Source organism: Enoplosus armatus, chromosome 4, assembly GCF_043641665.1.
Source record: "Enoplosus armatus isolate fEnoArm2 chromosome 4, fEnoArm2.hap1, whole genome shotgun sequence".
Lineage (NCBI taxonomy): Eukaryota > Metazoa > Chordata > Actinopteri > Centrarchiformes > Enoplosidae > Enoplosus > Enoplosus armatus.
This window is the reverse complement of record NC_092183.1, coordinates 7,363,812-7,429,820: the sequence shown is the minus strand read 5'-3', so window position 1 is coordinate 7,429,820 and position 66,009 is coordinate 7,363,812. Positions and strand designations below refer to the sequence as shown.

At 39.4% G+C, this 66,009-nt stretch overlaps 2 protein-coding genes across 2 annotated transcripts; both read left to right on the top strand.

Annotated features, from left to right (window-relative positions):
- Window positions 1–9,769: 9,769 nt before the first annotated feature.
- On the top strand, window positions 9,770–26,449 carry mccc2 (methylcrotonyl-CoA carboxylase subunit 2). The gene is made up of 17 exons (XM_070904184.1): window positions 9,770–9,901; window positions 11,364–11,430; window positions 13,687–13,771; window positions 14,108–14,209; window positions 14,536–14,663; window positions 14,784–14,896; window positions 15,757–15,870; window positions 16,179–16,243; window positions 17,020–17,119; window positions 17,218–17,313; window positions 18,514–18,586; window positions 18,694–18,770; window positions 20,600–20,666; window positions 21,100–21,256; window positions 22,396–22,510; window positions 24,173–24,258; window positions 25,759–26,449. The coding sequence occupies exons 1-17, from the start codon at window positions 9,770–9,772 to the stop codon at window positions 25,874–25,876; spliced, it is 1,695 nt and encodes a 564-aa protein (XP_070760285.1). The 3' UTR covers window positions 25,877–26,449.
- Window positions 26,450–30,042: 3,593 nt separating this feature from the next.
- tmem8b (transmembrane protein 8B) lies at window positions 30,043–63,019 on the top strand. The gene is made up of 13 exons (XM_070903797.1): window positions 30,043–30,127; window positions 34,862–35,051; window positions 35,569–35,776; window positions 39,206–39,339; window positions 40,091–40,359; window positions 42,605–42,987; window positions 50,175–50,271; window positions 50,818–50,941; window positions 53,775–53,917; window positions 55,268–55,446; window positions 56,350–56,496; window positions 59,947–60,063; window positions 62,684–63,019. Exons 1-13 carry the CDS (start codon window positions 30,043–30,045, stop codon window positions 63,017–63,019), a joined length of 2,412 nt encoding a protein of 803 aa, XP_070759898.1.
- Window positions 63,020–66,009: the final 2,990 nt, after the last annotated feature.

Below are 66,009 nucleotides of genomic sequence, written 5' to 3'. Positions count from 1 at the left end.
TCAAGACATTTTTTGTTTGTTATGTTTGTCTAAATCAGTAAAAATCAGCCTTCCACATGTGAAAAGCAAAATTTGCATTTCATAACATATGCATGCTGAATATAGTGATACTTGTTGTGGAAGGTTACCACCCTATCCAGAACAGGTTGCCTTGTATCTCAGTGCTCTTTAGTTTTTATGTCACCTTAACAAGACAGTGGACTGACCTAGCTCCTACCAGGACTAACAAACAGAACCCACGTTATAAAAACAGTGGCATTGAGTTAGATGAGACGATTCATACCACTCTCATGTCTGAGTGCTAAATGTGAAGCTAAGGCCAGGAGAAGGTTAGCTTGGCTTAGTGTAGAGACAGGAGGAAACAGATAACCTTGCTGTGTCCAAAAACAAAAATTGCCTACTAGCAGCTTGTCGTCCTGTCGTCCCTGTGAGGTTGCCAGGCAACCAGAAGTGACTCCAGGAAGTCACTGCTCCCGGCCAAGAAATAGTCTGGCACATAACCCCCCATAAAAGCACAACTTGTTGTTTTTACACTGGTTGTTTAATCAGTACAAAATACAGGTTTTGTACTGATTAAACAAATGAGATATTAAAAGTGAGGTTTAGAGGTGTTGATAAGGAGATTTGTTTTTATCTGCGGATGAGCCAGGCTAGCTGTTTTCCCTTGTTTTCAGACTTTATGCTAAGCTAAGCTAACCAGATTTTCTGATTTTACTCTCGGCGAGACAGCAAATGATCATATTTCCCAAAATGTCAAATTATTCCTTGAAATGTAACTTGCATCCATTTCTACCTTCTGTACGTGTTCATTATTATTCTGTTTATTTTCTCTCATAATTCTGAGTGAGGTGTGAGCTCAGTCTCTCAGTGTGTGTGTGTGTGTGTGTGTGTGTTTTGACCCTGTGGGCATTGAACAAACTAACACAACTGCCCTCAGAGCCCTTATTATTGTCTGACCTTTGCACTTGGTTCTGCCGCCTCAGTTCAGACTCCTCTGGATGCTCGCTGGATTCTGTCTGACAGATTTCAGCTGTTTTTTGTTCGGACCTTCGGACACTTCTCTGAAAAACAAGTGGTCAGCGATATGCTCATGATTTCTCGTGGATTTACTTCTGTTGGCTTGTAGAAATAACACAGTGCCTTTATGCTGCTACGCTTCTGACTCCATTTCGTCCTGCTGAGTGTTCAACTACACAGAGATGAAACGTGATGGACTGTTGGAGTGGTTTTTAAAAATTACTGTTTTTGAGTGTACATCTTGCAACATTTAATGATGGATTTTAGAAAAAAAGATCAGCAAATTAACACAAATGGTAACCCAGATTATCCAGCCCGGTTTGTATCAGTTGTCTGTAGTCCACTTTGAAGTAATCAGGACCAAACTCCTCTTTATTTCGCCTACTTTGAAGCATGGTGCCATTAACCAGACATTTTTGAAGCTACAATATTTTTCACTGTACTTGTACTTCTTGTTGATATTGTGTTGCCCAAAAGACGCTCATCTACAATACATCCAAAAACACAGCACTCAGTATTATTGGCAGAGATGTTAGATTCTTACCAACAACCCCAACCTTCCCTAATCTTAACCTAAACAACCAAAATTTACTGTTTAATACATTTAACTATCTGGAGGCTCATTCTTAAACGTGATAATTTTAACATTTTGTGCCTAAACCCAACCTCCTGGTTTAGCTTTTGCCCATAACCCCTATAGCATCCATACTTTTGCAAGGGTCATTTTGAGACCAGCTGAGTGATGTATACAAACAGAACGGTAAACAGAAACTGATTAATGTATAAAATATTGTGTGTATTGTTATTTTAATCCCAGAATTTGCATATTATAGTTTTAACTTCCAATTTGAGACGCTTTGAGTGCAAAAAGACATCCTCAACCTGCAAATCAGGAAGGAAGCAATGAACAGAGAGAGGTTTCCAGTGTTTTTACTGTTTATGCGATTAAAATGATCTCATCTCATATGTGCTCGTGCGTTATTCGCATTGATGTGATATAGCCTAAAACCTATTTATCTGTCTCATTACAGTTCTTCCTCCCTCTGTCACTAATGACCGCCTTATAAAAGATCAAACGGACAAACATGGCCAAATTGAAATGTGACCTACCTACCAGTCTAATTTTACTGTAAGATCTTAATACTTCAATACAGATATTAAAATCTGAAAAAGATGGGTTTGTGTCACCCTAGGAAACTCATGCAAGTATTGACTCCTCTCCACGTTTCTGAGCACGTCTTAAAGCTCTTTGCAGAAAAAGAAAGGCTTGATACTTTATTGCACTGGAAAGAAGATGGTCAGTTCTTTTTTTATTTTCCTCACAATATGAATTGTTTTTTGCAGCAGTGACAGAAGAAACTACTGATAATAATTGCACTGGTGTGAATGCAAAGGTACATTTTGTTGTGAAGCAGAAAAAGTCAAATGGGTTTGATGCAGGAGAGACCCTACGAAAGATATCACACTGTTGTGACTGATATTTCTTTGACAGACACACACAATGACACTGTACATTCTGAGGGACTGGTCATGATATTGGTTTGTTTTTCACAGTGTTTGCCTTATTCTGTGCTTTCTTTCTAAATCTGAAACATTTCTGTGTTTGCAGCAGTCAGCTTAGCTTTCAAATTAAAATGACGATTCATTCACCTTGCTGTTACTGACTGCTCAGCTGTGTTTTTCTGCTCTTGAATGAGTCATCAAATCTGTACTTTCTGTACTAAATAGCTACTGTGCTACCGTCATCCCCATTAATAATGGAAAAAATATAAAATACACTTTGGTTGTACTTGCGCTAATGTCAAGAGTCAGACCTCGTCTCATCTGATTGCTACAAGTTAGCTGGATAACATGACCTGATACAGAAATGATGTTACGTATAATAATGATGTGTAGAGCATTTAGCTTGACTGAACTCATGAAGGTATTATGAATATACTGTAAACATGTAATAATTCAAGCTTACGGTGGAAAGAAACTTCCTGTTGCTAGTTGAGCTTTTCTTCCCCACTTCAATACAAAATGCCTTTGCTCTCTTTTTTCTAGTCTGTGGTTGATTTTATTAAATTATTGTGTGGAGTACTTTGTCTGAGACTCATTCACTGTTCCAACTAATGATCTGTACCTCTGTTGCTGGACTTCCATTATTTAGTGTTTATGTTACTAACAAATAATGCATCTAATTAAACTGAAACTACTCATTACTACTGCATTACAAAGCCATCAGAGAAAGTGACAGGCTGCATGTTACAACAAAGTTCTGCAACAATGATTCTGTGTCCAGATGAAGAAACGTATATTTGCATTACTGTGAGACGGGCAAATGTGCCCAGTCTTCAACAATTGTTTGAAAGTATACCCAGCTGAAGAAAATGACCTTGTTTTTCCTCCATGGTGTTACAAGGTGCATCAAAGAAGGATTCTCTGTATCTTTGAAGAGTATCCATGCTATCTGATCATATATAGCAGTTAACCTACAGTCACAGTAGATTCCTTCCTTATAGCAACCTGTCAATGGACTCATTAACAACCTGCCTCTTTTCTGTGCATGCCCACGACGGCATTAATATTCCAATGGTTTCCTTGACAATCTAATACTACTACCACACAAGTACACAGGCTACAGCCTGCTGTCAGCCACTGCAGACATTCATTTTGCATTAAAGGTTATTCCATTGAGCTCTGGCTATCTGCCCTTGAAAGAAACTTGCAGCACTGTCTTGAGGCAAATCAACCAGAACAACAGCTTCTAGTTTGTCCTTTGATTTGTTTACTTTTCAGCCCTGGACTTACCACTAAATCTACTGAAACACCCTTCTCTATAGCTGCTATAACCTACTGCTTTTGAACTTCCAAACCAGCCACTGAATCCTCTCTACGCCTAAGCAGAAAGTAGATACTTTGCTGAATAAACTGAAAAGCCACATAAAGTATTCCCATTGTATAATCAAAGGCTGTTGGGTTCATTCCAATGACTAGACTGGCAGTTTCAAACCATTTTTCCGGCTTTTATGACTTTTGTTTACACTCTACTCTGCAAACTACCACAACTCTGGGATATACACAAACCACTGTATTAAAAAAGCGATTGAATACAGCACGTAGTGGATGATTTTGACAACACTAATATCACAATAATTATCACAATGAATCTTCTGTGTCCTCTTTAAAGTACAGTGTGACAAAGTTTTTGGCCAAAAAAAGCTTTGGATTTTGACTCTTTAGTGTGTGGCAGCCATACTCCACATCCATATTAAATGAGCTGGGAAACAAGGGTTTCAAGTGTTTTAGTGTGGCATTTTAGTGCAAGCTGACAGGTCAACGCTAGTCTCTGTCTAACCTCCCATTGTGAACGTGCTGTGTTCATGCAGAGCACAGCGCTGGACTGTTGAAGTGGATTAAGTGATCTAAGTGAGGGCTGTGGAGGAGGACGCTCCACCATTACAGTGAATGATACTCCTGTTACAGCTCTCCAACCAGCACTTCAAACAGCCAAAAGTGGGAGAGAAGGAGGAAAGGTGGGGATGCTGCAATGTGGGAATGAGCCACCCTACTTCAACATTTTATATTAAGAGCACTTATGGCTTGCAAATTGCCCACTTTCCTGACAGACATAGAAGTTGGATTAAACAAACAGGCCACATAACAGCAAGATGGCTCTAGCTTGCATGTGTTGCATCACATAACTGGTAGATTTGGCTCATAAAGCTGCAAAGATGGCATTAATGTACTTCATAACCAGACTGCACACTTGGATATTAAAAGTATGTATGTTCGTGACCACCGCTGTCACATTTGTTGTCCTTCAAAAAACCTTCATGACCACGTTCGCGACCTCACAGTGTGCTGGCATAATGTTTGCAAAGTGCCACTTTACAGTACCATTACAATATTCGACTAACTTCAGAGCACTGTCAGAATTGCTCTTAATTAATTCACTTTTAGAGCACGACGGCACACTTTGGAGTCTCTCGAAGAAGATTATAGATGCAACAGAGTGAATATTTACTGCAGTTCAAAGCAAAGTATGTGAAGCTCTCATTTAGAACACAGCTCACTACGAAAGCACTGCACAAGAGGCTACAGCCATGCTAGTGGCTCCGAGAGGCTGTACTTGAGCTAAATGCTAATGTCAGCATGTTAACATTTGGCAATGACAGCGCTACCATGCTCGTGTTTAGCAGATTTACCATTTTAGTTTGATAGATTTGAGAATTAGCACCAAACAGAAAGCATGCTGAGGCTGATGGGAATGTCATTAGTTTTGCAGGTATTTTGACATAAACCAAAGTAGTGGACAGAATAAAAAGTCAGGGGATCACCAAAGTGAGCAGGCTCAGCATCTAAGAATCATGAATATCTGTACAAAATATCATGTCAATCCATCTGTTGTTGAGATATTTCATATATATATCGACTGCCAGACAGACATTGCCATCCATAGCCAGAGATAGCATGGCTAAAAACAAAGAACATTTTTGCAGCCTACTGCAAAACATCATTTACAAATCTGCCAAAACTCCACAGAATAATGTCATTGAAACCAAAGAGTCTGCACATTGTCATCCAAACACAGTAGCTAATCAATAAAATAAACCACAAATTATAGCAGCATCCATCATATTAGATACTATTTCATCACCAGTTATTGCTCAATCAAAATCAATTGATCACTACACCAGCAAAGCCTTCTTGCTCTCTATGGACAAATTAAACCGCTGTATAAAACTGTTTGTTCTTCTGGCACAGTACCAGTCGTGGTTGCTAGGAGATTTTTTTTTTTTTTTTTAACGAAACCTCAACACCTGATAACAGGAATGGGGAGGTTATGTGAACAACATCATTTCTTCCCAGTGGCTACTGTGCTTTGATCACAAAACCTCTGCTGAACTTTAAATCATTGGCACACACAAAAGCCCAAGAGACAGCGGTGGATATGCTGCTGTGGGTCTTTAGTCTTTTAGTCCCTTAGAAGACACATTCTGCACAAAAGGCACAATTACCTCTGGAAAAGCCACAATTTTTTGTCACTTAAATAATAAACATAGATGAATTGATTTAACATCTGACCACCAATAATGGCTGACTTTTATACTCTTAGTACTCATAAGTATTAGCTGTGAACAAGAGCAAGACATTACCTCATAACCCAGGATCAGAGAAACTCTGCTCTCAGACAGTGATAAAGTAATAGAAACCTAAGGCTAGAGATGATGAAAGTCCATTCCTATCAGTCTACCAAAAATATAGAAGAAAAAAAACCGATGCTGTCAGTGTTGAAAAAATGCGTCTTACTATGCTGGAAGGATGAGACCTATGAAAGAAAATTCATGTGAATAGAGATTTGTTCCTTTGGTATTTGGAGGGACAGGTTATGCATTCAGGATGCACTTTAGTGTATTTTTAATGAGATTATATCACAGCTATGAGGCTCATAGTGTTCTCTTTCACAGCCTTGTATTGCATTTGAACTCACTTAAATCTGTCCTTGTCATATCTGATTTACTAATTTCTCCTCCCATTTTTCACCTTGCCAGTCACATCACATCTGTGAAAGAGACTGGATGAGGGTACATGAGGGAGCACGTCCATCAGCTTATCCTGTGGAGTAAATTTGATGGTGATCCTGTGATGAGATGAAAGATTTGTAAGGAGCTTTATACTTTTATACTTTCGAGCGATTCAAAGCGACATTTCTCACAACAACTGATGCTGCTAACAATTTCTTGCCCTATTACAGGGTGGACGGATGATTAATTCATGTCTCTGCCATCTTAACGAGGTTGTGCCCGTTAGTTGGCGGGAGGGGGGTGCACTCTATGGCGCTTTGATATCCTACATTCAAGGCTGTGTCACACATTAATGACTTCTTTGAGCTGTGAAACGAGCATCATTATCTCTTTTCAAAAAGGGAAAGATGAGCGATTTCTGCTCAGCTTGTATATAAAGACAGGGGAGGAATCAGTCACAGTGTGTGTGTGTGCGTGCGTGCGTGCGTGCGTGCGTGCGTGTGTGTGTGTGTGTGTGTGTGTGTGAGTGAGTGACACTTGAGCATTGCCTTGCAATGTAACCTGCATCTGAGGGAAAGGATGGAAGAAGCAGCTTTTCTGTGAACAGTTCAACCCAAACAGCAATTAATGCTGTTGAAACAGGTTTTTATTGAATACACTGAAATAACTACCTACAGTAAAACATTGTCTCCTAATGTATGTTTTTGAAATTGGGTTACAGGGGTACTGCTTTGATTTTATATCGCACTCCCTAAGGTTGGGGTTAGTCTGTAGTATGGGTCAAGCTCCAAGAAAAGCTGGAACCCAAATTTCCCATAATGCAAGTGGGTTGCGTTCATTAGACCCTTATCTGTATATATTCATTTTGAGTTTTTTTTTTCCATACCACTGCTGATACAACGCCTGACTTTTGGTAATGATACTAAAACATTACTTTTTTGATACTTTACTTTGAGAAGGGAGGACATCCATCAGCACATTGATAGCTAATGGTCGATGCAATGTGGCTCATCTGGAAGGCTGTGCCTGTACTAGATCCTATTTGTAAAGTTGTTTGAAAGCCTCTTATTATGTTATAGTTATGTGATTATATTGTTAATAGAGACCTCAGGTCAACAGATAGCGATAAGGAGGTTCGCTGCTAGCCAAGTTCTACAAAAGTTTTTTTATCGGCCCAAACAAACTATAATGAAGAATGAATGAATGCAGAAATAATGAACACGGAACATGCTGCCAACAATATTGTTACGTGAATGTTGTTTGAGTAATACAGTGTCTTGGTGCTCACCATAGAGGTATGAGCTTGACCTTGTATGATAGATTACATTTTCTGGGGGGGTCAAATTTCCCTCTTTCATACATTGGAGGAGGGAGAGGGGGTGTAGTGGAAGTGGAACTGTATCAAGAAATATGTAAAACACTGGAAAATACTATAATAAAAACTACATACATTCAGGCATAATGCAGTTAAGTGGCTCCCTGAAACTTTACTGAATTTCTTGCCTGACCCTATGATTTTCCACAAATTCCTTTACCAAATGATACCCTGTTCTTCCTTTCTTTTCATCCAACCCATGTGTGCTTTTCAACCACTTACCTGCACTCTACTCCCAGTCATCAAAATATTTTATTTATACTTTTTTTTTTTTTTTTTTTAACTTTTAAGAGGCTTTTCATACCTCTACATCTATTCTGTCACTTCACTGCTGTGGCAGTGAGAAGGGTTCAGGGGTCACGGCAAAGTAGAGAGAGCTGGATGAGTGAGAGGGTTTAAGTTCACACAGAGAGTGGAGGATTATATATTTCCTAAGAAAACAGGAGCAGCCATTTGAGTGCAGGTCATGGACATTTCTATGCATGCTGATAGAATAGGTGGAAGCGTTGGAGGAGAAAGGCCTCTTAAAACTAAATGAACTAAAAGCTCTTGGTTTGAATGCTCTTCAGCCCATACTCTGCCAAATGTACTCTAGCTTGAATAAAGCACTCGGGTCAGAAGGGATGTTTTTTGAAGCTTTTAGGCTAACTCTGATTCCCACTTAAAACCAACTTTAGTTCCCATTTCTAAACGAGACAAGGCCTTTTCTCTGCATCAGTTTCAGTGTTACTGTAGCATGTTACAGTGAAATTTAAAATTTCTTCTACACTTTTTGAGACACTTGAGATTGAATGTTAGAGGAGGACTGTATAATACATTTTACAATTTACCAAGGTAAATGCTGATGTTCAAATCTTCCACCCATGGTGGGTCAAAAAAAGAAACCTAGAGGAATCTCTCTGCCTTCAAATAAAGGTAATATGCATTTGCATGCATACATTTTTTAAATTTCAGTTCAGTTCATAAAACAACAAAAAGCTCTCGCCAAAGTATAAGTATCTTCAATGAAGACAGCTTCTTTGATTTTGGGGTGTGTAATGTTCGTAAAATCCACATGATGGCAGCATGGATCTGAATAATGATCTCTCTTTTGTTGTTTCATTGCTCGTTTTCTAACATAAAATTAATTGTGAATGCATTAAAAACCTTGCACTTTAATTGATCTATTAAATCATAATTGATATTTCAATGTGAGAAACCATATTTTGGCATGTATGCTATGGATTCATATTGATTGATGTATTTTTGTAATCATGATTTGAGCCTGGCATGGAAGATGTACCTAAACACGGAGGTTCATTTTTGACCTTGGGAATAGTATTTTGACAAAATAATCTTAACTCAAGCTCCACTCACTAGCTACTAACTTTAAACTGCACATTATTCATTCAAGGGATGCAGTTGAAAGCTCCAGAAAGAGCTTGTAAATTGACTTTGAGATTATTTTGTCAAAGGTTTTTATTATATTGGTACAAATTTACACAAATAAATTAAATAATCTCTTTCTTCCATGTAACCATGCTTGAACTGATCCCTTATTCATGTCCCATCTTAAAAAGAATGGCATTGCTCCCCTGAGCACATGTAGACAGTTTCTGTAAACTAACTATCACTATGTCACTCTGCCTTTTAATTTCATTTAATTATTATCTTATTGTCTAATTATTCCTTTTTTACTTTCTCTATTTATCTGTACTGCAACACCTGAATTTCCCCTCTGGGGATAAATAAAGGCTTATCTTATCTTAAACAGCAGGTGGCAATGTGGAGCTTCACGCCTGCTAACATTAACCACAGAAGAAGATCATTGCTAGGTTAGCTAGCACGCTAGCAAGCTGCACGTAGTTAGTCATACGTGCGCATCAAAATGCTTCTCCAGACGGTCAGACCGTGGTTGCTTCGTTGCAGGAGTCTACCTTTGGCTTGCACAAGGTCTTACTACGCCGATAAAGTAGCTCGACTCGGCTCTCAGCCGGATAAACAGTCTTCTGAATATCAGGTAGGCTAGCCTGTTGCTAATCCTAGTTAGCCAAACAGCAACGTTACTATTCCACTCGCTGCTAATGTCAACGTTAACTGTTCAACGAGGTGAGGTTTCTCACCTGACAGGCAAGTGTAAAACCACACTAAGGTCAGCTACTGTTGACAAGCAGACTATAGTTTATTTAGTTCCTAAACCACGCAGAGGCTAATTCCAGCCAGTTTACTGGCTACAAGAGGTCAAAACCTTGAGCTTTCATTGTGCTCAGCCAAGGTCTTAGCATCAAGACAGCCGTATTTTTGGTATTTGTCATTCTTCATGTCACAGGGTTTCAGCAGTTTAGATCCAGCCTTTGCTCCACATGTCGTAAAAGGTCAGTCCGTGACTTTCAATCCTGGTAGAGTAGAATAGTCCTGCTCTCAAGTAATACTTTTTACAGTTGAGACTTTTAATCAATGGGACCATATTGTATACAGAAAAAAAGTGAAATACATAAAGGGGAAAATCTACCATAAACAACACGTGTTATTCACTGTAACCTCTGTCAATGACCAGTTAGGCATCAACATCACTTATCATTAGAAAATCATTAAAATATAGGAAATGTTCAGGCCAAAGTAGGAGAAAATGCAAATTAATGATGCTAAAACATTATTAAAGTTTGAGAATCATGAGATTTAATGATTAAGAGTGTTGGGTTGAAGTCATAATTTAATCATTTTAATTATAGGGTGCATTAGTGTAAGTATTGGTACATTGTGTCCACATTCAACAACGATCAATTCATCCTTGCTGCTGATAGGCAACACCAAAAAATGTCACTGGATGGCACCACAGACACATTTTCTTTTTCCATCTTAGAGAAAGACTTGTTATTATGTTCTTGACCTTTTTCATTTCCTCTCAACAAATTCAGTTTGATGAGTGTTGAGGGGGTAGTTCATTTCTCTATTGCAAATGGTTTAAGAGCTGACTTTAACAATTTAATTAGCCCCATAATCATAACTTGTACTATTTTGTAATGGGGGGAAAAAATCTGTCATGATGCTCGCTCACTCAGACGATGATTGGGTGTTATTGCAAGCTACAGCAAGAAGGCTGTTTTCAGTTAAAGGCACTGGTCTTGCACATCATTTTCTTAATTTTGGTTGTCTTACTTGGTATTTGGAGGAACTAATTATGTGGCAGGTTACTGTTGAGTGGTACTTTTGATAATATTGTTAATTATGTATTTCTGTCATTAACAGTTAATGATAAATACACAAGTGTTTGGGAACTGTCCCTCTACTCACTTCACTCTTTCAGGCTTGGTTGTTTTATATATATGACTTTTACGCCATCCTACCAGCCTGTTACCGCAGCCAAACTTACCTCTATCATCAGTTTCTTAATGGTGCTATGTCTGCCACAAATTGTCATCCGTAGAAATCATATAACATGACAACAAAACAAATGTCTATATGTGCTTCTTGTTTTTCAGGAGAATTATGAGCGAATGCAAGTTCTTGTTGATGAACTGAAAAGCCGGACAGAGAAGATTAAATTAGGTAGGCGTGAACACATGATGGACTACACACCACACTAAAGTTAAATTCATTGATACTATTGGATCTTAATTAACTTGCTTCGATTGATAGAGGGTGAAAGACTCATTCCACCCAAATGCACTACAGAGTGTCACAGGAACTCATTCCTGCCTGTGGCCATCAAACTGTTCAACACCTCCCTTTGAGTGTCAGACTCAGAATAAACAGACTGATTCTGGACTTATTTGACCTACCAGTGCAATATATATATATATATATATATATACAGTGCATCCGGAAAGTATTCACAGCGCTTCACTTTTTCCACATTTTGTTATGTTGCAGCCTTGTACCAAAATGGATTAAATTCATTTTTTTCCTCAAAATTCTACACACAACACCCCATAATGACAACTTGAAAAAAGTTTTGAGATTTTTGCAAATTTATTAAAAATAAAAAACCTGAGAAATCACATGTACATAAGTATTCACAGCCTTTGCTCAATACTTTGTTGATGCACCTTTGGCAGCAATTACAGCCTCAAGTCTTTTTGAATATGATGCCACAAGCTTGGCACACCTATCTTTGGGCAGTTTCACCCATTCCTCTTTGCAGCACCTCTCAAGCTCCATCAGGTTGGATGGGAAGCGTCGGCGCACAGCCATTTTCAGATCTCTCCAGAGATGTTCAATCGGATTCAAGTCTGGGCTCTGGCTGGGCCACTCAAGGACATTCACAGAGTTGTCCTGAAGCCACTCCTTTGATATCTTGGCTGTGTGCTTAGGGTCGTTGTCCTGCTGAAAGATAAACCGTCGCCCCAGTCTGAGGTCAAGAGCGCTCTGGAGCAGGTTTTCATCCAGGATGTCTCTGTACTTTGCTGCATTCATCTTTCCCTCTATCCTGACTAGTCTCCCAGTTCCTGCCGCTGAAAAACATCCCCACAGCATGATGCTGCCACCACCATGCTTCACTGTAGGGATGGTATTGGCCTGGTGATGAGCGGTGCCTGGTTTCCTCCAAACGTGACGCCTGGCATTCACACCAAAGAGTTCAATCTTTGTCTCATCAGACCAGAGAATTTTGTTTCTCATGGTCTGAGAGTCCTTCAGGTGCCTTTTGGCAAACTCCAGGCGGGCTGCTATGTGCCTTTTACTAAGGAGTGGCTTCCGTCTGGCCACTCTACCATACAGGCCTGATTGGTGGATTGCTGCAGAGATGGTTGTCCTTCTGGAAGGTTCTCCTCTCTCCACAGAGGAACTCTGGAGCTCTGACAGAGTGACCATCGGGTTCTTGGTCACCTCCCTGACTAAGGCCCTTCTCCCCCGATTACTCAGTTTAGATGGCCGGCCAGCTCTAGGAAGAGTCCTGGTGGTTCCGAACTTCTTCCACTTACGGATGATGGAGGCCACTGTGCTCATTGGGACCTTCAAAGCAGCAGAAATTTTTCTGTAACCTTCCCCAGATTTGTGCCTCGAGACAATCCTGTCTCGGAGGTCTACAGACAATTCCTTTGACTTCAGGCTTGGTTTGTGCTCTGACATGCACTGTCAACTGTGGGACCTTATATAGACAGGTGTGTGCCTTTCCAAATCATGTCCAATCAACTGAATTTACCACAGGTGGACTCCAATTAAGCTGCAGAAACATCTCAAGGATGATCAGTGGAAACAGGATGCACCTGAGCTCAATTTTGAGCTTCATGGCAAAGGCTGTGAATACTTATGTACATGTGATTTCTTAGTTTTTTATTTTTAATAAATTTGCAAAAATTTCAAAAAAACGTTTTTCACATTGTCATTATGGGGTGTTGTGTGTAGAATTTTGAGGAAAAAAATTAATTTAATCCATTTTGGAATAAGGGTGTAACATAACAAAATGTGGAAAAAGTGAAGCGCCGTGAATACTTTCCGGATGCACTGTATATATATATCTTGATATATATATAGATAGATATATAATCAATAAAGTATTTCTCATTCTGATAAAAACCCTAAGCTCTTTTACTGTGTGAGTAGATATTTTCAGTGCTGAGACTCTGACTTTGAGTAGATTACAGTGTATAACTGCAGTGAGTTTCATGACAGTTGATACAATAAATTGTAAAGTAGTGCATACATACTAAATGTTCATCTTAGTTTTAATATGTAGGGTTTAGGTTTGTGGTTTGGGTTAGGATCTACACTTTGACACAGGCTAATTAGTTGAAAATCAACACTGGACTATCCAAAGTGTTGCCAAATTGTTTGCTAACATGCAATTTATTTTTATTAATCCAGGTGGGGGAGAAAAAGCCAGAAGACTTCATACTTCTCGTGGGAAACTCCTGCCCAGAGAGCGTATAGACAGATTGCTGGATCCAGGGTAGCATCATCTACTTCCATCTTTGGTTTTGACAGAATCAAAATTCATGGCTGACTCACACCCAGCAGACATAAGATAGATATAGTGCTCTGGTTTGACGTCATTGCACAACCATGGCGCAGGCAGTTCTAATGTCTGATGCTGTACACACTTCCCTCTACACTGGGAACAGGAAAAGGAGGAAAGCATTGCTTTCATCTTACTGTTGTACACTCGTAAAATAATCATGCTTTCATGCTCAAAACATTGAACATCTCAACTATAAAGGTGTTATTTTAAACTGCAAGCCAAGACATTTCTCCTCTACTAGAGTTTTTTGATTTGGTTTTCTTGCAGGACACCTTTCTTGGAATTCTCTCAGTTCGCAGCATATGAATTGTACGGAAAAGAGGAAGTCCCAGCCGGCGGAATACTTACTGGGATTGGGCGGGTTTCAGGGTAAGCGCTATGAACACCATTTGGTGTTCACCTGTTAATCTGTCACAGTGTGAGATCTTAAATACTTGAGAACATATATTTTGATCAGAGCACATATATCTGCTAAAAACAGGAAGTCACTATCTCTGCCTCTTTAAATGCAGAATACAAAAGGCACAAAATAAAGATAAAAAAAGATGTTGATTACTAATTACTTTATAATTACATGGGGTGTTAATTTCATTTTTGTGACTTGAATTAGCTGTTTGTTTAATTTCCAACAGGATTTCACTTGAGTAATCCTGGTGCACCTGACGACAAATTTCACTATTTTTTATTTCTCGCAGGGTGGAATGTGTTATTGTTGCAAATGATGCTACTGTCAAAGGGGGGACATACTTCCCAGTTACAGTGAAGAAACACCTTCGTGCACAAGAAATAGCCCAGCAGAACCACTTGCCATGCATTTATTTAGGTGAGTTTTTCTATATTTACGTTCATCACCAGACCAACATATAAATATGAAAGTCATGTTACAGAAAAAGACAGAGAGAGAGCTCTCTAATATATATTTTGATGTTTTTGACTCCTTTAGTGGATTCAGGAGGAGCCAATCTACCCAGACAGGCCGATGTCTTTCCAGACAGAGATCACTTTGGACGCATTTTCTACAACCAGGCCAGGCTGTCTTCAGAGGGAATATCACAGGTGACACTTATGTTTAGTTGATAACATTGTTCACATGTTGATCGTATAACACAGTTGGAGCATCTCCATAATATGCTCGTCTACCTTGTCCACAGTAGCCTATTGTTAACTTGGATGATATATTTGTTGTGTTTGTTGATGCATGGATCGGTTCTTAGAAGGGGGTTGTCTGAAAAATTATACCTGAGAGAGCAGCGATGGTAAATTTAAATGAACTGCTCTGCTGTAGGTCATTCATCTTTCATTGTCTGCAGGCAACAAAAATCCATCTTGCTATTGACTTTTGAAGAAGAGACATCCTTGTGTTTAAAAGCAAAACAAAAAGAAGTCACGTTGTGTGAGAGCTGATAAATGAGATGGGTGTTGTAGAGAAGTCAGGTCTTGCACTCACATCTCTCCAGAAGACCCAGGGCTGATAAACACAGCTGAATATATATATATATATATATATATATATATATATATATATATATATATATATATAACTTCACCAAACTGAATGCCCATTAATTCATGCTAATATTGTCTCTCCCTCCCAGCCATATTTAGTATTACTGCCAGAATTACCACTAGATTGCAGCATTACAAATTAACAAGTCCAGTTGCCAGTGCCCATTACATTGTTGTTAATTGCATTGATGAATCAAATCATCATTGATCACGGCCTGTAAGGACAGGGCCATGATTCAGCATAAAAGCAACACTGAATCTGAATTCCTAAATGTGAAGCCACAAACTTTCTTGAAGCTAAGTTGAAAATGGGTTTTATAAAATCAGCCTTTCGTTTGATATCAGAGTCATGTCTTCAATGCCAATCTTGGATGTCCATTGTTAACGTTAGACGTTCTTGACTCTTTCAGGTTGCCGTTGTGATGGGCTCCTGCACTGCTGGAGGAGCGTATGTACCTGCCATGGCAGATGAGAGCATCATTGTGCGGAAGCAAGGAACCATTTTTCTCGGAGGACCTCCACTGGTTGGACAAATATTCGTTGTTAAATTGTATAAGAATAGGATAGGAAGTTGGAGCATCAAGTTGGCTCATAATCCTGTCAGTGGATTGGTGGTTTATATACCAGGCTATAGGTTTAACCAACATCATAAATTAAACACAATAAATAACTTACAAATGGCATGTACTTTTTGTTGTAGTAATAAATTGTACAGTAAATAGCAACCCGTTAGCTACTACTAACAGTTCTTAAGGGTGGCGAAACATACTTCACTGATATTGTGTTTGTTGTTTCTGTTTGTTTGAGAGTCTCTGTGCTTTTGTATTTACAGGTCAAAGCTGCCACTGGGGAAGAAGTGTCTGCAGAGGACCTTGGTGGTGCAGATCTTCACTGCAAGTATGAAATAACAGTATTTTTCATTGCATTGCATTTATGGGTGTTCAATTTCATGTTTCTGCTTTTAGAGAACTAAAAATTCATTAGGCTGTTGTCCATGGGAATACTATGACTCAGCCCTAAAGTCCTTCTGAGTTAGATCAACCTTCTTGGCAAAGCATGACTCTTAAGAGTATTGTTCACAACCATAAACCACAGCCTGTATGTAGGGTATTAATATCCTGCCGTATAAAATGTAGTGCAAATATTTTCCAGTGGTGCCATTTACAAGCTGGCTCTACACAGAGTGGATTGTTCTCCTTTTTGAATTGTGTAATGTCATAGACAATACCGTAGTTGGGATTTGTTTTTCACTCTAGAAGGAGCATAATTATACGCACATCAAATGTAGATGCAAGGCTATTGGAAATCAGCACTTTGCCAAAATGTTTTTGACCCGACTGGGATTGAAACGGTGTTCATTTAAATACATTTTCTGGTTTGGAGTCAGTGTTCAGGCATTGCTCTTTTCATCATTTGTTTTTCACTCTACATAGAGCTCAGTGTTTTTATAACACAACAAAACAGGCAGAAAAGGTCATTAGTCCACATTTACAAATTTAAATAATTTAAATACTAGTAGTTTTTGGAAAAAATGAATTTATGCTTAAAAAAAAAATTGTATGTCATTTTATTTCAATTACATTGATGAAACACATTCTCCTATCTGTTATTATTTTTAAGTTATCATTTACGGGCTGCTATAATTTCACAGTGATTTGTTGCTTATTTTACAGAAAATCTGGTGTGACAGACCACTATGCTTTAGATGATAACCATGCGCTCCACTTAGCAAGAAAGACAGTGAGAAGCCTCAACTACAGGAAAAATATTGAGGTCAGTCCAATGATGACAATCGTTAACGATCACCTTTAATGTCCGTCAAGTTAAGCCGTTTGTCTCTCTGTTGACATGGGGTCTGTGATGTTTTTCAGGTCACCACAGAACCTACTGAAACCCCTCTCTACCCTGCAGATGAACTCTATGGCATAGTTGGAGATAACTTGAAACGCAACTTTGATGTCCGAGAGGTATTTGTCCAATTTTCCTGTACATTGAGTCAAAGGGGCAAGAAGTAAGGATATAGGCTGTACCTCAAGAAGAAATGCCTTCTTGTATTTCCACAAATTATTTGAACATAATGACACTCTAATCTAGAACACTTGATATGCGACTGCATGGGACTATATAATGGTCCATTTAATATCATTCCTTAGCTCTGCTCAGACAGCTACTTAGATCTAAATTTGCCTTGATGCTTGATTTAATGTGTGTTTAGCAGAGCATTGTCATTGTCAATTGAATTGATTTGTTATAGTATTACTATCAGAAAACAAGATTTATAGGATATTGACACACTGCACCTCTGTCTTAAACCTGGCAGAAACCTGGCTTTTGCTTGTTCCGAATGCACTGCAAACAACTGTCAGGTCTCTCTACCAGGACCTGATCGATAATGGACAGCCAGCATCAATCACTTTGCTTTTGCTCTCTCTGGCAGGGCTTGCCAGATGCTCTCATTTGGTTTAAAGCCTGTGCCTTTGATTCTTGATGTAGACCCAAGAGCAAGAATGACTGCTAACCAGAGATTTCAAACTGTTTGTAGTGTAGAACAGTATTGACAGTCCATTTAGGATGCAACATCCACTGGCCGCTCCCTCCTTACAGGAGTTTTTGTATTGTAACAGGCTTTTCCGACACAGGGAACCCTTAAATCACTTAAGTAAAAATTGCTGTGTGGTGATTCTATATTTTTCTAATTCCTATGAAAAGACCAAAGCCAACAATGAATTGATCCTATTAACAAGTCTGTGTAGCCAAAAACTCAAAAACACATCAATGAGCCACACTGTTGCACTTTGTGACATGTTCCTTCATTACCATGAACATGATCATTGTAGTTTGATTGAACAGACACCGTCCTGCTGCTCTAAACACTCTACCACCACCAAATCTGTGGCTGAAAATATCCCCCGAAGAAATGCATTATTTACTCCTGTTAGAGTAACTTTTGCTAAAAACTACAGTGCCCAGCTGTTTTAGGAAATTACTTAGCCTTTTTAAAAAAAATAAAGTATATATTTGTGGCCCATTTTGAAAAAGTTACATCTTCAGTAGGAATGAATGGACTTTATTTACAATAACAAAAATATAGGATATCACCAGCATTATTCTGTAACACATCAGAACATTATGTTTAAAACAAACAAAGAAAAAACATTTGATTGCAGGTCATCGCCAGAATTGTAGATGGCAGTAAGTTTGATGAGTTCAAAGCTTTCTATGGAGACACACTTGTTACAGGTACGTGAAATAACATTTGTCTTCCATTTCTACAACCCAGAGAATTATGTTTTTTCTGATGGAATCTACCAACCTTATCGTTTGACTTTCAATATGTACCTGTTCAGGATTTTCAAGAATATTTGGTTACCCTGTCGGAATCATTGGCAACAACGGAGTCCTGTTTTCAGAGTCTGCGAAAAAGGTAAATATCCTTTGTACCCAAAGATGACTGAGTGTTCTCTAAAGACTGAGTTTGGATTTTGTAAAGTCTGTTCACAGTACCTCCACAGTGTTATTAGAAAACCTAAAATTTGCCTCTGGCGTCACAAAACGTTAAGACTTATGGCACAGCTTTGATCCTGTGATGTTATGAACAGAGAGGCAACACCTGTGTAAAAAGCTAAACCTCGAGATTGTATTGAATTTTTAAAGGAGTAAGCATTGTACGGCAACGTGTCTCTCAAAATGTCAAGGACTTTTAACACAATGCTGAAGCAGTTCAGTTAGTGTTCGCCACAGAGATTTACTGCTTGCAACACTGACTCCCAATATTTCTCTCTTGAGGGAGCTTTAGTCTTCATAGATGGTTTGTACTGACCTTTCACAGTCAAGGCGCTGAGTTTCTCTTGTACAATAAGCTCTCAAATTGCACTTGTCTAGGCCATCTCATGAGTACTCTGATGAATGGCATTGTAATAACATAGCATTTAGAGAAACCATGGACAAGAGACAATCATAATTTTCATTCAATATAATTCACTTAATTTGCAAGCCAGTCTGCTGTGAACAGAGCTGAACTTTACACAGGCTTAGGAAAGATGAGGAGCTGAATTTGTGATTATAGACTAATGCGTTTTTCAAACACATTTTGAATTAGATTACAAGCTTGACCTGAAAAAAGAAAAGGTTTCTTTTTTTCTGTGAGGTCTCAATATGACAGTATAAGCATTGGTTATCTCATCAGTGTAATTACTGCCAAAAGGGACTGACACAGTACTTCAGACAGACACAGATGTGGAATAGACATGCTCAGAGAGCATATCCAAGAAAAATCAATACAGCACCTGCATTTCGAAATGCGTTTTTGAGACACGCTGTCATCACTTAAGACATGCCCAGGTTTCTATTATGCTAACTGTTATATTGTTAAAAGCTTTTCCCAAGGTATATGTGTTTGTGAAAGGGAGAAGTATCAGAGAAAAGATTAGGTTTCTGTTGTTGAGCACGCATCTGGGAGCAAACTGATGGATCGTTTTTTAACCAAGTGACAGTTTCAAATAGGCAGCCGTCTTTCACACTGTCTCCAACTTCTGTTTACACTTTGTAACGCAAGGCAGGATTCTTCATTGAAAGAAAACCGGCAGAGCTAACTGCCAAAATAAAGAAAACACCTGAGTAATTCAGCAATACAAAGTATATGGAAATTAGGTGTCTCCATACAGTGCACAGTCTTTTGTGCCTGTTTTCCTGTGCAGTAGCTTCTGGCAGCCCTTGTGTTGTGCAGTGCATTTGTCTGGCAAGGCTGAAGGCCATTCAGCTCCTTTGTATTCAAGATCTAGCAAATATAAAGCCAGTGTGAAGCCAGATGACCTTCCCCCCAAGTTGATAAATTTCTGTCCTGACTGGTCTCGACTCAGATGAAGATGATGATAAAGGTGAGGCCAACTGCTCACAGACACACTTAATGAATGGTTTGATTTGGCCTTCCAGATCAGCCTCCAGCTTCTTGTGAAAGCAGAAACTCCAGATGTGATCCAGTGTAGTTTGTGTGCAACAGCTCAGACACTAGTCGAGCACCTCAAGCAGTTCATCATGTACACGTGTGTGCTTTGATTATATTCTCCATTACATATTTATGCAGCCATTTCTCTTGGTGGTCCATTTGCAAGTTATGATGCCAAGAAAACCTATTACCATATCATTTTATTTTAAAGTAGTAATAGTACATGTCTGTGTTTTTTGTCCTCTGGGCAGTTTTTCTGTAGCAGCAGGAAAATACTCTATTCACTGAATATTTGAATTTCTTTTCAGGGGACGCATTTCATTGAATTATGCTGCCAACGAAACATCCCACTTATTTTTCTCCAAAACATAACAGGTCAGTAGGAAATCTTAACATCTGCGGGTTGGGGATTATTGACAGTTTGAGATTTTGTTCTGTTGTGTTTTTATTTTCTCTTTCTATTTCTCCGTCAAGTTGTGAAAACTATAATGGATTTATTATATATTTATTAATATTTAAGTAGTTAAATAACTGAAAATACCATGTTAGTTTTGTGTGCTGTTGTAATGGGATTGAGTCACCTAATGACCTCTGTATTTAATACAAGCCAGTAATTGCCTACTGCAAAATGATATGTGATAAAAGACAAAGTAATAACATCACAGCACAAACTGTGCTCAACATGGTCTTACATTTTACCTGTTAATTATTGATCATTTATTTTTAACACACCTACAGTAGACGCTGTCCCTTGAGATCACAGCACACAAAGTCAACCCAGTTTTTATTTGCAATCTCTCCATCTTAGGCTTCATGGTGGGTAGAGAGTATGAAGCAGGAGGAATTGCCAAGGATGGAGCCAAGATGGTCACTGCAGTTGCCTGTGCCAATGTACCCAAGATTACTGTTATCATTGGCGGCTCCTATGGTGCAGGGAACTATGGCATGTGTGGCAGAGCCTACAGGTATGAAGAAGTTAATGAGTGGTCTGTGTTGAGTGAAATGACTGCGCCGGTAGCATCACGAATAGAAGCCTGGCAAAGACCTGTTACATAAATATGGTCATTAGCTGTGTCTGAGTTGTTAGTGCATCATTTAAGTGTACAAAATGTACTGTGCTTGCTGCTCAGTATGTGGAATAGTGTGCATCAGATGCCCGACGATTTTTACATTCAGGTGGAAGTGAGTTTCAGATGCTAAAAACAAACTCCTCGCCGCTTCATGTTCAGTATTTTTTTTTGGATAATGTCGCCGGACAGTATTGATAAAACAGAGAATTACGGGATGGTTTGGATTGTGTGAGCTCCTTACTTAAGAGTAATGCAGCGATTTAGCATTGGACTCCGAGAACATTGTCAGACTTGATGGGGGAAAAAAAGAGGATCAAAGTCGATGCAGCAAAATCAGATATTTATTTTTTTCATTTTTAAACTTACAGTCTTCTGTTGAGGCACTGTTACACTGTTGAGGCAGTTTATCAGATTTTGTGCAGCTCCCACTGGATTCACAAATGGGCTTTATACAACTTCTCTCATGTGTGCAGTAGTACTCCCCAAGACCTGTAAACAGTCTTTAATGTGTAAAATCAGTGAAGTTCTCCTTAAATATTTGTGTCTGCTTGTGTGCACACTCATACCTTTCATTGTAAAATAGTACAATTTGCATATATTGTGTGAATAGTTCAGACACAAGCTATTGACGGTGTTGAATTCAACCTTTCTCATCTGTGTCTCACTCAGCTCTGTCTCCTTTTTGTTTTCCATAAATTTAAATACATTTAGACAACTAGTGGCAGGCATTCTCTTGTAAAATTGAAATAAGCACAGATAATTTAGCATTTTGGAAAACGTATGCTTGCACTCACCTTTGGTTGGACTTTTTAAATTATTTAGTATTACCCAAGTGATATTTAAGCTCTCATAAATCATGTTTTGCTGTAGTTGTCCTCATATTATTAGACTATTACTAGGGAGTATTAGATCTTGATTAATGCTGTTTCTGTTTTTTGTTTTGGTTGTTTATTAGTTGTTCATCTGTGATTTAGCTGACTATTCTGGCTCGACAAACACAAGCAAATTGACACTTTGTTATTTTCCTATCACAGCCCTCGATTCCTGTACATGTGGCCAAATTCCCGAATCTCTGTAATGGGCGGTGAGCAGGCAGCCACTGTCCTGGCCACCATCACCAAGGATCAGAGGGCACGTGAGGGAAAGGAGGTAATGGTTCACATTAATCATCCCGTCTGCGCTTCACTGGATAGACTTAAATTAGGTTTTGTGGATTTGCTGCCAAAAGCATAAACATAATGAAAGGCTCTTTTCTTTCAGCAATTGTTTGACATTGCACTTATACAAGGATAAAATTATATCAGTGTTAAGTGTTACAGTGATGACTTATCATCAAATGGCTGTAAAATAATGTGTCAGGTATGCTGTTATGGGTGTATTAAGAGTGCATCAATAGCTTCAGAATGACACCTCACACCAGTGCCCTGATGGCAGGCTGGTTTAGCAATGTATAGCATTAAAAAGGCTGAAAAGGTAGCAAAAACGAATCAAATGTTCTCTTTTTTTGTAGCTCGAGCCAGCAGTACCATGCAAAAAAAAAAATACAACAAAACAAAACTCATGAAGTAGAAAAGTCCCATCTGTCACTTCTTCTGCCAATTCATCGACTGGACTTAAAGTCACAGCAAAACAGCAGTCAGAGCGTCTTTATCTTCTGTAATGTGACGTATTTCCGAGTGAAGTGGAATATGTGGGTGGGGGGTAATTAAGAGAGGGATTTAAATCACATCCTTCACATTTGATTGGAATGATCAAAAGTGGCCTTGGCTTAGCGAATACTGCAGCAGCCGCCACCCACACCTCTGTCATCCATGTTATTAGATCAAAAGATGGGGGATGAGGGAGAAATTAATAAATTAGACCTCAGTCTTGCTCAAAGCTTTACCCACTGACACACACACACACACACACACACACACACACACACACACACACACACCTCTGACCCATGATGACACTCTTCTAGCTACTACGACCCACTAGCTAAAACCTAAGTTTGGCTTTATATGATTGGCAGGGTTAGCTTGTCGCCCCAAATCACATTTGATTGGATACATTTATGTATACGCCCCTGAGTTCAAGATGAGTCATCAAGATTATTGTAAAGTTTTAAGAGGAAGAAAAATGAGAGAGGTTTTGACTTTAAAAATAGTCAAAAATTATTTGTGTAATATATATTTGCCATATAACAAGAGATATCTGAATAGTTGACACAATGACACAGGATTACATCTTGGAAAATGTATTTTTTATTTCACTGTGTCTTTGTCCAACACTCAGTTGCCAGTTTACTTGGTCTTCCTGGCTAAAACCAGTGCAGTCTGACACAACAGCCCCGCAATGAATCAAAACGTATGTTCGTATGTTTGCTAAAACTGTTTTATTCAACTTTATGGTTATTTTGGAGGCTGTAGTTTGTGTTGCTGTTTTATATTGAGAGGTGTGTCTAATATTTGCAGTAGTTCACCCCATTTATATCAAACAGAATAGACTAAAAGCACTGAAAAGCTTCACAGCATTGACTTAATGTTTTCATTATTTTCAGAAGGATTGACTCAGTATTTTCAAGCCAAGGAAACTAACCCCCCTCACAAATGAAATTGGCCATGTGCTTTCAGCTGTACAGTTCACTATGCCTTGTACAGTTCAGACAACCTTTAAAATGCCTTTGGCACAGGTCCTTGTTGCCTAATTCTGCATTAAATGCAAATGACTCATTAAATGCAAATGACTGTAAACTATTTTCCTTTCTGCAGTTATCTTTGGCAAACCTACAGCACCACTTCTTTTGTTTTAACAATTTATTCACAGTTCACAGCAGAGCAAGAGGCTGCCATGAAGGAACCAATAGTGCGGCGGTTTGAGGAGGAAGGCAGTCCGTACTACTCTAGTGCTAGGTGAGTGTTGGTCATGACACATCATACTGTATGTTTCAGGCAGGTGTGTGATAAAATGATGCACTGAAAGGCAGTAAGTCATAGCAGTTTAATACTGTTACTGAGAGAACATGCTCGTAGTGGAATGATAATATTGGACAGAGGTGGACCACCGACAGGCCATCAGCATTTGCTTCCAATTTATTTTTAAATCATTTTAATGCACAATGTGCAAACCACAGGAAAGACTCTTTCTGCACAACGAGTGATGCTGTGATGTATTTCAAGTATATTCCTTCTCCATTAGATGTCCTGTTGTTCTGCTAATATGAGCCATCTTTGCTCTTCATTTAGCCCTCTGGGCTATATTTATTTTGTATGTGAGCAGAGCGCACATCAGATGATTCAAACTAAACTTGTGTGTATATGTTGAAGTTCCGGGAGACAATTCAAATGTTAAAATCAGGTTGTATATATATTTATTTAATCAGGAAAGGGCCTCACTGAGATTGACAAGAAAAACAAGAGAAATCTTTTCTGTACCAGGCATGATCCTGTGGATGCCTCTATGAATAGAGGCTATTCACACATTTATTGTAGAGATGATACTAGCAGGAAATGGAGATACTAATGTGTTTTGCCAAGGGGAAGAATCAAAACTGTTGATGACTCCACTGAGTCAACAGAATTTGGCTTTATTGACCACCAATCGAGGCCCCATTAAAGACACTGACTAATAATGATCACAAAGTAAGTCAATAATGTATGAAACCACTTGGATGGATGTGGGGAAATTGTAAGATAATAATATAACAAGTAAAAAGTAAATCAAGGGATTTGTGTTATGTTTTTCAGAGGAGGTTGTTGGGTTGGATTATAGCCATTCGTATGATGTGCAAGTGTCACAATTATTGTAACTGATAATATCATTTTTTTTTTTTTTTTTTACCTTTTTTTAAAAAAAAATCTCTAGTAAAACTGGAAGATGAGGGGGTGGAGACATTTCTATGTCCTTCTTACTTGTAATCGTAAATATTACAATGTATTTCCCTTATTCATGTCTGGAAGAATCTTGTAATACGATTTCAGACACCCCTAAAGTGGACCATACCATTTCTTACCCTTGACGTTAGTTAAACGTCTTGTCTGCCTGCCTCACTCCCATCATTGCAGTGGCTCGCGTCCTCCGCAAGCCAATGGGGAGATGCTGTAGGTTAATGTAAGTAGCTACCTTCAGAGTTTGGGGAGTTTTTAAGTTGTGCGGTATGTTCCCCATGAGCTGGTGTCATGGATTTGATTTATCATCATCTGCAGACTGCAGACAAACAAGATGCAGTAAGAATTGTCGCTGAAGCACGCTTCTGCGCTGTACTGGGTTTCTTTTACGCTCGAGAAAAAGTTGCCCCCCTGATTGTCATTGTGTATTTCGCATTTCGCTTGTGCACAAGTACTACAAGAAGCATCAGATGAGTTGATATGCCGCCGTCTATTAATGTGATGCACTTTGATGTTCTTTTACAGACTGTGGGATGACGGGATTATTGATCCTGCTGATACTCGTCTGGTTTTGGGACTGAGCCTCAGTGCAGCACTGAATGCACCAACGAAGAAGACACGTTTTGGAGTGTTCAGGATGTAGTGCTCATTTGGCTTGTAAAGGAGGTGTAGACCTCAGACCTATCTGTCAGAGTTGGACATGTACTGTACTTAAACTAGTCTTTGTAGTTACTTGTGAGGTGTCACCTGATTAAGAGCAACAAACACAGAAAAAAAGACGAAAAATCACTTAAGTAGAATCACACAACCTTGGATCCATGGGGATGTGATTGGATGGTGTGCTGTTGTGGGACATTTCCACTATTAAGTTGTGCCTTAACTGTTACTTCACCAGTGTAAATGCAAACTGTACTAAACTGTTTCCTTCCCGTTTTCCCCACTTTCATGGATTGGGTTTTTTATTAAATACTGTAAATGGAGACTTATAAAAATGTGTAAACATACAAGTGCTGTCTTTTTATTCAGGACCATTTAGTGGTAACTGTACCTGATAGAGGGATATCAGAAAAATAATCTTCATAAGGGGGCGCTGTTTAGCTATAAATATGTGATTGGCCACAGTTGAGAGGGATGGTAGGAGCACACTCACATTTTTCAAGCTAAATGCCTTTTAGATGACACATAATGGTGTTCTGGTATTGACAGAGGAGCTTTTTTGAGGCAAATCATAATAAAATAAAATTTTTGAAGATGTCTAAGCTCAGTGCAATTATCTCTATATGCCACAGAGGAAGAGTGCTTAACTTAACCAGCTGGCCACTCTCTCCCCCCCTCTCATTTCTGTTTAGTCAATTTATCTCTTTAACTGAACATGCTGCACACAGTTGGTGTGCTCACATGTTGGTGTAGACCATCTGAGTTCACTCTGGCAACAAGTTACATTTTTTCCTCCATAGGACTTTTAGAGGCCAAGGATTAGGTGCTGCAGTGGATTTGAATGTTTGAATGTCTTCCTGTGAAGCCAGCTGGTTAAAATGCTTTACCGGAAGCCCTTCATGCTCCTCTGTGTGTGACTGTGTGGCTGGTACACTGAGGCTGTGAAGAGCCTCACCTTAGGGAGAGCAGAAATAACTCGGGCCATGCTGTGTGTGTGTGTGTGTGTGTGCCACCCCCACACACATTCTCCACCACCTCCTACCACCAATTTTTTTAAACTGGTTTGCTGGTTATGCTTTCATCGTCTTACACCACATGTCACCTCGGGAGGTATTACCAAACAGCATGAAATGGTTTTAAAAGTTTAGATTTTATAGAAAGTTGCCAGAGATATTGTGATCTGATGATTCAGAGAAGCTTTGTCTCATACACGTTGTCAAGGTATGTGATAAAAGAAGTAGACCAGGGAGAAGTCAATCTGGAGTATTTATGGCGATTTATGATTTTACTAACCTAACCCTTTCTTGCTGACTGGGATTGCTTTTAATTGCAGTAATAATCACTCACTGGGTGGCTTCCAGGTCTCCTTTTACAGAAGGGTGAAGTTGCCCTTTTGTCTGGCCAGAATATCTGGCAAGCTTTCCATCCGATGTTGAGTATTTTGGCTTTGAGGTCGCGCAACTCTTCACAAGGAGGATGATGGCATTCTCCAGCGTACACTGGATTAAAAGGCGATCAGGACAGGTTGCCAGACACACGGACAGATTCTCTCATTAACAGCTATGTTCAGTCAGTGTGTCTAAACTTGAATGTCTCAGGACCACTGGAGGAAGCAGAAGCCACTGGAAGAGGCTCAAAACCATCAATTCTGCATTCAAAAGTATCAAGTGTCAAACGGGGCACTAACCTTTAGAGCAATGGTTCCCAACCAGGGGGTCCCAACCCCCATCATGGGTCACCAGAGCTCCATGGGTGGTCGAGAAGCCCTCTTGATTTTAAGGGTGTAAGAATTTTTATATATATACAGAACATAATATACATGCATTTCATTAATTTCAAATCATAATACGGACATAGAATTGTGTTCGGAAAAATCGTCTGATCCACAGGAAATAGTCTGTTCAGAATTGTATACAAGTTGCTAGTTTTACGCAAACTTCATGCAGGTATTAAGTTCTCTATATAAGTTAATTGTACAGTTAATTATTCTGTGCTGTTATTGTTTTTTATGCAATGAATATAATGAAATATACATAAAAATATATGGAAGGAAGTCAGCTACTTTTTCCCCTTTTTTTTGTATGTGGGTGGAGGGCGGTTGGGGTCGTCAGTGTACATACAATGGTAAAATAGGGGTCCCTTAAGAAAAAGGTGGGAACCACTGCTTTAGAGGGCCGCAAGACTTTTCATACATTTTGTGACCAAGTCGTGTGCATCTTTTAAAGTGTCATTATAGGGATAAATTGTCTCTACAGCCAGGCCGTTCCAGTCAGATACAGTGAAGCTGCACTCTAGCTGAGATCATTATTGCAGTACTTACTGGTGAGGTCAGCCGTACACGATGGATTGTTCTGCGTGGGTCGTGGTATCCAGGGAATCTGGAAATCTTTACAACTTTGAAGAAACATCCAGAGTAAACTTGCCAGTATGCCAGTTACCACCGTGTTACATAGTCACAGCAAAGAATATTTTCTCAGGTGGTATTGTTCTTCCACATCCTAGTCAAAGTGACAGGCACGTGCTACTCCACACATCTTACAAGTCATGATTGTTGATTTTTACTGCACTTGAGTGGGAATGGATAACTGGCTGAAATGGTATCGACTCGGATCTCCTCCAGTTAAGGCAAACTACAAAATAAAAACACTGAATAGGATTCTTGCAGTCTAAATGAAACAAACTCCAGGCAGATTGGATGAGTTAACTCTGAACTAATTTACCCGAAACACACAAGTGCGTTGGGTTTGTTTAAGGTCGGCGACAAATTGTCACAATGTGAAATTCAGCCTGCTAATCATTCTTAACCCCCTAGACATTTGTTCTTCCTTCAGTGCGAACAAATCAGTTTAATGATTCATCAATGTCAAATAAATTATACCCAACCTGATTCAGGAGCTCATCCACTCTCTGACAGATCTGCTCGGACAGTTATGACTCATCTTGAAGTCACCCCACATCCTAAAAATATTAGAATTTGGGTCAGTCTTAATGTCCAGTTCTTGGAATGAAATGATAAAATGAAATGATACAGACATTGGTGAAAATGTTGTAATGTTGTAAAATGTTAATTTAGGAGGAAAAGATATGCCTTGTTTTTCCAATTTGAATAAAACTGAATAAAAAAAATGCTATAATTGTGATACCCTTTTCTTTTCAGTTCAATGCAACTATGTCAATGTCATTGTTGGTCAATGGAACAGTTCACATGTTAACGTGTTATCTCTACATTGTGACATTATATATAGGGTCGGTTAGACTTTAAACTGTTAGAAAACAATAACAGAAATCCAAATATACCTATTTGCGATTTGGGAGTGGTGGTGCTGTGTAAATACTGTCAAATCAAATCAAAGGTGTAAAGCGTATAACCCCCCCCCCCCCATATTTTACAGCTGGAGTCTCTGAGATTTCAAACAGAAGTAACATCATTTTCTGTACCAGACTTCTGAAACATGCCATCAGTCCAAAATCATGTACAAGCGGTGGTATCATGGTGATTAAACGTAAGTATGTTTCTTGTGCTGTTAAAGAGGGCACAGAGGGGTTGACATAATGAAAATACCAAGAAAAAGATGAATGATTCCCAACTTGTTCATAGACAGGAATCTTTGTCGAAACACAAGTGTCTGTTTTGTTGCGAATGAAACACACTGCAATGCAGAAGAAGCTGCAAATTCAAGTAGAAAAATGGTCCCATTTCTCAATACACACCTGTATCTGAGTTCAGAGGGATCAGATCAGATCAGATCAGGTCAGATGCTCTATTCCCCCATCTTCTTCCCCTCCCCGCCCCAACTTTCCGTCCCGGGTCCTGGGAGAGGAGCCTCCGGGGGCAGCTGCAGCCTCCGTGCTCCTCACTCGGCCCTGTGTGTGTGGTGTGTGGTGGCCCGGACGCCGAAGTGACGAGCCTTGTGGTGCAATCTACGTCTGCACCGTCCCCGGACTGACAGGGCCGGAGGTCCAATGAAAATAAGTCGACATATTGAGGTTGTCAAATCAAAGCCAAAGGGGAGGCGCTGTCCCGTCGTCGTCTGAATTACGTCATGCACAAACAGCTGGTCGTTGGCAAAAATCTGAAAAAATGTAGACCAGCACAGCGACTGAGAACTGCACCCGGGCTGGAGCCCTCCACTAAATATTTTGCTCTTAACGATGTGGCAACTGGAGCGTGTGGGCTCAGGATGTAGCCCTCCGAGGCTCCTCTTGCTTGTTTACACCTATCTCTGCGCTCTTGGAGGTGAGTGCTTTCCGTTCACTGTGTGTTGCTTTGATTCACGAGGAGCTGTTCCTTTTGTCGGGGGTGCTGAAATCCTCCCAGAGAGCAGCGGCGGCGGCGGCGGCGGCAGCATCGACTCCCGTCTCTGGTTTGAATTCAGCCTCCTAAGCATCCACAGCTGCTGCTTTTAGTCTCGGCCACCAACAAAAACCGTTTTCATGAGCACAGACTGGCTTCAGTTGCGTGACGCATGGGGAAGGTTGTTGCTAATAATGGCACGCAACACATTGACAGATGCTCCTGTAGGTACGCTACGATACTGAGGGCTGAATGTGGCCACAAGAAGACACATCAGGCTGGACGCTCTCGTTGCTGTTGCCTTTGCGTGTTTGTATATTTGTTTGTTGTTGTTTGGCTTTGTTAAAGAAGGAAGGCAAAGGCAAGTTGAGGCATAATGCAAAACATATGACCAAATTCATCGGACAATAAGGCAATGTTTAAGTTAAGCCTTCTTATTTCCTGTTCTTTCCTTCCAGATTTGATTGGATAACGTGGCAATATTAAAGTCAAACCTTTAAAATCCCTTTCAGTTCGGCTGCTTTTATCTTAAAATGTGCCCAAAATGTACAACATACTTTTCTTTCTGTAGATTTATTACCTTCTTATATATAAAATATTATATAGGCAGACATGAGGATTGTTTTTCTCATGGTTTTTGGTGTTCATCCACCAAGACGTCTTTGCTGCTTCAAGACAGAGGCGTGAAACAAAAACCTCAGCCCTCAATTATGGGACAACAATGAATCCATACCTACAGCACACACTGTACTGGCTGTCTTAGGATGTTGCAGTCCCCTGACAGACTTGTTGCTGTTTTCATCAGTTTTGGTAAATCCTCGGACTTGGTTGAAGTCAATAAGATCAGTTTCCCCCTTTACCCTCTTTTTCCTGGATCACTGGGGCTATTTGTTTAGTACACACCAGTGAGGAGGATCAAAGTGATATTTGAGAATTTGGTCTTCTTCTGAGGAGAATTCAGAAATGAATGTTTTTCTTAGAAATAATTGGTGTTTATTAGAATAGTCTTTGTCTCGATGATGAGCTGGAAGACAGTTTGTCCTCTCAGGATAGATGAGAGGTTCAGTTTTGTATTGATCTTGTTAGTATTTCACATGTGACAGCTTTGGCGTTGACGTCTTTGAGGTTGGAAGTGGAGGACACAGTCATTTTCATGGTTGTGTTTGATTTTTGATGCATTTTGTTCCTGTTGTTGGCTGTGAGCAACAAGAAGCAGAGGACAGTGTGTTAGACCAGGAGTGGGAATTGTTGGGCAGTTTACACCAAATTCTGTCTTTTAATCATTGCTGTTACAGATGGTCTTTTTACATCTGTTTTTTTTTTTTACATTTTTAAAATCCTACAAGATCCTGCTAATAAAGGAGGGATTTTAACAAGCAGCCCTTACCTACGCTGTTCCAAAAAATAAAGTTGAAAGACTATCCAGCTAAGCATTCATGGATAAATCTCTAGTTGAGATGACAAAAAGCAGGATTATGTCTATATTAAGCCTCTAACAGAGTAAAACAGTGGTTGGGAGGTGCTCATTGAAGAGATTACTGAATTCAGAGCCTTGCTGTAAGAAAGCCTGTAAGCACTCTGCTGCCTTTATCTTCAAATAAAATGTCTTTATTTTGCTGGCAAACAAACAAGCATATTTAAATGTTTTGGCATATTTACACCTTCACATCTAGTGCAGTTACATTGTGGCTGCTGGATTGTCACTGTGCTGTTGACTTGTGCTGTTTTTTGGGTATGTTTCCTTTGCAGAGTCGTTTTTTTTCACAAAAAGGGGGTTTGAAAATAGATATGCAAGTTGATTCTATTCTAATTTTCTAATAATAGCTTTGCATGTGGGTTTCAGTCATGTATTTAATTCGTCACAACAACCTCAGATGCTGATACGTTTGAAATGTAGCCTGTCTTGTCAGTTGTACCTTATACATTATACAACACTAAGAATCATAATTAATGTGAATCATAATTGTTCTGGAAAACACAAGGTTGGGACAATTACCAATAAAATGTCAGAAAATTTCAGAATATTGACCTTTTATAACCCACTGACATAAATAAGTCAAAGTATTTTTGCACACATGTATACAGACGGGTGTGTAGGAGAATAAATGAGTACTTAAAATAACTGCACACTGTCAGCGCTTATGGTAGATTTATTACAGAGCTATGTTTTGGTACAATGACCGATTGTCAGGCATTTTGACATGCCATGTTTTTGAACCCTTAATATGAAGCTATGTCTACTTGCTAACCCAACAGGGTGCATGTCTTTGAGTTGTGAGCAGTTTAACCGTGTGGAAGAGCGATTTTCCCTCACTGAAATATATTTTTGTACACTGAAGAGGTAAAACGACAAAAAAGTCAGAAATATTAACACTCTTAGTTTCTACCACCAGTAATATTTTGGGGGTCCTGACCCTCAGGTTAGGAACCACTGATTGAGAGTGAGGGTGTGTGGAAGCTTATTTTTGATGTAATAAATGGTGACTTTCTTCTGAGGTTACAATTCCCTAGGAATATGGCGATGAGGAATTCATCCTGATTTAAAGACTTCTTTTGAATAGTGTAATTGCCATCTATAACCAGTCTTATATCTAGAGGTGCAAAATTGGTGACACTTTTCCTTTCAAACATCTGTCCGACCAACATGTAATCAGTCAGTTACAGTATGTCATTAACTTTTAGTGGTTGTAGCTGTGATCTGTAGCTAGAGGAAACCCTGTCTGTTTCTTTCTAATCAGACAAGCAGAACGTACGGTAGGCTTACTGCGCTCCAGCAGTGTTAGTGCCACACTCCTCCTATCGAGTTATAGCACTTCAGTCTGTGACATGTGACCAGTTTCTCCTCAGCCATAGGTATCCAAGGAAATGAAAGGCCAAAAAAGACCCTTAATGTAAAGAAGGCTTATATATAATGCATATAGCAGACAAGAGGAAGGCTGCGATGAGAGGCTGGGTGCTTTGTATGGGATTAGGATTTAGTTGACAGCAAAATTGCTTCATTCTTCCTAGTTTCTGCCTCCTTATTCTGCACCTTTAGTATTCAAGGTTGCTTTCTTAGGTAAGAGCCAGTGCGAGCTTTGAGGACTGGTAAAAGTGTGGGGGAGAGGAGCAGAGCAGAGCCTTTTTTTCTCATTTTCCTAACACACATTAGCACACACCGCACATTCAAAAAACCCTTTTTCTTTACGCATCCAGGCGTCGGAGTCTTGTCACTGTAGAGGGTCACTTGGTTTTCTTTACTCGTGTAATCATCAAGGCAAAAAGCAGAAGCAATAGCAAAATATGCAGCTGCAAATGACAGCATTACTGTCTCGCTAAAACTCTTAAATGAATTGGGCTCACGCTGTTTTAGAGGCACAGGCCTTTCATTGCATCCCCAACACAGTATTGTGAAATTTGACTTTTTGTACAAATTGCTGGTGAGATAAATTATCCCCCAAAAACAGTGAAAGACATCATCGCAGGTATTCCAAGTACAGGTGGTAGAAATAGTTGCTATGCACAAACACAAAGGGAATGTGGTACAAATGGAAAACACTCTCCTCTAGTGAAACATTAAGGTGCCTCCACATTGTTCCCATGAAATACCGCTGCCTGCTTTCTTGTCTACTCATGTTTATGTTCATGATAACACTCATCTAACAGATGCAATATGTTTTAGTATAGCAATTAACTGACTCACACACAATTTCCCCCAGATTCTTCCCACCCACTGGGTGTGCTCGATGCCAGCCAGGCTCATGTGGGTAATATGGGAGATTACACCTGTCACTTGTTCTGCTGCTTTTATATGCAGAGCCTTCGCTGGATGTAATCCAAGGATTTGACATTATGCAGGACGCGAGTGAGCCTGCATACATACGTCTCCCTCAGCTGTTTTAAAAGGAGTTAAAGTCTGTGATCACATATTTAGATGATCTAGCTCTCAGTTTGCCGAGTTCAAGGAGAAGCTTGTCATTATGGACTTAAGACAGAGAGACTGCTGTTGCCTCTGTTGTGTTTACAAGAATGATAGCGCTGACAAATTGGAAAATGTTTGTTCTTGGGATTCAGTCTTTAAAGAAGTCTTAATCATAACTAATTGTTAGCCACGCTGGCAGCATGGCTAGGGAAGGCAATGTTCTTTGTTGTCTTTTGACAAATATCGGATTGGTTGCTACTTATCCTGTGAAATATCTCTACATGTACTAGATGGATTGGCACAAAAACTGGTACAGACACTCGTGGTTCCCAGAGGATGAATCCTAATTACTTTGACGATCCCCTGGCTTTGTGGTCTAGTGCCATTATCAGGTCAAAATCAAAATTTTGGTACATTTGGTATAAGACTAAAAACCTGCCAAATGAATTCCCATCAACCACAGCTGTACTTTGTGCGTAGTGCAAATCAACAAATGTTTGCATGCTAACACACCAAACTAAGATGGTAAACACGATAAACATTGTGTCTACGTAACAATAGCATGTTAGCATTGTCATTGTAAATACTTCAGCATGCTAACTTGCTAAGCTAAGATAGTAAGCACTGCAAACACCATACCGGCTAAATATTATACCATTAACACCAGCATGTCATGTTGATCTAAATGTAGGTACCATTTTCTGATGAGGATGTGTTCCTTCTATTTATCCTCACAAATATTCAGGGACACGTTCCTTTGGTTCTATTCCCTACAGATTGCCTTTTTGTGACTGAATACTTCACCCGCACGCCTCGTAAGCTGAATGCTTTCAACTCCTTCGCCAGTGTGGAACTGTTCCACTTCAATGTGCCTGACGACACCATGATGGCCGTATGGAACCTCATCACCTTCAAGGAGCAAGGGGGCACGTTTGGAGACAGCTGCCCAAACCGCAATGTGACTGTGTAAGACAATGAGTTTGTCACAACATCTTTGTCTTTTTCTGAAGTTGCTTGTGTTTGGCTTAAAGCCTTTCTTTTGTTGAAGCTAAAGTCCTTCAGTAGGGTATGATAATAAGCATCTTATACACTTTGCCTTTGGGAATAAGGTTATAGCAGCTGGTTAACCCTGAGCAGTGTCCGATATGGAGGAGCTGCTGTTAAAGCATTAGCTTTTTTGCCTGCCAATTTTTTATCATATAGCCGTGTTTGTCATGAGAGCTGGTATCTCAGGTGACTCTTCTGTGTCCCTGTGATGTTATGATTGATGTGGACATGGTTATCACATTCAAATATGTGGGGCTGGATATGATTATTAATGTTTTGGCTTTGAATTTTTCCCATTTTAAATAGAAGATGCCATCTGTGCTCAGGCTGTCAGCTGTTCCTATGGATGAATTTTATACTTGGCAGATGCAGATCTCTGCTGTTTATGAAAATGTTAGGCCTAAAAGGGATTGAATTTCGGCTTTGTGATTAATAGGTACTTCAGGTCAGGGGCTCCTCCAGTAATCAACCCCCTGTTCACCCGCTTCCCTCGGGATACAGTCGTCCCAGGATCCTTTTCTGTGACTCTTACCTGGACTCTTCCAAACCGTACAACAGGAGCATTCAACGTGACCAGCCCTCTCCCTGGTGACTGGTTCCTAGCCGCACATTTACCCAAGGATGAAGGCAAGATCTCAGTCAAGGTGAGCCTGAACATTTATCACAGATAAAAATCATAACAAGAGTTTGAATCTGTGAGTTGTAATTTTGGCATTGTAGTTGGTGCTAACATTGGTTAGGCCTCTGTAGATGGAGCAATTTTGTTTATCTGTCATATTTGCTTTTACTGCTTAAGTTAACCACCAGATTCATCCTTCAACAAGACTAAGAGTTTACAGCTAGCACCTCTGCGAGGCTATACACAGGCAAAGTAATGCTAAATGCTAATGTCAGCATGCTAACATGCTCGAAATGTCAATTCTAACATGCAAATGTTTAGCAGGTATAATGTTTACCATCTTAGTTTAGGGTGTTAGCATGCTAATACACTGCCAATTAATGCCAAACACAAGCTGAGGCTGATCAGGGGGAATGGGAATGTTTTTAGCTTTGCAGGTATTTAGTCTTGTAGGATTGGTGCTAGATGAAAAGTTAAGGGATCACCAAATCTATTACATGAACGTCTGAACCAAATTTCATGGCAATCCACCCAATAGTTGTCAAGACATTTCACTTAAAACCACAAATGTCAACCTCATGAGTTTGTCAGTGGATCACCAAAGTCAGTAGGATTGTCATGACAATAGCTGTTGAGACAGTTCACTAATTACCAATAATGTCAACCTCATGGTGGCGCTAGAGGATGACATGAATGTCATGACAATCTATACAACAGTTGTTGAGATATGTAATTCTGGACCAAAGTGATGGACCGACTGACCAACAGACCAACATCACCTGTTTACTGTAGAGCAGCAAATGAGAAGCTTGATTAACTGTTTTGTTATACATCACTCACTAATGGAGACTGGCAAAATTGAATCTTACAAATGTGAAAGTGTTATGTAATATAACTTAAATAAAATCCACATCTAAAAAATGTTCTTCATGGTTATTAAACTCCCTTTCATGAAAGGAAAAAATAAAATAAAAATGATGTAAGTATTCATTGCGATTAGTATTCCAGCTGGTGCTGCAGAGCTTAAAGAGGCAGAACAGTGTCAGAGTTTTTCTTCATCTCATCATGTTCTCCTATTTGGCCACATAAACACCTGCTGATTTCCATTTCAGGCAATTTATTTGTCACTGGCATGGCGTTCAGTTGTGCTTCCTTTGTGGTTTCCACTGGCTGGCAAAGGTGTACCTGGAATACACAACAATCAAAAATATCATCAAAAGTTGCTATCAGCATTGCATGTACAAGAGAATTGGTATGCTTTAGGGGCACTGGGAATGGAAGCCGCTGTGGCGAAAATGTGACGAGCCTCCAATGACGCACTGTATAGATGGAAATAACCTTTGGAAATACCTTTTCCAGATTCTGCTTTCTGAAGCAATTTTCAAGCAACCAAGATGTGGTGCTTTCTGTTCAGAAAGGAAACACGTAGAAGCATTGCAAGCAGTGCAAGCAGAACAGGAGGGATGCACTCTGCATTTATATCAATCTCAGTCAAATACTGAACTTAACACAAAGGACATAAAGATTTAGCAACCACAAAACAAAGAAGCCGTTATAAACTGTATTTTCTGTCAAACACGTCATCTCCATATGTTCTTTGACTTGCTGAAATGTCCCTTATTGCAATCAGGATACACTACGTGTTTCTCTTTACACAGCAAGACCAGGTGTCTTGATAAGCATGTGTCCTGATTTGAAGTCATCACACATAATACAAAGGTCAGTGTTAATGAGGAAATTGATGGGAAGTGATAAGTGTGGTAAATTATATGAAATGTTTGCCCATCCATCCAGCGATTCTTGTGCTTCTTGATCTGTGTTGGTGCGATTTCCTCCATGTGTAGGGCAACCAATTTATCTTGTATCTGGGTAGTGGTGACGCTAGTTAGTTTTAGGCTGGAGTAATGTAGTAGTAAAAGCAAGGGCAACGGGAATTCAGTGAAAAACTCTTAATATAATCAATCACAATTCTAGAGGGGTGCCTTTTCTCTCACCTACCCATTAAAAAGATCTTACTGTCTTATGATGATCATTATAACCGGGGTTTGACATAGTGGTTTTGCCAGTGTATATTAGCCTTTTATTAAATGCTGGATATTGGCCAGTCAGCATTGTCCACTGTCAGTACAATGGAGTGCGGGCCCAGACTGCAAATCCATAAAAACAGTCTGTAAAAGCTGCAATTAAATATCACTTCACAAATTATTTACTAACTCAAATGTTCGAATGTGTGTTTGTGTTGTTATTTGGCACAATTCTTCATCTAAAGACCAAACACACTAAGTTATCTTTGGTTATAAAGTACATCACAATCTAACATGTTTTTCCTACAATAAATCATTCCTATGTGAGCCTTAAAATTACATTCTGTTTCATTAATGTGTGTAAATGGAATATTCTAAATATAAGAAGCTCTCTCAATATAATGCAATTCAATACAACAACAACAACAACAACAACAATAACTACAGACTCAAAAATAGACCATAGAGTTGAATAAAGCTGAACATAAGCTGTCAAAGGTTGCATTTATTGCAGCACTATTGCGATGGATTGCATTAGATTGTTCAGGTGTACCTTATAAACTGGAAACAGTGTATACCCCAGAGTTTTCCCTAAAATTGCATTTTCTCAGTGGGTCATCCTGATGAAAGAGCTAAAATAATGAAATTAGTCAGGGTTTCAGTGGGGAGTTTTAGAGCTCTATGGCCTAAATTGATTTTTAGAGACTTTAACATCCTGCCAAGACTGAAATTCTGGGGAAAATAAATGAATGCCTGTATCTTTTTTGGCAATGAAATGGTCAAATTTAAAGCTATTGAACACCATCAAAACCTGTCTGCTCTTATAGTGTAAAAACATTGGCCTTGGCATACCCATATTGGTTGAGCCTTAATTAAAACACAACTTGCTCAACAAGACACACATGCAGGTCCAACTGACAGGCTGTAATAAATCAAAGGGTCACCTCGGCGGCTCCCGGACTAATGCCACATGCCACAGTAATTGTGGCTCGAGCAGGAGGGGTTAGCGACTGGTTGACAGAAACGAAGGACCTCATTTGGCATTCACACCTGTCCTTTTGAATCAGGTGCAAAAGGCCCCCGTTCCTTTCTAAAACAAATTTTACAGCAGATCATGTGTAGAAACGATGCACGGCCTCCTGGCTCCAAGTCATTCTGTCTGCTCGGCTCATCTAACAGAGTAATGCGCATCAAGCTTTAATGGTTCAGAACAACGTGAGTGAAATCGTGGGTGCATGTTACGCTGTGTGGCAGGCAGAGGGAGGACAGAGTGATATTAATCCAGGAAGGCGACAGGCTTTATGCGCACAATCCATTAGGAATTTCCAGCCAGTTTGAATGATATCTAATCTCCTCCTTACCAGCTTTTAAGAAATATTGGTGAGTTAACCACTAAAATGTCATCTGAACCACTGCTGTTATCTTTGCAGGGTCTGTCTGAAGAATGCCAGTATCTGTTCCAACCTCAGCTCATTGTCCAGAGGCTAATCGGGATTTCAGTGCTTTATCCTGGATACTTCATCGACCAGATGATCCCCGTTCATAACAGATCGGCACTTTATAAGTAAGTCTTCCAACTGAGCTTCCAAAAGCCAAAAGTCAGGATGAGTTGGTCTCATCCGTCTCTTATGATTTTCCTGGAGTCTTCTCTATGAGCTCATTTTGCATTTTCACTTAAAAAAAAGATGCAATTTCCAAGTGTGTGCTTATAGTCTGAGCACCTTTATTAGCTTCCCCTTCTCCAAAAGTCACCTCAATCATGTGAGCAGAGCAATATTCATTGTTTTTCAAGGTTTATGTTCATTTTTTCATGATCTATTGAAGGTGCCTAAAGGAAGCAGAGTCAATTTTATGTGAGTTCTGCATAAAAAAAATGTGAAGGGTATCGAAATGTTTATTATTTAAATATGTTTGTATTTACAGTATCTAAAGTATGTTGTTGGGTGTGTTTTTAGTCTTCATTGTGTGTATGTATGAAAATTGTATACTTTTTTTAATTTAAAGCACCAGTCTATAGCGAGTACCAGTATCGTTATCAAAGAACAGGCAAAATTTCATTCAAATGAATCTGACATTACTTTAGTTATGAAGTTACTGCAAAGTTGTCACCTTACCATGAAGTAATTTGTCTATATATAAAAAACTATAACAGCAAAGGCATGTAGTTCTCTTCTAGGAGTAATTCTTTTATTATTTTATATATGGTACTCTTCTACATTTTGCTGTATGTTATGGCATATAGCCTAGGTTGATAGTATTACTGCCTAAAACATGTTTCTGTGTGTGTGTGTGTTTTTGTCTGTGCGCTTGTGCAGAGTGTTCATCCCCAATTATATATCAAAGGTGAAGGTTCAGCTGGTGAACTGCAGCACCAAGAACAAGAGTAGTGACAGTTGTCCCGTGGTGCTGAAGATAAGAGCGCGGGCGCCACCGGTACATAACTCAAGTGCCCTCGACTGCAGGGAGTGGAACCCTTGTGAATTAGACACCCTCGTTCCTGCCTGGGAACAATGGTACTACATCTTGGTGGAGAGATATCTCAGTAACTGCAACGTCTACTTCCGCATTGGGGTGCAGGTCACAGGTGAGTTTGTTTTACAGTCAAAAGGTGATTGATGAGTCTTTTTTTTTTTATGCTTATGAATTTTATTTCTGGCTCGTTGCGAATTTCAGTTGCCTCAGAGCTCAATTTACTTTTCAAGGCTCACTTTACAACAAGTAAAGTAAGTATTATTTATATTAGAAAAACAAACAATAAACACATTAGAAAACCCTTTTCTTTTACCTCCACCAGGGTACTGGCACCCTAATATATAGAGTTATTATATTTTATTAAAGTCAAGCATGATATTTACACTAGTATTCTTGTCTTAATATTTTATTCGGAAGTCCAATCAGTGTTTTTCATACTGCGATGTGCAGGCGGTTTTGTAAATGAGAATATTTGACCAATTTTGCTAATTAAACAAAATTATTTAATGATTAATGACCAGAGGTAATGTGTTGGGTTTCTCTTTTCTCTCATCATTTTCACATAAATTGTGGTGATGTTTATCGCCACAGTCCGTCAGCTGTTTGTTTCCAGTGTTGTACAGAATTTTTCTTCCTGCTGCTTTTGATGTGTAATTTAAGACGATACCGGGATGGTTTCTATAAACCTGAGAACTCATATATGAGGCCAAACAAAAGCTCATAGTAGATCTCTGCAGCATATCATATCCAATATCCAAAATTATACAGTCAAAGCTAAAAGAACTGTGGCTTTCAATTTGCGCAAGCGCTCTTTAAAAATAACCGATTGTTAGGTGTAATTTTGTGCTCGTATCAAAGCAAACATCTCCAAATGTTTCTTTCAAAGTGTGTCCAAGATACACTCATTCTTCTCACAGCTACGTGGGGCAGAAATGTTATTTTGGACATGTATTTTGATGGGAAAAGCGAGGCCAGTCACAGTCGGACCATTATGAGGCTTGTTGAAGAAAAGACCGGAGCCCAAACGGAGGCGATTCATATAGGATTGCTAAGAGGCCAGTGATACCACGCTTAAGTGCTACATGCTGTTTTGGTGTTGTGGAGAGCTGAGATATTCTTTATGCTCACTCCACAGGGATGGCTCACAAATCTGTGGAATATCTACTCCCATGTAGCGATCCCCTCCCTCTGTTGGACACCATACAGTGCACTTTGTCACCATGGCAACACAGACACTAATTATTCACACTCTGTTTCTCCCCCCGCCTGCCAAGCAGATCTTATTTGACCTTTTGTGGATTTAAATTGAAGAACACCTCAGGTTCAGGGACCATCTGGAGTCCTCACCTTCTCACGCTTTCTCGCTGTTATTGGTTATTGTTTTATGAGCTGTCTCAGAAATATGTGCCCTTATTTGAATTCTGTCCAATTTACAGGTATCACGGTCGCTGTTTAGACAGGAAGTGGTGAAACTAGGTTGCACTTTATTATTTATTATAGTTGTTTATACAGTTTTTTCACTGCAGGTGTCTTGCCCTCAATGGAGGATTGGGCATTGAAGATTTAGAATTGAAGAATTTATGCATTATGCTGTATGTTAAAGCAAAATGAAGCCAATTCTTTTGATAATATATGTTATGAAATTGCATGTTTACACAGCCCTTCCCACCCACGCATATACATACATAAACGTGTTATATATTTGGGTCTTTACTGATTTTACACAGATTTTTCTTGTTTCTACCCAAGTTACATTTGCCTCAAACCAGCAGTATTTGGTATTTCAGTATTTTTAGGAGTGCTTCAGCTGCCTGAGCAGACATCAAAATACTTCAAACCCTTTCAGAGACAACACTATGCAAACGAGGCTGAGCTAGAAAAGCCTTTGAAATCCTTTCCCCTTGGGGATTGGCGATATTTGATGGTACTTTGCCAGTTGCCATCAATGACCGTTTTGCAGTGAGTTGCTTTGTGTTGAGTGAAAGCATACTGTTTGCAATTACTGTGAATCTTTGTCTCATTAAAAAGCAGTGTACAGCGCAGAACCTTGCTGTTTACATTATGGAAGCCAGCCGAAGGGGATCATTTCAAACATTTGCAAAAGACTTGGTTGCTTAGCATGCATAATAACACAAGTAAAAGAACTGACTTGGTTATTGCCTGTTTGTTTGAGATTTGCCAGGGATTGGTTGTTTGATGTTATGATAGGGATTATTGTTACATTACACAAGATGCAAGGTGCATTTTTAAAAACCTTCTGCAACAAGCCAGTGAAACTCCACCAGAATGTTCAGCTCATACAGGAATCAGTTTGATTGATTTCCTATGAGAATTTGATTTCTTCATCCTCCGACTAGATTGCTCCAAGTCCAATCTGTCAAAGGACCAAGCACAGCCCAGCTCCTCCATGAACATGCCCCAGTCTTTTGGAACAGCGATGGGTTTCTCCCTGTCTGAGACGTTGTCAATGGCGGCCCTGCCCAGCCCGTCGCAGAACGCCAGTTACCTGCACACCTCGGAGGACAGCATCATTTACCTCACCCCCACCGCCGCCACTAACAAGTGCTGGCCCATCCGTCCGACTCTGCGCAATGAGCTGGACACCTTCTCTGTGCACTTCTACGTCTTCTTTGGTCCGAATATATCCATTCCACCGGACAGAGCCGCCGTGTTCGCCATCAACCTGATGCCTGTTTTAGACAGCGGAGGAGTCCTCAACATGGAGCTCAAACTCAACATGGTGAGTTTTCTCTAGTGACACTGTTCCTGCTTGTTTTAAAGGCATAAGACAATTTGCTCTTGCTCATATTGGTGTTTTTAGAAAGGTATAAACACTACTGTTACTGGTTCTGTTAATATTCTGTTTACTTATACAAGAAAAACGAGATTATATTTTCATTTATGATCAGTTGACTGAATGTGATTTGCTTGTTTTCATCATCAACACACTTCAATTAAAATGTAAATTTAGCTTCAGTTATACATCCAAAAAAAGATTGAGCGTTTTATTAAATATCACAATAATGCTTGATATATTGTATAACTACTGTACTCCTGGTATATCAGTCAAAATGTTTAAGGATTATTACAGGAGACATTTTGGTTCAAGATGCTGAACAGGGCTCTGCTGCCACCCTCACCCTTTATCTGCTTTATCAAATTGTCTGGCTGAGTGTTGCTTGCTAAATATGGATGCTCGTATGGTCATACTTTGCTGTGAGAGCTGAAAAAGTTCACAGCGACACAGGCGCCAGTGTTTGGGCTTGTGACATATGTCTCTAATTGAGAGCGAACAAAATGCATAACTCAGCCAAGCAGGATTTGATATATCTTTGTTAAGCTGTCCTTCAGATATTAATGGCATTAGGAATGCACCTGCAGTGGCTCTGGAGGTCCACAGGGAGCCAGAAACTGGAGAGCTACAGGCTGGCAGATGGACTTTGAAACATTTTACTCCTAATAGAAAGCAAGCCAGTCAGTGTTGAAACAACTAGAGGATGAAGCATAGAACTCTAACAAATATCTTTGACTGTTCAGTTCAAAGGAGTAACCTGACATTTTGGGAAATATGCTTTTTTCACTGTCTTCTTGGAAGTGATATCAGTTTCATCTCTCAGCAGTCAGAGAAGATATTGGTCAAAGATATTTTTAGCCTACAAAAAAAGGAGGAAAAATACGCCCTTCTAACAACTCAAAAATTAACAAAACAATCTCACCACATTCAGTAGCTTTTCTCGAGCTTTCGCTCAAATCACGGCATCTTCCTCAGCAGATAGAATTGTTGTCATGTAACATAAAAATATCTTAAGGTTACTATCTATGCTGATTTGAATAGTAGTTGAATTACTACAGGGCGTCCAATTAGAACTGGCACAGTCACTGTTTCTTGGTTGCTTCTTTATTGTTATCTATTGAAGATGTGTGAGGATAGCGGGTTGTTCTGAAACAAATATGAAGGGAATATACAGTATATGAAACAACAGCAAATAATAGTGGGCCATTACACGTTATGGAAGAAATTATATCCCTTTGTTCCTAAATTACTTTCAGCTGAAGTGATGAAAATATCCTATATCAAGGAATAGTTCAACCACAACTGCCATAACATAGATTATATAACAAAGCAAATTGTCTATCATTGCTACAATGCATAGCATGAACAGAAATTGTAGTGTGTCACACTGATGATAATAACCAGCCCTGACGGCAAATTTAACAAAGTGGGATGTGTTGTATTTTCCCGCTACAGTGTGGTATTTCATTCACATACATGCACTTACATGCACATCAAGCCTTAACTGATTACCTGCACAGTCAATCAGTTCTGTGCCGCACCAATCACAGAAACATGACGGTGGTTTAGTGCAGTCATGGTAATTAACAGCAAAAAAACTGTACCCATTTCCATAAATTCACTTACACATTGTATAAAATACCAAAATTGGTGGCTGGGAAAGTGTCCACACTTGTTATGGACACAAGTGTGGACACACACTTCCACTTCCCCTGCAGTGTTCAATACATAATCTAACTGCTCTAAACTCAAATCAGTATGCAACGTAAATAGAACTGAAAGGTTTAGTCAATGAATTGATTCCGTGATTGACAGAAAATAACTCATGTTTTAATCATTTCCTGTTTTTCTTCATTTTCTATGATAAACCGACAAAATAACACATTTGAATATAATGTCAACTTGGGCTCTATGAACCTATGATGTGTATTTGTTTTTCTTTTAACCATTTTCTGAGATTTTATAGATACAATCATTAATCAATATATCAAGTAAATAGTGCCAGATGGAGTGATGAGGAAAATAATCGTTTGTTGCAGCCCAATGTGTAAAAAAAGATATGTTTGGATCTGTTGCCATGCAGCCTGTGTGCTGTCTCTCCCTGCTTTCAGATAAGCTAGGCTAAACACATCTTTCATCTCCACTGAACGCACAGAGATGAAATTGATAATCGATCTTCTCATCTAACCCCTGGCAAGAAAGCAAACAGCCTTATTTCCCAAAATGTCAGAGAAAAACACAAATAGTCGACTTATAAGGAAATGAAAATAATTGACTGTAATTAATTTGGTGGTTTAATGATAGATTGCTCGGCTGATGTGGCAACACGGTGGGTTACCATCTACTGTCACCTCGCAGAAAGATCGTCCTGGGTTTAAACGGCAACCCTGGTTTTCATGTTGTCCTCATGTTTATGTGTGCTTCATCCTACAGTCCAGTAGGGAGAACCTCTGTTTGTACATCTGTTAGCCCGGCTGTAGCGATATGTTATGGGTGTTCTCCTGCCCCGTGCATGCTGGGATATAGCCTGACACCTCCCACCCAGTTTAGGCATAAATGTGTATAGCTGGTTGATTTTAAATCAGTGAAACCTGGTTGCTGTGATTGTTGTACGAGCCGCGAGATGTATTCTACAGAGAGACTGTCATACTATATTATTCTATGGACAGATTCCTCCCCCCTCTGCGGTGATCTGTCACTTGCTTGTCACGGCCGCAGAATCCAGTCAGCCGCTGCCAGTGGGGGACTCTGGCAGATTTGCAGGGCTTTAGGAGACAATAGCTGGAGCTGCTTGTCTGCCTTGCATCACTCTCTGTGAAAGAGTGTGAAAGGAATGCATATGGCTTTCATTTCCACAGATACCTGAACTGGCAGTGGATCGGTTTAATCGCTTTAGATCCGTTTTTCCAAGTTTTCTGTAGGTAGGGCTTATGCAGAGAAAGAATTTGTAATTTGCACTTTAATGAACGCTAGTCCATGTATGCCTTGTTAGCTTTTGTATGTTAGAGTTGTTTTTTCACAGTAATACACTATCCTCTGGGTATTGGGGCCCAAAAGTGACATGGGGAATAAAATAATAAATCAATAGATAAATTAGCATGATGCATTAAAAATGAATTAAAAATAAATGTTGCCAAAAAATAATAAATACATGGGCAATGGCAATAATTAAATATACATATATATCTACGTCTACATTTATTATCAGCCAATGAGAGCCAGGAGAGACCATGACATAGTTGTGTGACACTATCTCTCATCGTCACCCATATATATGGAAATGTGGCATTAAATGTGGAAATAAAACAATGTGGAAATACATATATAAACAAATATATTTAAAGAATGTAGAAATAAATACATTCAGGCAAATTAATGGTTTATTTATTCACCATGCTCATTATTTATTATTTTCTTTATTTATCTGCCGTGTCACTTTCAGGCCCCCATATATGATAACTTGTTTGTTAAATTGATGTAATAGTGGATTGTTTTTGCTGTTGCTAGGCAGCTTTGGTATGTTCCGAGGGTGAGATATTTGCGAAACTTTTGTTTTTATTACAATGTCCAATATGAGTCAAAACATGAGATGGTTTACTGAGCAAAAGTAAAACTCATAATGGAGTTTATTTTAATTAGTTTGGGCACTGCAGCATATAGAAAACATGCCAGCTTCATCCATGTTCTTGCATCAGTTGGCATTGTGTCCAGCCGGGCACATGTCATCAGCATAACTCCTGGGAAATTTAGCAAAGCAAAAGCCACATGAGGACACAACAGAGATGAAGTGGCATTCACCAAAAGCCTGTAGATTTTTTATGATCAGAGTTGTCTGTCCTGCTGTAGTAATGCTTTTGAAGAGATGTTTATTCAGAAGTTTTCTACAGTAGTTTGCTGCAGTCAGTAACCTTGAGCATTGCTTTGTTGGAAGATAGCACTCCTGATTGAATTATGCCTCTGCCACTCACGTTCCACAATCATAACTAACAGCTGCATAATGGATCAGGCATATAAATCACAATATTAAACGTGAGTAATGTAGCAATGTTCACAACAATGTTACAAAGTGCTCTACAAGTAAACAGTAATAAATAAAACTCCAAACAAAATTAACATTGAAATTCCAGACATAATTTTAAAATGGGCCACACACACACAAAAAAAACAGGCAAGCGCAAAAGAAGAATTTATGATGAATTAACAACAATGCCCTGACAACAGAAAGGTATTTTCAGTAGTGCCTGAAATCCTTTTCAGTGATGGAGCCTGGAGAGTGAGAGTGGAGTCGAAAACAAAGGAGTATCCTGGTTTCTACAGCGCATGAATGGTTCAGACAATAGATTTGAGAAGGATCAAACACGTCACAAAATAATCACCTGCATCTTGAGAGATTGCTTCCTTAATTTAATGTTTCCTGTTGAAACAAGGTGGTGGGCATGTAACATGTGCCAGGACCATTTAAAACTGTTGACCAATAAGATATTAAGGATTCTAATCTGAAGGTTAAAGGTGTCAGTACAACATAAATAACCCGAACTATATCATTCAAGGGATATGATAAGTATGGGGAAATAAACTCTTTAACATAGTTTGCCTTTGTTGGTTTGTCGTAAGCCAGTTCACAGACAACATAAAAGTGGCGGTAGCCTGGCTTCATCTAAGCCACCTCAAGTTGGGTCTGGGAGGTGATTTTGTTATATCATTTAGGATGACATCCTAATGAACCACGTCATTAAACAGCACAAAGCCTCACGTTTCCATTTGTGTAAGCTATTTAAAGATCCAAATGCAAACAAAACAGCAATAAAATAATGTGAGTTAAAAATGGGGGACCGGGTGAGAATACATAGTGAATATAGTAAATGTTTGTTTATCATTTTTGTGTGTCCATGAATTTGGGTCGGTACTGTATCACTAAAGAGTTATCCAAAGAGTTACCTTACAGAAGAGACCAGGATTATGATTACAATCAAAAAGGTTCAAGGCCATAAGAATTTTGTTTTAGGTATATCATTTTCTGGAGAAAATGTTTTTCCTTGTTTTTTTATTTTTTTGTTCAGTTTTCAAATAGTTGTCAGATGGGCCAATTACACTGTGCAAAAAACAGTCCTAAAATGGGTGTTGAGTCATATAAGACCTCTGTGGAGCTTTATCTGGGCCAGGAGGAGGGGCAACATTATTTCTTCCTGTCTCATCACACTCTGTCTTCTCAGTCATATAGGCTTAATAAAGCAGTCTTTAAAAACGTCCATAAAAATACTGTTGTTGTGACTTTCTGGGCTTGATCATTTGCATGGACAGATTATGGGACAATAATCACACACAGACGTGTATAAGGCCCCTCCTTTAGCAACATTAGCAGCCCTAATTCTTCGGTAACCAGAAGTGCTGCTATTGGTTGAAAATGGCAACTGAATTTCAGCTTACTGTGCGGTGTATGCACTATGTAGCAAGGATAACAGTGTACAGCCATGTTAGTGGCTCTGAGCTAAATGCTAACACCAGCACGCTAACATGCTTATAATGATAATGCTAGCATGATGATAGGTACAGGTATAATGTTTACCATGTTCACTGTGTTGATTTAGCATGTTAGCATGCAAACATTTGCTAATTAGAACTAAACACAGTAGTATAGAGTACAACTGAGGCTGATGGGAATGTCATTAGTTTTGCTGGTATTTGGTCATAAACCAAAAGTACAATATTGGACAAAATTCAATTTTGACCAGATGATGGTGCTAGAGATCAAAGTTATTGCAATTCATCATTTGGAGACCACGATTGTGTGCACCAAATTTCACAGCAATCCATCCAGTGGCTGTCGAGATATTTCAATAAAGAACTAAAATGTAAATTTTATCGTGGTGGCGCTCGAGGAAAAGTCACAGGATCACCAAAGTCATTAGAATTTGTCCTCTAGGGACTTTGAATATCTGTTGTAAATTTCATGCTGGACCCACGGACTGGCTGACTTGTCTACTTCTGACTGAGCTCTTTGACTTACCAGCCAGAAATGTTGATAACAGTCACTTCATATAAAGAGTCTGGCTTTGGGGGCCTCCTAACCACTTTGCGGCCCCTGGGTCTGTGTCTGGTGTACCCGCCTGGTAACCCATCCATGAGTGTTTCTCACTCAATCCTTCATCTTCACACTGTAGGGCAGAGTTGGGACGAAAGGGGGATGGAGGGGGGGGGGGCTATCTTGAAATGCCAGTGGGTGTGATTTAGTCTTACTATCAAGAGAGTACAGGCCAGATGGTGTGTTTAGGAAGCCTGAAATTTCAGCACCTGGCAAAGTGTTTGTTGAGTCATTGCATTAATCAACAACTTTGCCAAGTCCCTGCATATACATTATGCTCATTTTGTGCTGGGGGGGTTGATAGAAATCTTATTTATTCAAGAAATAATTGCCTAAAGTTATCCCCACCACCAAGTGCATTTCTCTCTGGACTCAAAGCAAATGCATGTAATGTGCTGCATCTTGTTCTGTAAAGTTTTTGTATGAAAAAATGATGTTTACTGTTATTGACAGGCAGCTTCAGGTTTGGTAACTTAGTCGGACACTTTTTGAAATAGTTGTGAAACATTTCAACGCTCTGCTGCACCTCGTCTTCATGCCCAATAACAGAGACACTCCGAATAAATTAGAAGGAATTTTGAAACTCAAGAAGTGTCAAATTTGATGCCTGAGTGCACACTGATGCTTTATGAACACATGCAGTAATTTCTTGCTGATATTTGTACTCCTGTTGTTCTTTTACTGATAACACCAAATTGGACTGTAGTGATCTTCTTTCACCTCCCTGCAGAGTGAGCCAATTTGTATAAGCATAAGCAGTTCCCAACGCTTGAATAATTCTCCAGGATTTTTTCTTTTTTAATGCATGAGCGTGTTAATGTATAATTGATGCTTTAAGGAGATAAACTGCCAACATCTTCATTTAGGTGCCTCAGGCAGACAGAGGGAGAGCAGTTTCACTTGATTTGTTAGTTTTAAAGTTTACTATCTCACGGCTGAGGGGAAATGAGACCTGAGGTAATCATGAACAGTGTTAGCTCACCGGCATGATGGCAGCAGATGGTTGATGGTTGGATGGATGAATGACGTTTGCTTGTGTTTCCTCCTGCAGACTACGCTGAAAGGAGCTAATGTCACAGTGTTTGGCTGCCTGAACCACGGGATGCCTCTTTTCTTGCGGGAAAACTCATCACTGAAATGTGAATCAGGTACGTCAAAGTTAACTTTGACAAAATAGAAACATGTTTTGTAACCCCCAAATGAATGAACTATTATTGTTCCATAAGAATATTACAAGCAATTAATGCTTTTTCTGTACTTCACCTTTGAACAACAAAAACACTTCGAAGCTCTTCTAACTCCCAACACTATTCATACACAATTTATACCAACCGTTTTGCCTAAACTTCAGCTCGCACTTCAACTTAACTTCTTTCAGGACTTCCACTTCAAGTTCAATGTGTCGCCTACACACGGCTGACATTTCAACTCCTTTCAGTGATTGAACTTCAAGTGAATCTTCAACTCCTTTCAGCACTTTCATTTCAAGTGATTCTTCAACTTCACCTTAGTGCTTACACCTAAATTGACAACTTATTTCAGTATTTCAAGAATTAGAAATGTTTTGACTGCTAAATTTCAGAAGCAAGTAAATGTACATTTTCTGTAACCTTTTCTTGTCAATGCTTTTTCTGTAGAAGTGAAGTTTTAAACTCTCTGTTTCACTGCTCTGTCATTGTTTTCTTCTGTCGCAGAATCGGCGGCCGGGTTTTTCCTTTCTGTGAACGCCTCGGCTAATATCACCAAACTGAGGATTCCCTACCCACAAACAGGCACCTGGTACCTCAGTCTGCGCTCTCTGTGTGGCACTGAACATGGGTAAGACTGTTTCTGTATTTCTATAGTTTATCCTGTATGCTTACACTCTGCTTCACTGGGGAACCTAACTCCACTACATTTAAAATTATACATGAAAAGAAGCTGCTGGCAAAAAAATTCGTTTTTGTGTCTTTAAAGGAAAATTATGATGATAGCTGTTTTCCCCATTTCCAGTCTTTATGCTACGCTAAGTTAGCCAGCTGCTGATAGTAGCTTCATATTTAGCGTACAGACATAAGAGTGGCATCTATCTTCTCATCTAACTCTTGGCAAGAAAGCAAATAAGCGTATTTCCCAAAATGTTAAACTATTCCGTTAAAATGGAAACAGTGGTGTAATTTTTGTGCTCTGGAGTAGTCAACCCAGAGTCCTGAAAACATAATTTACAAGCAGAAATTCACTGAAACCAGCTGAATGACTGTTGCTCATAAATTTTTGACAGTCTCATAATAAATTCTTTGGCTTGGTCCCAGTGCCCCAAAGCAACCTCTGAGACACAATATTTGCTGTCAATTACAGGAAGACAATTGCAAAATAGGACATTCAGTATTTCTTAAAAACTCATCTTTGTATAACAATCACTAGTATATTTACCAAAATTAATAATTCAGTGCTGTAATTAAGACTCACTGTTTAAACGGTGCAGCCTCCCTCATTCAGCCACATCCTCTCCCATCTGTCACCTGGCAGATTAATTTGGGATTGGCTTCATAAATGTGCTTCTGGTGCACACCTAGCATATGACATGGGAGAGGGTTGGGGAATTTGAGGTTTAAAAAGCAGATTTTCATATATCCACATATGCATATCAGCAATAATTCAAATGATTCAAGTATGTCTTTTCTGAAATGGCACACAGACCTGCAAATTGAAAATCCACCCTAAAATATAGTTAAACATTTTAGCAGGGTACCTTGGTGTACATCATTTGTGTGGTTCAACATACTGTAACAACTTTGAATTACTTTGAGATATTTTCACAAAGGCTACAATGAATCTGACTGCAGAACATTTTCGTATCTTTCCAAAACATGAATAGTGAAAGTCTGTTAGTCTTCAAAGAGCAAGAGCTTCTTTTTCTTCATCATTTTGTGCCAACGTTCAGGTAGAAATTTGTTGTAAAAGAGACAGAGACACTAGTTTTTCACCTACAAGACATGTTGGGGTTTTTATAAAGGGCACAGCCCTTTTCTTGACTTGACTTTCACGTCCAGTTTAATTCTCAGATGAATGCAGTACACACTATTTCTCTGAGGGTTGTTTAAAGTAATTGTGAGAAATGTCGGAAAGAGGAGGAGGGGAAAATGTTTCCATTAAGTTGTCCAACGCAATGTTTCTCACAAGTTCTTAAGTATTAGCTATTCAGCAGATTGAGCTGTTTTGCCGAACCCTTAATGGCACGAAAATGTGAACAGAATGAAATTAAGCAGATTTTTCACGGGCCACTTGGGACTTCCAATTGAATTTGAATAACAAATAATAACAGATGGTGTGGGACATGGTCCCATTCTCACATGAGAGCATTGCTGAGGTATGAAAATGTGAATAACAGTCATATAGCTATGTGTTAGATTTACACCCATTTACACATACTAAATCAATCACGTCTTGTTAGAGAAGAAAGGAGGTAGTGTGAATGATAGGTGCTCTTCAAGTCTACAATTAAGTTGATTGATATAATTTGAAAATAACAAAGCGAGCTGCTGTGTCAATTAAAAAATGGGTTCTGGGAAAAGGCAAAGAAACACATTTGACTCCCTCCTAAAGTTTCATTCTTTGTGACTGATTGTATAAGCTAGCAATTAGAAAAGATACAATGCAAGCACAAATCTAAAAGTTTTTTTTTCTTTTATCTCATGTAGTATCAGAGATAAACAAATAATGTATAGGTCTATGTGCAGTTGTCAGTTTGTAGGCTACATTTAGCTGCATAACAACAACCTCTATCAGGCCGTGAATTCCAAAGGATTTTACCTTTATGTTGAAATGATTCTCAAAAAAGGAGATGTTGACATGAGAAGTCAGAAATTAGAGTTATTATTTCTAGGCAGAGTATTGGGGAAAATTCCAGGTGGGGTACCTAAGTGAGATACCGAAGGAAGGTTAAACTATCACAGTAGAACTCTTTCCCTGTTGGTCTATAAAGCACATACATAATTTGTGGAAAATTACTTTTGTAATTGCTTTATGAATTTGGAGATTGCACAAGCCTAACAGGGTGAAGTTGTTGGACATCTGACAGCCCTAAAACAACCTTCTGATCTCCAACGTGCTGTGGTGATGATGGTCCTGGAGGAGATAAAACAACAAGACTAAGACTCTACAGCCACACTAGCATAATGACAATGTTAACATGCTGATATTTAGCAAGTATAATGTTTACCATATTAATATAGCATGTTAGCAACATTTGCTAATTAGCACTAGACAGAAAGTACAGCTGAGGCTGAATGTGATTAGTTTTGCCGTGCTTGGCCAAAAGATGAACAGTGAAGCGATCACCAGAGTTGTTGCAGTTCATCCTTAGGGGGACATGAATGTGTGTACCAAATTCTATCCAACAGTTGATGAGGTATTTCAGTCACTGGTGGACCGAATGACAGACAGACATTGCCATCTCCAGAGCCTCTAGCGTGGCAAAAACAACTACCCACAAATAAAAAGGTCTAGCTAAAGTGCAGAATATGTCAGCTGAAATCCGTTTAAAAGTGAAAAAGTAGTACATTTCTACCTTCACGCTGGTAAAAAGGGACCTAAATTCATCAGTTGTACTGCAGTGATGTTCCTCATACTCCCCTCCATCTAATGTTCTGCCCGTCTGTGACTTCTCTAGATTTGAGGCGTGCACCAATGTCACTGCCGAGGTGTATATGCGCTCATACCTGACTCCATGCATCAATGACTGCGGGACGTATGGACAGTGCAAGCTTCTGCGCACCAACAACTACCTTTACGCTGCATGTGAATGCAAAGCAGGTAACAATTTACTTTAAAAGTGTATTGCACTTGTCAGTGTATCTTTCAGGCTCACATGGAGAGCTTATTCCCTCTTTGTTGATTTGAATTTCTGCACAGTGTGAATGTGAACTAAATTCTGATTGGGAGGTCTATTTATGTCTTCTTTTGATTCTATTTTGATGTCCTCTTTATTTTAAAATTGCATTCACATTCACTAAACCCAGTTATGGAAGCCAGTTATTAAAAAAACAAAGCAAGTTGTTTGATAGAAGTGGAGAAATACTTAAAATATGGTGTATAGTCAACAATGCCTTTAATTATTAATCAGTAATTAATAATTAGCAAAAAGCGTGACCATAAATTAATAATTGGAAGTGATTTTCAGCTTTTTTTACATACAAGACAAGATAAAACTTCCTCTGAGGAAATTGGGTCAAGACTGCTGCAAAGAATTTCTAATTTGTTGGAAAATACAGAGTGACAAGAAAATGGGAGAGAGCAAGGTGGGATGGTAAAGGTCGCCTTCCAGAATTTAACTGACAATACAGCAATTTAATTGTATGTGCCGCTGTCCAATGAGTCATACAGCTGCCTGGTATTAATCTTCTAATATAAGCCGTTTTGATAAGACAATAAAACAGGCTCTTAATTACGAACAGCTTTTCAATAAAAGATGAGCTTATGAAACTAAACAAAGCATGTCCTCTGAGGCTTTTTTAAAATCCTGCCTTTGATCTTCTTTTATCAGAGCTGGTTTCTCTTCAGTTAAATTCATTGTCATACTTCATATGTGTGACTGCTTCCTGGCAGGCACTTTGCATTCAGCACTTGCCCTTGGCACGTCTCACACTGAAAACCCTCTGTTCAACAGTGTTCACGAATATTTAATTCACACTGTCTTACCCAATCCACCACTTGATAGGGATCCAAATCAAGTGGCAAGGCAGTGGTGTTTTTAACATGGGCAGGAGATCACACCAGGAGGCTCTATTGTGCAGGATAAACAACTTCACACATATCTGTTTTTGATTATTATTTTCCACAGAGAAATGTTTGTTTATAAGAAAGGGCTGATGAAGCATTCATCGTGTTGAGAGATAAATATTTTATCCATTTTAAGAGATACTGTAAACTCTAAAGGGATGCGCTTTTGAAACAAACTGATTCATCTACAGCACAATTTCTTCTCATCCATTCAGCCAAAAGATTTAAGAAGACTGTCCTAAGTTTATTTAGAGTTTAAGGAAGACGGAAACCGCTTTAACTTTCCAACCTATAAAGCCTGCAGACACAAAAGTTCTCCACTCTTAGATCTCTACTTCCTTAGTACAACATACAGTGCTGACTGTGTTTGTTTGTGTGTGTTAGGCTGGGACGGCTGGGGATGCACAGACAACTCGGAGGCCTACTCCTACAGTTTCCAGCTTCTCTCCACTCTGCTGCTCTGTCTCAGTAACCTGATGTTCGTTCCGCCGGTGGCCATCGCTATCCGAAGCCACTACCTGCTGGAGGCTTCAGTCTACATCTTCACCATGTTCTTCTCCACTGTGAGTGACTGCCACACAAACACAGTGGTGCATGTTCTATCCTGTATAAAAAAAACAGAGTTGACCTACAAAATATTTTTGGTTCTGATAACACCACAAACATTCGGAGAGCAGCATTACTGCTTCATGTGCAGCTAAACTAACATTTTCTGTCAGTTGCTATGATAGAAAGAACTACCCTGATCATGATAAGCATATAAATTATTATTATTATAAATGCAAGAGACCAAGTTAAACATTAACCGTGGAGTTTTTCACCAATAGTTGTGCTATGGAGCATGCATACAATCGCATGTTTAGTTTGTATCGTGTATGCACACGAAGACGTACATTAATGTGAGCGAGCAGGCGGGTGACACATTCTTGCCACTGGTTTCATGCTATTCTACTGATCAACAATAGGCGGCAGTAGCACGCAAAAGAGTGTAGCCATGAGTCACCAAAGGCAAGGAAGAAGAAGACTGCAAACGTGGATAAGCTTTTAAACGCATTCATGTGTTACTCTTACGATGACTCACAAACCAGACATCTAATATTTTAGGGTGAAAAATCACTTTGAGTTAAACAAACAACTATTTTAGAAATGTAAGAAATTGTTAAAGCATGAACAAACACAAAAGCATTTTTCAGAAAGTAATCAGGTTGTGACAGTGGCGGCTAAAATAAATGACCAGAGAAACCCATCACTTAGACTGAAAGTAGTCGGGCAAAGCCATCAGGCAGACCACATTCATCTCGCCAAACAATAGTGTGCATGTCAGCGGTTGTCGGGTAAGAAAAAACTCACCATGCACCCATCTATTAGCAAAGAATACATTTTTTTTATGGCAGCTACGTCAGATGTTTTTTCTGGCGCACCTGCTTATTGGTCCAACCGCTGTCTTATCCCTCTTCTTCTAACAGTTCTACCATGCATGTGACCAACCGGGTATTGTGGTCTTTTGCATCATGGAGTATGACGTCCTGCAGTTCTGCGACTTCCTCGGGTCACTCATGTCAGTGTGGGTCACCGTCATTGCTATGGCCAGGTTAAAGTCCATCATCAAACAGGTGGGTACGACTGTAATTCTAACTAATCATCCTTAAAGGAGAGTTAAGTGACATAGTTGAAAGGAAAAATGAGTGTAGGCAACGTTTGTCTTGAATCGATGGCACTGTGCGACACATAAAGAAAATACTAATGTACCAACAGCATCATTAACAATGAACACATATTCTACATAGCTTGATCCAAAAGGAAAAGTTACCGTACTGTACTGGCAACACTCAAAAGCTGTCGTTGCCGAGGTCACCACAAAGGCTCTGATTGGCTCAGTTGTGTCTCTAAACGAAGAAGCAGCCGTTCACAAGATCACCTCCAGATCCGTTTTATTTGCTTGATAAAATGTTGGATTATTAGCAGTGATTCAGATGTCTGGAACCGGACATCTTCTGGCTATAACACATGTCCACTGCCAACACATGAGTTGGGAGCTCCATGTTAGTGGTCAACAACTTTAGATAAGCCCTGAAGCAAAGAGGGATCTGAGGACTGAGAAGCAGAGCTGTAGAGCTGTGAAGGAGAGCTATAAATGAGTATCGCATATGCCTCAATTTTTAGTTATAAATGAAAAGATCAATGTGTTAGAAGCAGCAGCATGTGGTGCTAAATTCTCTGGTTGTTGCAATATTGCGGTGGATAACAGTAAACACTAACAGGTGCACCTTCTCCCTGGGTCACTCCCTGGCTGCACACCAAGATGGAGCAGTCTCAGGGAAAATGTGTGTGTGTGTTCATGTCCATAAATGAGACAGAGAGAGGGGGGAGGGGGAGAGTGGGTGGAGTAGTGGGAGGGAGGGAGAGTATACGAACATCTGCTGTCCTCTAGAGTTTTCATTTTTGCTGAGCGCTGCAGTACGCAGTCACTAATCAAATCGTACATGTCAGGACTGGCAAGTGGAACTGTGTGTGTTTGTGTACTGGAGAGAGAGAGAGTGTGTGTGTGTGTTTGTTTGTTTATGTCCATGACGACAACGGTAGCACCTGATAGTGTGTGTGTGTGTGTGTGTGTGTGTGTATGTGACTTCTGGATCTTCAAAGGTCTAAAAGTCCTCACAAATATATGAGTATTTTGCAAGACATTTTTGCTGGTTCACATAAAGAAAGAGCTTCAGGAGATTTGGTCATCTCAACTTGCTGAAGGTTATTGCTTTGAAATGATATAAATCACTTTAAAGGACAATTTCATTTTATTACAACTTGGGTCTCATCTTCTTGGTATCCTTTTAATTTAGTATTTATGTTATTTGTATCTCTTGAACGAAGAGGCCGCGTTAATTTACTCATTTCTAATTTTACTATGGCGCTAATAAACATTTTCAAAATACATCATTCTGACAATGATGTACAAATGATCAACAGGACAGGTAGAACATTTGAACAACCGCCGTGACGTTACAGGGAAACTGAGTAAACACAGATTTGTTTGAAAGCTCTGAAAGCTAGTAAGCAGACACTCACCACATACTGTTCCCAAAGGTCAAGACTGAACATTCATGCTCAAATTATTTAAAACATTCAGTAACTTTTAACATGTTTGTTCAGCGTGGCCCTTGTAAGACAGCTTACTGTGGCACTGGCTTTTTACATTCTGTAATCCACACATGCATACATACAAATACGGTATAAATCCATATTACTCTATATTGGTAGGCATGGAAATATATGTGGCAGATAAAAATAGACTTCCTACCAGAATTCCTACGAGCTCGTCCATCACAATGACAGATAATGATTCATTACAGAGAAACTGCCTGTGGGCATCCACGCATTCATGCCTGCATACAATACCTGCGAACATGCATGTTTGGGTGCGACTGTGTGATCCAGCGGTGCAGTATGACTGATGACTGTTGCTGCGCAGAGTCCTCGGGCCGCACCACGCTGCTCGTCTCCTCCTTGGTCTGTGCCAATTAGTCCCGTTCTCCTGAAGGCGGGTCATCCCTCCCCTGCTTGAAAATCCCCAATTTCTCCTCGTGTTCCCTACCCAGCAGAAGAATGCAGACCTCAGGCATCCTGGACAGGCTTAAGTTCTCCCAAAGCATGTGTAGCACAGCTTATTGATTTTTTCCCCTCTCACTTTATCTATTTTATACCCTGTGGCTTTATGTCAAATTGTGAGCTTGACAAAAAAAAAAGTTAAACTGGTATTATTTATAGCATGGGCCTCTATCGGTACCGCTCTCACTCATATAGAGGAAGTTTAGTCGGAAGCACTTTGAAATACCGATTTGACTTCAACAGAACTCAGTAGGCACAGTTATTTTCTGTATTGACTGTTCCCCCTCTGATTAAACTGATGCTGCATTTGCATAATGGCAGGCTTTTACCGTTTTTGTTTAACACAGATTTGCATACTATTGGTGAAAGCCAGCTCTGGCTGTTAACATTACAGGATAAGGCTGGCATTATTTTATTTTTTCTTATTGTCGACAAATCCCATGAAAAGAACAAACAACAATGTGTTAAACTGTTTCTCAATACTTTCTGACTTCACTGCCCTGTCTGTGGTACTCATCTCCAAGACGTAAATCTTCAACAATGAATCACATATGTTTAGGATCCATTGTTTATTGATTATTAATTATATCTCCCAAAACAACTGGGCACTGTTGTATTACTCAAAGATGAGTCAAAAGTGCATTTGTTGAGGACTATTTTCAGCCGCTGATTAATTTGGTGCACCAGGACGCGGTGTGTGGGATTGTATCCAAATAAACTACAGTATGTGTTTTCAGAACATGTCACGCAGTGCAACAGTGTGGATCACTGATGTGTTTTTGGAGAACAATGGAGGTCTACAGCACAGAGGAATAAGCTGTATCAGACAACACTTGTTAGTAGGAGCAATTCTTTGTTGGTGTTGGTCTTTTCAATGGATTGGTTGATAATAACAAACATAATAGAATATCTAACTACGACTATATATGGTTTTCCAAATGAGCTTGCAGGCTAGTTGACATAACAAAGCCAACAACAAACTGTTAACTCTAATTCTCTTTCGCTGTACTACTAATTTTTCTTAACCGTACTGAACTGACTTACATCTACAACACTCCCAGTAAGGCATATCTTTCTTTTTCCTGCCTGTTTGTGGTACATGCAACCTTTTTTAGCAACCACACTGTCTCCATTAGACCTCTATGAATGCCCCAGCTGTGTTAGGAAAAGTAGAACTCCAAAAAACAGGACACAGGTGCAGAAATAATGAAAGTATAGTTCCACATACAGTAACTGAAAATCATCTCCCAGTCTTCAGTAACCATCAATCATTGCTGAAAGATTTGTGTTTCAACTTCAACGCTTTTGTCACCATTTTGACAATTTTGACAGTATCTGTCTCTCCAAAAGCAGCATTGTTCTGTTTTTTGACCACACAAATATCTTCTTATTTACTGAGGATGTAACCGTGTCAACAGTGTTTATGAAGGGCTGTTATTGATCCATGTGTTTTTGTCAAGGTGCTGTATCTGCTGGGGGCGATGTCTCTGTCCATGGCTTTGCAGCTAGACCGTCACGGTCTGTGGAACCTGCTGGGACCCAGCCTGTTTGCTCTGGGCATCATGGCCGTGGCATGGGTAAGGGCAACTCATATATTTACTGCACAGTAGACTGGTAGTGTACAGCTAAAAATGGGTTTATCCCATAATGAATTTACTTTCATTTGAAAACGGTAGCCTCTGCATATAGAAATTGCCATTAAAGTGTATGGGAATATAGCAACAATGAAACATACACTATGTTCTTGTTTGACAAAATGATAACAATTTTAGCTTCTTAATCCTGTATTTCAGAGGTAAAGACTGATTCCTCTCCTGGTCTACAAGGGATTTTTACACAGGATAAAAGATAATTAATTTTAATACATAATGTGTGTGTTTAACATTCATAGACAAGCTGGTGCATGCAGATGAAACGTGTCAGCACTGTCCCTCTATTGTTCCTCACGCCTTTAAGTGTAAAAGGACTTAATCCATCATTTAAGCTTAGGGCTGGAACATGGGGCTGGAACATGTGCATGGCTAAAAACTGTGGGTTCCTGACCAATGAAGCTATTTTACATTAGCATGGAAGGGGTTTTAAAAGTTTTGCAGCCTGTGGGTATTAGTCATGGGTTGTAGTTCCATTATAAGTCAGCTTGTACTTTCACTGACTCTTCTCCGAGTCATAATGTGCTCCCTGAACTGAGAAGATAAAAAATAATAGTCTTTCAGGCAAGGTTCTTGAAAAAAAAAACCTTTAACACAAAACCTCTGACATGAGTTTGAAAGCAAGGTTTGTGGCTTCCTTGGAGAAAGCCTTGCTTTGAATAAAGTGTGGGAGTTGTAGCTCTGAGAGTTATCTTTCTGTGAGCTGAAGGATCCTACAGAAACTGTGGAAGATGAAGTACTGTTTAATTCCACCATGTAAACCCTCCAGTTTTAGCACCAAAGGTAGGAGACAGTATATTTTACCATAGATGAGATTATTTTCTTAACAACAGTGCTTCAGAATTCATGCACAGCACTACTGTATCATTCAAATGTGAGTGCATTCAGAGATTTACATAAAGCCATTGGTTTCCACTATTTGGCTGCTTTTCTTTAGGCTTTGGCACATTTATAATTCAATTATAGATGGCTTGTTGACATATGTTATTTGACAAATATAAAATGCAAATCTCACGGTCTGGGATACCGTGACAACATCTACAGGATCGAAGTATACACAGATTTTATGCAATGTCAAAATGAATGAAACAGAGAGACATAATCTCAGATCTTCCAAAGGCGATGAACCACACACTAATTAGTCACAATGGTAAACTCCGCACAGCAACTTCTCATTAAAAAGTCACTTGGATCTAATGCTAATGTTGCAGTTTGTTAAAGATAAACCTGGGCTCATGCTTTGATTACTTGACACACTAATTTATCAGCTGTTCAATAGCGTATGTCATTTCAGGATTCTCTCCTCAGTGCTGCACCTCTGAGTTTGAGCACCTCAGAGTTTGAGCGGCACACATTCTCTACAAGAGCCCTTTCATTTCAACTTGTCATGTTTCTGCAAAGCCTGGCATTCTGAATGTTCCCAGACACAACCGAATTAGATCAGTCAAGCGGAGGGCACAGAGAGCGCCTGCTGCTTTGCAGGGGTGTCATGAGCAGTAAGAAGAAGGGGAGAAGTTCAAATCTGTCAATGCCAAATATCCCTAAACCTCCAAACTAAATGAGGTCCCTGACTTACGCATGAAAAGACCATCCTTGTCCAAAATTGTTTGTCTTAACCAGAAAAATGTGCAGTTCCAAAGTGACTGGAACAGTTTTTCTTCACTTGGCTTTACATAGATTATTAGTCTTTAACCTAAAATGTATGCGGCATAATAACTCAATCAGAGCCATTTTACTGCTAGAATACATGTAATTATTTTTGTCATTCATGAACGGCTTACACTTCCCTTGACAATGTAGGGATTTTATATGGTAATGTTTTGGGAAAAAATATAATGCAAGCAATCAGTGTTTATGAACCAATGAAAACAGAGACTGAAGACAATAATGAAGAACTCTCTAAACGCTGTTTAGAAAGAAATGAAGTGAAATGTCCAAGTCTCTCACACTTTCAGCAATTCTGGGCCACTTACAGAAAGAATGAGCACATTCTCTATATTAAACAAATCATATCCAGTTACTGCCAAACAGAACATGAGCTTAAACAACAAAGTAGCCAAAGTGGTGATTGGCCAATCACTGATTACCAATTTCAAACATCTATCACCTCATTATGATCATTGTGATGGACTTAATGCTGCAGCAGGAGGCATGAATACAAATTTCAGACAATAAAACCAATGGAGATTTATAAAGAATCCCATCACTCTGTTCCTCCAATCAAAGTAAACTGCCTGCTGCTCCCTCGCTGAAATCCCATTGGTCTCCATTTTTGAATTGCTGCTCCCTGTGCGATCTCCCACTTCAATATCCTGTTTCTACATGAAATATGTTCATTAAATTAAGGAAATAAAACATTACACACAGGGCCTTTGAGATCAATTGTAAAAGAAATCAACTGTGAAATGCTTTGTTTTATGGGTCCCTCAGTTTCCTAATAATTTTCTAGAAAAACACATAAACTGTGAAATACATTTAAACTACAGTTTGCTATTTCAAACTTAAAATAGGTCTTCAACATTGTTTTATGTGTCTGTTGGCCTGTCAGACTGTGCGCACCATCCGTCGGCGGCGGTGCTACCCGCCCACCTGGAAGCGCTGGGTGTTCTTCCTCTTCCCGGGCACCATGATCGCCACGTCCGCCGTGGCTCTCTACGCCTTCGTGGAGACCGAGGAGAACTACTTCTACATCCACAGCATCTGGCACATGCTGATTGCAGGGAGCGTGGGCTTCCTCCTGCCGCCTCGCGCCAAGCCCGACGCCAAGGTGACCCCGCTGAAACGCAGGCGGGGCTGCGGCTATCAGCTGTGCGTTAACGAGCACGAGGAGCTGGGCCTGGTGGACCCGGCCATCATCTCCATCAACAGCATCTGTACCAGCTGATAAACTCCCCACTCCCAACCTTTTACCTTAGAGACACTTCATTGCCTTCTTTTACTTGGGAAATTCACACACGGGAAATTAAGCCACAGAACTTGAAAAAGCAATGTAAATACTTTAATGCAGATGTGACACATTGGATTTCTTTTTTTGGTCGTTATTGTCATGGTAATTATTATCAATACAACTGTAATTATTATTATCTATAGTTAAAGTTGTTCTGATGAATTGTGGGTGTACAGTGACACACTGTTGTTTGTGAATATGTATTTAAAGTCAAAGCTGAAACACTGCTGCTATCTGACGGTGACTGTAAAACTGCTTCTGTTGGTTATTTATTCTTGGTCTTATAAACGGGCCAATTATTTTACTGTTGGGGCACAGATCAGGGGGAGACGTGGGGGGGGGCATTTATCAAGGGCACGGCTTTTCTGAAATTCCTTTGGAATATATCTTTTGCACTGAGACACAAAAATGTTATTCTGTACATTTTTATAACAATATAAACTACAGTGGGCATCACAAATGTAAAACCTAGTTGTCATGTGGAATGTTAGACTGTCTTTTGCAATTGCAATGTATCGCTTTTACACGAATGTGCTGATTGTTCTTGATGGGAACAATTCCAAAGTCCAGCTGCCTGTTGAAAGAGAAGAGGGGAGGCAGGATTATTTCAGAGACCTCAAACCAAGACCTCACCTCCCTGTTCTTTTCTGACAGGACCTGTGTGACACCACATTCATAAACAATAAATGTTTTCTTTCTTTGCCTCAGTATTACTTCTGCTTGCGAAGCTTTTAAATGTTGTGCAACCAGTGAACCTCCCATAAAGACATCATATTGCAATTCCTGGCCTAATGGAAGCCAGTGGTACTCAGACAGTGAGATGAGACGCTGTCAACAGAATCCTCCCAGGAATAGAGCAAGAGATAAATAATTCTTCTACAGTGCAGCAGTGTGAAGGCAGCTTCAGAGCATACTGTCGATATAAAGCCTCTGTCTATTATATAAGGAAAGAGAGAGTTTTATGACTCTTCACTTTATGCCTTGTTAGGCTTGATCCATCTGCAGTTGCTCAGTATTCATCATCCTGTGTGCACACTCTGTCCTTTTTATCAACTTATTTGAGAAAAGAAAGATGAAAGAATACATTCTTTTTTGCAAGATCACACTGGGAATGTAATTCGTTTTGCAGTTATTTGGTTATAAAATCAATAATAATAATAATAATAAGTATTGGATAAAATTAAATGTTTGACCTGATGATGGTGCTAGATGAAAGGTCAGGGGATCAAAGTGATTATAATTCATCTTCTGGGGACCATGAATGTGTGTACCAAATTTCACAGAAATCCATGATATAGTTGTGGAGATGTTTTAATGAAAAACAAAAATGTTAAGCTCATGGTGGCGTGACAGGAAAAGTCACAGGTTAATCATGTAGATTCAACAAACAATATATAACGTGTTAATCTAGGGCGTTATATGGACTTTTTCATCTTTGGACAGTCAGGCAAGATGTTTCCCTGTGTTCTCAATCTTTGTGCTAAGCTAAGCTAACCATCTCCCAGCTGAAGCAGACAGATATGAAAATGGCATCTAACTCTTGGCAAGAAAGTGTGTAAATGTATTTTCCAAAATGTGACATTATTCATCAAATAAATAAATTAATTAAAAAAAATAGATGTTTTATCAATGTAGATTTATTAATTGATTAAACTGAGAACCATATAAATCAGAGAAAGGATAATTGTGGTGATACAAAATAAACACCTACACCTACACCACATTCCAGTGACCTAATCAACGTTTTTTATTTAAGCTGTGCAAGCAAAGCATTTATTTAGAAAACTAATTCCTCGTTTTTATCAGAAGTGCCACTGCTGCAGCTAATTATGCATAAGTTCTTTACTTGGAGTGTTTCTGTTGAGCTTTGAAAATGTGATGGAATGAGGTCACTGGAGGGCATTCAAAGTCCTTACATTAACTTTTCTTATCTACTCTCTCTGGCCAAAAGGAAAAAAAGATGTCTATAGAAAAGCGGCAATATGACTAATACACAGTGGAATTGCTTCATGCTTTTATCTAAATTTTGTGGAATCATACTCGTATGCCTATTCTTTATGTCCTTTTATATCAAATATTATATATTATTTTGAACAAAGTACAATCCACACAATTTATATATTAAAAAGAGTTGTTGTTGCTCTCATCTCAGCAAAAGGAAATATAAATTGGCTCTCTTCACCCTTTTTCAGTTCAAGCTGATAATGTAAGAAACACCATTCTAAAAGTGTTCAGGTGATATTGAGAGGAGAAATAAAGAGCCATTGAAATGCAAAATGAAACACTGGTTAAATCAATACACAACTTTGTGAAGCTGTATATATTTTAGGGCATTTCTCAGACACTCCTCTGCCATTTCAATGAAAAGCCAAGAAATGGAAATTCCTGTAATAAGAGACTCAATATTCCAAGTGCAGAGTGCACCCCTTGGTGGGAATAAAAGGCCTGTGACTGTGCTTAATGAGACAAATTAGACCAAAATGACAGGTCTTAGATATTGAAATTTCAGACAGTGGATATCCCTGTACTTCCACCACACATGAAATCAAAGCAAGTGCCTTCTTTGTATTCATGGATTCTTGGCTAACATATAACAGGATTATTACTCTGACACGCCATAACCTACAGCGCTAGAGCAATTTCAGCTCGGCGTATTTGCATAGCTGTTGCCAGTCTGAGCACAGAGCTACTGTACTGGGCTGAAATACAATGAGCCGCACTGTGCCAAAATGCGACTTTTGCTATTTTTCATTTTATTTGGCTCTTTCTATCTTACATTCTGGCGCCCACATGTTGGTGGTCCACCTCATTCTTGCTTAAACCAGTGGTTCCCAACCTGGGGGTCCCGACCTCCATCAGGGGTCGCCAAGCAGGCTGCTTGTACAATTAAAACATATGTATGAAGAAAATCATAATACGCACATAGA

What these genes read in the sequence shown, in the direction of transcription:
- mccc2 (XM_070904184.1), top strand. Translation starts at nt 9,770, where the DNA reads ATGCTTCTCCAGACGGTCAGACCGTGGTTGCTTCGTTGCAGGAGTCTA. An exon ending in GACAGAGAAGATTAAATTAG is followed by an intron (nt 11,431 to 13,686) that starts GTAGGCGTGAAC and finishes TTATTAATCCAG; the next exon opens with GTGGGGGAGAAAAAGCCAGA. An exon ending in TGGAGACACACTTGTTACAG is followed by an intron (nt 18,587 to 18,693) that starts GTACGTGAAATA and finishes GTACCTGTTCAG; the next exon opens with GATTTTCAAGAATATTTGGT.
- tmem8b (XM_070903797.1), top strand. Translation starts at nt 30,043, where the DNA reads ATGTGGCAACTGGAGCGTGTGGGCTCAGGATGTAGCCCTCCGAGGCTC. An exon ending in CTGTGTGGCACTGAACATGG is followed by an intron (nt 50,942 to 53,774) that starts GTAAGACTGTTT and finishes TGACTTCTCTAG; the next exon opens with ATTTGAGGCGTGCACCAATG. An exon ending in GCATCATGGCCGTGGCATGG is followed by an intron (nt 60,064 to 62,683) that starts GTAAGGGCAACT and finishes TTGGCCTGTCAG; the next exon opens with ACTGTGCGCACCATCCGTCG.